Source organism: Oncorhynchus mykiss, chromosome 13, assembly GCF_013265735.2.
Source record: "Oncorhynchus mykiss isolate Arlee chromosome 13, USDA_OmykA_1.1, whole genome shotgun sequence".
NCBI classification, from domain to species: Eukaryota; Metazoa; Chordata; class Actinopteri; order Salmoniformes; family Salmonidae; genus Oncorhynchus; species Oncorhynchus mykiss.
In genome coordinates this window covers 36130699-36187466 of record NC_048577.1, presented here as the reverse complement: position 1 = coordinate 36187466, position 56768 = coordinate 36130699, and the positions used below count along the sequence as shown (strand labels likewise).

The 56768-nt window shown below is 46.4% G+C and overlaps 1 protein-coding gene across 1 annotated transcript; it reads right to left on the bottom strand.

The window, feature by feature from the left end:
- Window positions 1-20078: 20078 nt before the first annotated feature.
- On the bottom strand, window positions 20079-55899 carry LOC110486228 (rho-related GTP-binding protein RhoN). Its single transcript, XM_036940932.1, has 5 exons — window positions 55534-55899; window positions 54901-54988; window positions 29723-29832; window positions 25982-26116; window positions 20079-21326 (listed from the first exon to the last, which is right to left on the bottom strand). The coding sequence occupies exons 1-5, from the start codon at window positions 55633-55635 to the stop codon at window positions 21057-21059; spliced, it is 705 nt and encodes a 234-aa protein (XP_036796827.1). The 5' UTR covers window positions 55636-55899; the 3' UTR covers window positions 20079-21056.
- Window positions 55900-56768: the final 869 nt, after the last annotated feature.

The window sequence follows — 56768 nt, the reverse complement described above, 5'->3', positions numbered from 1 at the left end:
CATAGGTTTTGTTGTTGTAAATGAATGATGCCAATACTGTTTGTCTTATCAGAGACGCACAGAGTGATGGAATGAATAGTAATTTAGAGGAGTAGAGAGGAGCGAGTCAACATCAATTTAAGACAATGCCTATGTGTGTCTGAGCGTGTGGGAGCATGCTTATGTGGAAATGAGTCTGTATGTGTTTGCGTGTGTTCACGAGGCTGTATGTGTTTGCATCAAATCAAATCAAATCACATTTATTTATATAGACCTTCGTACATCAGCTGATATCTCAAAGTGCTGTACAGAAACCCAGCCTAAAACCCCAAACAGCAAGCAATGCAGGTGTAGAAGCACGGTGGCTAGGAAAAACTCCCTAGAAAGACCAAAACCTAGGAAGAAACCTAGAGAGGAACCAGGCTATGTGGGGTGGCCAGTCCTCTTCTGGCTGTGCCGGGTGGAGATTATAACAGAACATGGTCAAGATGTTCAAATGTTCATCCTGTCTGGGGGGGCGCCACACATGGGGGCGCCCCCCCATCCTGTCTGGGGGGGCGCCAACCCAGACAGGATGACCACATCAGTGACTCAACCCACTCAGGTGACGCACCCCCTCCAGGGACGGCATGAGAGAGCCCCAGTAAGCCAGTGACTCAGCCCCTGTAATAGGGTTAGAGGCAGAGAATCCCAGTGGAAAGAGGGGAACCGGCCAGGCAGAGACAGCAAGGGCGGTTCGTTGCTCCAGAGCCTTTCCGTTCACCCTCCCACTCCTGGGCCAGACTACACTCAATCATATGACCCACTGAAGAGATGAGTCTTCAGTAGAGACTTAAAGGTTGAGACCGAGTTTGCGTCTCTGACATGGGTAGGCAGACCGTTCCATAAAAATGGAGCTCTATAGGAGAAAGCCCTGCCTCCAGCTGTTTGCTTAGAAATTCTAGGGACAATTAGGAGGCCTGCGTCTTGTGACCGTAGCGTACGTGTAGGTATGTACGGCAGGACCAAATCAGAGAGATAGGTAGCAGCCATCCACTTCCTTATGTCTGAGACACATTCTTCTAGCAAGGGCAATTTTGGGGCTTCACCATGTTTCATTGAAATGTACAGCTGTGTGTCATCCGCATAGCAGTGAAAGTTAACATTATGTTTTCGAATAACATCCCCAAGAGGTAAAATAAATAGTGAAAACAATAGTGGTCCTAAAACGGAACCTTGAGGAACACCGAACTTTACAGTTGATTTGTCAGAGGACAAACCATTCACAGAGACAAACTGATATCTTTCCGACAGATAAGATCTAAACCAGGCCAGAACTTGTCCGTGTAGACCAATTTGGGTTTCCAATCTCTCCAAAAGAATGTGGTAATCGATGGTATCAAAAGCAGCACTAAGGTCTAGGAGCACGAGGACAGATGCAGAGCCTCGGTCCGATGCCATTAAAATGTAATTTACCACCTTCACAAGTGCCGTCTCAGTGCTATGATGGGGTCTAAAACCAGACTGAAGCATTTCGTATACATTGTTTGTCTTCAGGAAGGCAGTGAGTTGTTGCGCAACAGCCTTTTCTAAAATTTTTGAGAGGAATGGAAGATTCGATATAGGCCGATAGTTTTTTATATTTTCTGGGTCAAGGTTTGGCTTTTTCAAGAGAGGCTTTATTACTGCCACTTTTAGTGAGTTTGGTACACATCCGGTGGATAGAGAGCCGTTTATTATGTTCAACATAGGAGGGCCAAGCACAGGAAGCAGCTCTTTCAGTAGTTTAGTTGGAATAGGGTCCAGTATGCAGCTTGAAGGTTTAGAGGCCATGATTATTTTCATCATTGTGTCAAGAGATATAGTACTAAAACACTTGAGCGTCTCTCTTGATCCTAGGTCCTGGCAGAGTTGTGCAGACTCAGGACAACTGAGCTTTGAAGGAATACGCAGATTTAAGGAGGAGTCCGTAATTTGCTTTCTAATAATCATAATCTTTTCCTCAAAGAAGTTCATGAATTTATCACTGCTAAAGTGAAAGTCATCCTCTCTTGGGGAATGCTGCTTTTTAATTAGCTTTGCGACAGTATCAAAAAGGAATTTCGGATTGTTCTTATTTTCCTCAATTAAGTTAGAAAAATAGGATGATTGAGCAGCAGTAAGGGCTCTTCGGTACTGCACAGTACTGTCTTTCCAAGCTAGTCGGAAGACTTCCAGTTTGGTGTGGCGCCATTTCCGTTCCAATTTTCTGGAAGCTTGCTTCAGAGCTCGGGTATTTTCTGTGTACCAGGGAGCTAGTTTCTTATGAGAAATGTTTTTAGTTTTTAGGGGTGCAACTGCATCTAGGGTATTGCGCAAGGTTAAATTGAGTTCCTCAGTTAGGTGGTTAACTGATTTTTGTCCTCTGGCGTCCTTGGGTAGAAAGAGGGAATCTGGAAGGACATCAAGGAATCTTTGTGTTGTCTGTGAATTTATAGCACGACTTTTGATGATCCTTGGTTGGGGTCTGAGCAGATTATTTGTTGCAATTGCAAACGTAATAAAATGGTGGTCCGATAGTCCAGGATTATGAGGAAAAACATTATGATCCACAACATTTATTCCATGGGACAAAACTAGGTCCAGCGTATGACTGTGACAGTGAGTGGGTCCAGAGACATGTTGGACAAAACCCACTGAGTCGATGATGGCTCCGAAAGCCTTTTGGAGTGGGTCTGTGGACTTTTCCATGTGAATATTAAAGTCACCAAAGATTAGAATATTATCCGCTATGACTACAAGGTCCGATAGGAATTCAGGGAACTCAGTGAGGAACGCTGTATATGGCCCAGGAGGCCTGTAAACAGTAGCTATAAAAAGTGATTGAGTAGGCTGCATAGATTTCATGACTAGAAGCTCAAAAGACGAAAACGTCATTTTTTTTTTTGTAAATTGAAATTTGCTATAGTAAATGTTAGCAACACCTCCGCCTTTGCGGGATGCACGGGGGATATGGTCACTAGTGTAGCCAGGAGGTGAGGCCTCATTTAACACAGTAAATTCATCAGGCTTAAGCCATGTTTCAGTCAGGCCAATCACATCAAGATTATGATCAGTGATTAGTTCATTGACTATAATTGCCTTTGAAGTAAGGGATCTAACATTAAGTAGCCCTATTTTGAGATGTGAGGTATCATGATCTCTTTCAATAATGACAGGAATGGAGGTGGTCTTTATCCTAGTGAGATTGCTAAGGCGAACACCGCCATGTTTAGTTTTGCCCAACCTAGGTCGAGGCACAGACACGGTCTCAATGGTGATAGCTGAGCTGACTACACTGACTGTGCTAGTGGCAGACTCCACTATGCTGGCAGGCTGGCTAACAGCCTGCTGCCTGGCCTGCACCCTATTTCATTGTGGAGCTAGAGGAGTTAGAGCCCTGTCTATGTTGGTAGATAAAATGAGAGCACCCCTCCAGCTAGGATGGAGTCCGTCACTCCTCAGCAGGTCAGGCTTGGTCCTGTTTGTGGGTCCCAGAAAGAGGGCCAATTATCTACAAATTCTATCTTTTGGGAGGGGCAGAAAACAGTTTTCAACCAGCGCTTGAGTTGTGAGACTCTGCTGTAGAGCTCATCACTCCCCCTAACTGGGAGGGGGCCAGAGACAATTACTCGATGCCGACACATCTTTCTAGCTGATTTACACGCAGAAGCTATGTTGCGCTTGGTGATCTCTGACTGTTTCATCCTAACATCGTTGGTGCCGACGTGGATAACAATATCTCTATACTCTCTACACTCGCCAGTTTTAGCTTTAGCCAGCACCATCTTCAGATTAGCCTTAACGTCGGTAGCCCTGCCCCCCGGTAAACAGTGTATGATCGCTGGATGATTCGTTTTAAGTCTAATACTGCGGGTAATGGAGTCGCCAATGACTAGAGTTTTCAATTTGTCAGAGCTAATGGTGGGAAGCTTCGGCGTCTCAGACCCCGTAACGGGAGGAGTAGAGACCAGAGAAGACTCGGCCTCTGACTCCGACCCGCTGCTTAATGGGGAAAACCGGTTGGAAGTTTCTGTCGGCTGAATGAGCGACACCGGTTGAGCATTCCTACAGCATTTCCTTCCAGAAACCGCGGGGACTGTGCCAGGGGATTTATACTACTATCTGTACTTACTGGTGGCACAGACGCTGTTTCATCCTTTCCTACACTGAAATTACCCTTGCCTAACGATTGCGTCTGAAGCTGGGCTTGCAGCACAGCTATCCTCGCCGTAAGGTGATCGTTCTCCTGTATATTATGAGTACAGCGACTACAATTAGAAGGCATCATGTTAATGTTACTACTTAGCTTCGGCTGTTGGAGGTCCTGACGAACCGTGTCCAGATAAAGCGTCCGGAGTGAAAAAGTTGAGGAGGAAAAAACTAAAATATAAACGGTAATTAAAAAGTAAAAAACGTAAATTTGTCAGGTAGCAAAACAGGTTGGCAACAAAACGCACAGCAAATCGAAAACAAGTCTGCAAGTCCTCGTGCTGTTCAGGCCTTCACATCTTCTATCTCTAAATATAGTATTGCCCTGCTTTTTTGAATTACACTGTCCGGTCCTCCTCGACTGAGAACAACCTGATTGTAGTGTATTAAACTAGGAAGCGCAGTGTGTTCACGAATCTGTATGTGTTTGCGTGTGTGTTCACGAGTCTGTATGTGTTTGCATGTGTGTTCACGAGTCTGTATGTGTTCACAAGTCTGTATGTGTTTGCGTGTGTGTTCACGAGTCTGTATGTGATTGCATGTGTGTTCACGAGTCTGTATGTATTTGCGTGTGTGTTCACGAGTCTGTATGTGTTTGCATGTGTGTTCACGAGTCTGTATGTGTTCACGAGTCTGTATGTGTTTGCGTGTGTGTTCACGAGTCTGTATGTGATTGCATGTGTGTTCACGAGTCTGTATGTATTTGCGTGTGTGTTCACGAGTCTGTATGTGTTTGCATGTGTGTTCACGAGTCTGTATGTGATTACATGTGTGTTCACGAGGCTGTATGTGTTTGCATGTGTGTTCACGAGTCTGTATGTGTTTGCATGTGTGTTCACGAGTCTGTATGTGTTTGCATGTGTGTTCACGAGTCTGTATGTGTTCACGAGTCTGTATGTGTTTGCGTGTGTGTTCACGAGTCTGTATGTGATTGCATGTGTGTTCACGAGTCTGTATGTGTTTGCGTGTGTGTTCACGAGTCTGTATGTGTTTGCATGTGTGTTCACGAGTCTGTATGTGATTTCATGTGTGTTCACGAGGCTGTATGTGTTTGCATGTGTGTTCACGAGTCTGTATGTGATCGCATGTGTGTTCACGAGTCTGTATGTGATTGCATGTGTGTCATTTTTAACAAGCCCCCTTTTTACTGCTGGACACAGACAGCACCATTGTCTCTTGTCACACCCTGGAGTAACAAGGGACTGTATATAACAGCTAATTGTATAATTAGGGAGTGGACATACCTTATCATTGTAGGCGAAGCTGGACATACCTAGCAAGGCCTGCAGCCTGAATAACAATGTCCCCATGCTGTTTGTTGTTCAGGCCTCTGGACCACAAAGGGACGGGCTGCCAAAGCTGCAAAATGCCATCCAACACTGGCAAGAATGGCTCAGCTAGACATGGCTCTCTGCCAACACCCCCCCCCCCCCCCCCTACTCTCTATCTATCTACACACATACTGGCAGACATACACACTGTTGTGTTGTATGACATGCAAACACGCAGAGAGAACGTGTTGACATATAAAGCCCTCTGTCACACACAGAATTACAAAAATGCACGCACACACACATATTTGCAGACACTCATATCTCCATAGAGAGAACATGGCAGACTTGGGGATTTAGCCAGGGTGTCTGTCTGGGGTGAAGTTTAAGTGGAGATGCTTCTTTCTCCTCTGAGTTTTCCTGGAGTTGATGTGAATGCCAACAGGAGATAAGGACAAACAGGAGAGACATTTCACGGTGCCGGGGCCAGACGAGACGAGGTGGGCGGGAGGCAGACACAGTCCTGTTTCAGCAGCATCCAGCCTGAGTGTGTGTGCTCACGTCTTCATTGGCCTGATTAGGGACAGCTCAGCGGCTTCTTCCTTCCGTACACACTGAACTACCCCTCTCCCTGTTTCCTCCACATCTCTCTCTCTAGTTATCTCTCCCTGTTTCTCCGTTTCCTCCACATCTCTCTCTCTAGTTATCTCTCCCTGTTTCTCCCTGTTTCCTCCACATCTCTCTCTCACTGTTTCTCCCTGTTTCCTCCACATCTATCTCTCTAGTTATCTCTCCCTGTTTCTCCCTGTTTCCTCCACATCTCTCTCTCTAGTTATCTCTCCCTGTTTCCTCCACATCTCTCTCTCTAGTTATCTCTCCCTGTCCCTCTCTCCCTGTTCCTCTCTCTCTCTCTAGTTATCTCTCCATGTCTCTCTCTCTCTCTCTCTCTCTCTCTCTCTAGTTATCTCTCCCTGTTTCCTCCACATCTCTCTCTCTAGTTATCTCTCCCTGTCCCCCTCTCTCTCTCTCTCTCTCTCTCTCTCTCCCTCTGCTGCTGCATTTTCTCTTCAACTATAATAGCATTTTTCTAACTGTGGGTGTGCGTGTGCATATGTGTGTGCGTGTGTGTGTGTGTGTCTATGTGTCATACCTCTGCCTCTGTACGGTAATTGACAGCAGGTTTCACCATGCCAAGTTCGTCTGGGTTCATTAATATTCTGGAACATCAGCTCGTTGGTTACCGTGACGTCGGCATCTCTGTGGAAACACACTGGGTTCAGGGACTGACAGACGCTCGTTCTGGACTTCACCATGGTTGTTCACCACCTCACCATGGTGGGATAATGTTTGGAATCAAAGCATTACCTATCTCCTCTTTTGTCTTTTCAGTGTATTCCCAATCCCTGTTTAGAGTGTGGTTTGTTTAGTCTTTGTGTCTTTTAGAGTAATGCTTTATCATTGTTGTTGCGTCGTGATGATTCTGACTTAGAAAACACAGGACCAGCCCATACTCCTACACCAGCTCATACCAGTGACAGTAGCTGACAGTAGCTTCATACTATACAGCACGGATCAACTAGATCCATCCACAGGCCAATTTTTGTTATTTAGCGGATGGTTAGAGGGACGGAACATAATTACATGTAAAACATCTGGTGTTATTGCTAGTTTGAGTTACCTGGCTTACCAGAGAGTTCCATTTAGTCATGACTCTATTTAATACTGTGTTTCCCAGCCTCTATTATGGACCTGGGGACTGTGAAGAGACCTCTGGTTGTATGTCTTGTGTTGTACCGATGAGTGTCCGAACTGTGTGCCAACTACTTGAACAGACAGTTCGGCACCTTCAACACATCAATGCCTCGCACAAAGCCCACTACTGAAGAAGACAGATCTCTCTTCAACTTTGAACCAGGAGAGATTGACATACATGTCATTACATTCGCCCTCCATGTACATCTAAGTGCAATACGTGCTGCTCTGTTCTTGACCAAGTGCAATTTGCCCATGTCCTTCTTTGCCGCACTTGGACTACTGTCTACTTGTGGGGGTCAGTAGGAAAAACTAGGGCCTGTAGGACCTGTCTGGTTGACAGAGATATCAAGAAAGCAGAGCAGCACCTTATCATGGACAGACCTCTTCCCATTTTAGTAACCATTGAGTCTATACGTTTGACCATGATAGCTTGCTATCTAGGATGACACCCAGCAGCTTAGTCTCTTCAACTTGCTCAATAGCCACTTTATTCAATAATAGATCTAGTTGAGGTTTAGGGTTGAGCGAGTGATTTGTCCCAAAAAGTATGCTTTATTTTTGGGGGATATTTAGCACCAGCCTATTGCTAGTTATCCATTCTAAAACGGACTGGGGCCCTATGTTAAGGGTGTCAATTATATATTTTACTGTTGCAGTCGACGTGTAAACTGTTGAGTCGTCAGCTTACATGGACACACAGACTTTATTCTAGGTCAGTGGAAGGTCATTAGTAAACACAGAAAACAATAATGGTCCAAGCCGGCTGCCCTGCGGTACACCACACTCAACCGGATTTGCATTAAAGAAAACCCTTTGTGTTCTATTGGAGAGGTAACCATCTATCCATGATTATCAGTTCATTCATAACACCTACATTTTTTTCAGCAACATGTTATGATTTTTTATGTAACGTTTATTTAACGAGGCAAGTCAGTTAAGAACACATTCTTATTTACAATGACGGCCTACTGGGGAACAGCGGGTTAACTCCCTTGTTCAGGGGCAGAACGACAGATTTTGACCTTGTCAGCCTGGGGATTTGATCGAGCAACCTTTCAGTTACTGGCCCAATGCTCTAACCACTAGGCTACCTGACCGCCCCAACGGTACCAAAGTCTGCACTGAAGTCCAACAAAACAACTCCCACAATCGTCTTATTATCAATTTCTTTCAGCCAATCATCAGTCATTTGTGTCAGTGCCGAGTATGTTGAGTGCCCTTCCCTATAAGCATGCTGACAGTCTTCCCTATAAGCATGCTGACAGTCTTCCCTATAAGCATGCTGACAGTCTTCCCTATAAGCATGCTGACAGTCTTCCCTATAAGCATGCTGACAGTCTTCCCTATAAACATGCTGACAGTCTTCCCTATAAGCATGCTGACAGTCTTCCCTATAAGCATGCTGACAGTCTTCCCTATAAGCATGCTGACAGTCTTCCCTATAAACATGCTGACAGTCTTCCCTATAAGCATGCTGACAGTCTTCCCTATAAGCATGCTGACAGTCTTCCCTATAAGCATGCTGTTTTCTGTAAAAGAATGTTGGTGGAACATGATTATAAATATAAAAAAACAGTGCTAAGCACTCGTAACAGGCTAATCGTTCTGTTGTTTGAACCATTAAAGGGTGCTTAGCTATTTTTGGACAGTGGAATGACCTTTACCTCCCTCCAGGCCCGAGGGCACACTCCGTCTTCTAGGCTTAGATTGAAGATGTGGCAAATAGGAGGTGCAATGTATTACATTACCAACCTCAGTAATTTACCATCCAGGTTGTCGCTTCCAGGTGGCTTGTCCTTATTTATAGATAGCAATACGTTTCTCCACCTCTTCCACACTAACTTTGCGGAATTCAAAGCTACAGTGCATGTCTTTCACTATTTGGTCAATAGATGCATGATAATAGGAAGGCTCGGCATTTGTCTGTCAACATGTACAATTTTGAAAAACGTATTAAAGTGGTTGACACAATCAAAGGGTTTCGGTATAAATGAGCCATCAGCCTCAATGAAGGATGGAGCTGAGTTTCTGCCTAGAATTTCATTCATGATAGTATAAAGAGCTTTATACTATCATTCTTCATATCGCTTATCTTTGTTCCATAGTACAGTTTCTTCTTCTTTTTGTTTAGTTTAGTTACGGGATGTATCAATTCAATGTATGTTTGCCAATCTGCTGTGTTGCCAGGCTTATTAGCCATTCCCTTGGCCTTATCCCTCTCAGCCATACAGTTTTTACAATTCATCATCTATCCATGGGGATTTGGCAGTTTTAACAGTCAATTTAACCGGAAGAAGCTACTTCATAAATGCTTCAAGTGCAGCGTCAGGATGTTCCTCATTTTATACATCCGATCAACAAATGTTTTTTTCAACGTAGAAATCATTGCATAACCTCTTGTACGATCGATTATATCCTGAGGCCCCTTGACGTGCCATTCTACTGCAGCCATCACCTCATGTTGCAGCATGATAATGCACAGCCCCACGTCACAAGAATCTGTACACAAATCCTGGATGCTGAAAATGTCCCAGTTCTTCCATGGCCTGCATACTCGCCGGACAAGTCACCAATTGAGCATGTTTGGCATGCTCTGGATCAATAGGTTCAACAGCGTGTTCCAGTTCCCGCCCCCACACTTCGCTCCCCCCAAAAAAACAATGACTGTTTTTCTTTAAAAAATAAAATCACTTGCGGGCCAAATTCGGCAGATGGGGAACCTTGCAATACAGTACAGTCCAAAGTTATAGTACATGAAAGTTATAGTACATGAAAGTTATAGTACATGAAATGTAGCATATTTTTTTCCATCGTTGATGTGATCAAAAGCAATATACATGTAAGACAATGTTGTTGATAAAAACCTGACTTGTGAGCTCACTATGCCCTGAGATTCATTCTCCAACCTCATGTCGTCACACTAGGTGTGCTTCAGCCTGCTTATGTCTACGTGGGATTGGTTGTCCACCATACTCATTCATTGGATGCATGTCAGAAGCGGTCATCAGCTTTTACCAGGGGTCTGTGCAGGGTGAAATACATAGCAGTACACTAACCCTCTTCCCCTCCCAGTGAGGAAGAGCAGGGCGTCCTACTCTCAGCAGATTGGCAGACAAACCTGTCCCGCATATTAATGTCACACAAGAGCAGACATGGTTTTAATTACGCCATAATTAGTCCCGACAACACTGTCAAACACCTGGGCGACTCTTTCTCTCTCCATAGAGGTCCAGGGCGTATGCTGAAGTGTGTAGCTATGGACATAAATAAAAGTCCCAAAGGTACTAAATAAGGGTGCTTCCTAAATGGCACCCTATTCCGTATATAGTGCACTACTTTTGACTAGAGCCCATAGGGGCCCCATGGCCCTATATAAACAGAATGGGGTGCTATTTGGGATGCAGATGAACAGACAATTATGTTTTAGGTTGTGTACAGTTAATATCTGTTCTGTATCTGCTGTTATGGATGCTCAGGCATTCTTTCTCCATCCAACACATATGGCTGTTAATCCAATAGATCTGTACCCCTCAATGATGTCTCAGACAATTAAAAACAAGCCCAAACACTGATTTGTTGTGTACCTTAATGATGAAATAGAAACCTGTCTTTCATTATAAGCTTGAGTGAATGGCTCCCTGGCGTGTGACACGATGACAGATTAGATTTTTAATATTCTCACAACATCCCCCTCTAACCACCACCCCCCAACCTCCATCCCCATTCTCGCCTGAGGAGAAACTACCCCCCCCCCCCCCCCCCCCCCCCCCCTCTTCACATCTCAATCACAGACAGGATTAATATTCAGTTTTATACCTCTGAGAATTGGTGTTTGCGCGTGTGTGTGCTTGTGTGTGTGTGTGCATGTGTGTGTGTGTGCGTGCGTGTGTGTGTGTACAGCCCCGGAAAACAGATGGAAGAATAATGAATATGCAGGCAGAATATCAATACTCATATCGGTCCATCTCCTTTTAATGATAGAAGTGATTAGAGAGAGATCTTTCTGGGGTGATGATAGGCTTGACAGGGGTGGATATCCTGACTAATTCAGACACACACACACACACACATACACAAGCCTCGTTTTAATTAGCCGGAATGTATTTGGTGGTGGAAAGAAGTGCTAGGCACTAAAGCGCGGGCTAATTAATCTCCACAGTCTGTGTTTTCATTACTAAACCACCTCAGGGACCAGCTCAGGTCTGCCTCCACTTTTGTTGTGTTCATCTGTTAGGAAACAATCTAGTTCGGGCTGGAACATGTAAGAGGCAACAAGGGAAAGTTCTCTAGACTCATATTCGGGTGGAGGATTTTCATCTCCAGATGTGCAATCTGGCTGTGTGGTACTACTTATTTGTCCATGTTCAGTGTACAGATGTAGGATCTTAATTTGAGCCAGTTTGCTACAGCAGGAAAATAATCCTGCGGTGACAGGAAATGCAAATTATCATGGACATTTTTGTAGGGGTTGATACACGTAAGGGAAAATCCAACTTCAGAACCTTTTGTAAATATCAAATGCACTACAAGTTTTAAAAGTCCTGCCCAGTAGGAATGTTCTCCAGCAACTGGGTGATCCAATTAAGATCCTACATCTGTATGTGCATCTGCAAACCCTGTGCACTCATATGTTGTGTGTTTACCTCTATTGACTCCTTCAAGGAGTCCAGGTTTCACTCGGGTCACTGGCCAGTGTACTGTAGCTTACTGATAGTATCCGCAGGCAAATTGGGCATGGATGTAGACAGTACGTTGTCAGTATGAATGGCTATTCAGATACACACCATGGCCAAAAGGACGTGGACACCCTTTTAAATGACTGGATTCGGCTATTTCAACCACACCCGTTGCTGACAGGTGTATAAAATCGGACACACCGCCATGCAACCTCTATAGACAAACATTGGCAGTTGAATGGCCTCACTGAAGAGCTCAGTGACTTTCAACGTGGCACCGTCCTAGAATGCCACCTTTCCAACAAGTCAGAAAATGTCTGCCCTCCTAGAGCTGCCCCTGTCAACTGTACGTGCTGTTATTGTGAAGTGGAAACGCTCAGATATAAAAAAAATAATCTATCCTTGGTTGCAACACTCACTACCGGGTTCCAAACTGCCTCTGGAAGCAACGTGAGCACAAGAACTGTTCATCGGGAGCTTCATGAAATGGGTTTCCATGGAAAAGCAGCCGCACACAAGCCTAAGATCACCATCAGCAATTCTAAGCTTCGGCTGGGCTGGTGTATAAGCTGGCCGCAATTGGACTGTGGAGCAGTGGAAATGAGTTCTCTGAATCATGCTGGCAGTCAGACGGACTAATCTTGGTTTGAGGGATGCCAGGAGAATGCTACCTGCCCAAATGCATAGTGCCAACTGTAAAGTTTTTTGGCTGGTCTGGGCTGTTTTCATGGTTCAGGCTAGGCCTCTTAGTTCCACTGACGGAAAATCTGTGCTTACAACTTTCAGGCAACAGTTTGGGGAAGGCCCTTTCCTGTTTCAGCATGACAATGCCCCCGTTCACGAAGCTAGGTCCATACAGAAATGGTTTGTCGAGATCGGTGTGGAAGAACTTGACTGGCCTGCACAGAGCACTGACCTCAACCCCACTGAACACCTTTGGGATAAATTGGAAGGCTGACTGTGAGCCAGGCCTAATCGCCCAACATCAGTGCTCGACATCAATAATGCTCTTGTGGCTGAAAGGAAGCAAGTCCACGCAGCAATGTTCCAACATCTAATGGAACGCCTTCCCAGAAGAGTGTAGGCTGTTATAGTAGCAAAGTGGGGACCAACTCCATATTAATGCCCATGATATTGGAATGGGATGTTTCGACGAGCAGGTGTCCACATACTTCTGACCATGTGTATGACTGGACCTCCTGTATGGATACCATCTAGTAGTAATTGGCATGAATATATACAATGTTCACACAGTCTGTATGAATAATGGCAGATGGCAATTCAGATAACACTGGACCTCATGTATGTCTCACAGTGATTGTTATTAACAGCATGGGAGGGGAGTAAGTGAAGTATGTAGATTGGAGAGGGAGAACTAACAAAGGTACTTCTAATTCCCCTGGCTTCTCCTCTGTAAAGGCCAAATGACTGATCAGATTGCTGGAATCATTGCGAGATATTCTGCTGCAATAAACCTCTCTTTCACATCACAAGCCTGGGAAGTGTGTGGAGCACAGAAAAACCCAGAGCAAAGTTTTTGTTGAAATACCGCGTAGAAGCTACTCTATGGCGCTCTGTTTTGGAGATGTTGCTGTCTGTGTCTGACTGTCTGTGCAAGGATGAATGCTTGATTTGATTTGTCCACAAGCTGAGGGAGAAATGCAGGCCTATGCCACAACCAGAGATATAATCCCCCCCCTCCCCTGTTGTGGAGCACACACACACACAGACAGCGAGAGAGAGAGAGAGAGAGAGAGAGAGAGAGAGAGAGAGAGAGAGAGAGAGAGAGAGAGAGAGAGAGAGAGAGAAAGAGAGAGACCACAGGACTAATCCGTCTTAGTGTCAGACTGAACTGCAGGGGAACAGCAGGTCCTGAGCCCACCATGCTGCTGCTGGTGCCAACCTCATTTCCCTTGCTCATTTCCTGCCCTAAGTTACCCCCTCCCAGGCCCCCTCTGCCCTGTGACCGACTGACCGTCCAACCTCCCAGACCTCCTCTGTCCCCTGTGTCCATCCAACCCGACAACCCCTCAGTCCCTCTCTGTTTTTCTCTACTGTATATTGTTAAATGAATCTTTCCTCTTCTCTCTCCATATTTATTATTTTCCATTGACTCCCTCTTTTGCATCATTTCTACAGTCCCCCACCCTAACAGACTTACCTAACATTTTTTGTCGTCCGTAAATGCACTCCACCTAATTTGCTCTTTTGCTATTCTTTGCCCTCTTCTTGCACACCATCGCTCTCTCAGAGGAATTTGTGTAATTTGTAGCTTTGAAGGTTGCCTGGTTGGCTGGGGCTTGTAAATAATAGTAATAATAAAATATGTTGATTCGACGTACAATTGTAACGCAACCAAGCTGCAATAGGATTGTGAGGTTGCTCAATAAAAATTCACCCCCAACTTTTTTGATGCGAGTTTGACCTGGGGTATAAAAGGAGCAAACTCACAATCCTATTGCAGCTTGGTTGCGTTACAAATGTAAGTTGATTCAACTTTCTGTTTTCGTTTTTTTTACAGTGTGTGACAGCAGCTGAGGAAATGTATTCAGGCCAGGACAGGGCCACAATGTGGTGACAGAGACTGAGTGTCCACTCTGACCTCCAGCCACACACTGTCAGGACAACAGCAGTCTGCCTGCTCCCCAACACGTCTGGAATGTCACACAGACCAGCAGACAGACAGGGAGGCCATGACTGCCCTGGTCTACAGCTTGGTTTACAGGTGCTCGTGTAACAGTATAGCTTCCGTCCCTCTCCTCGCCCCAACCTGGGCTCGAACCAGGGACCCTCTGCACACATCAACCAGTCACTCACGAAGCATCGTTACCCATCGCTCCACAAAAGCCGAGGCCCTTGCAGAGCAAGGGGAACCGCTACTCCAAGGTCTCAGAGCGAGTGTCGTCACCGATCGAAACGCTATTAGCGCGCACCACCGCTAACTAGCCAGCCATTTCACATCGGTCACACATGCAGGGGAAAAGAACTCAGCCAACCACAGACGTGAAGGGTCAAACTGTTGACAAAATGTTTTCCTCAGAGACTAGTACAACACCCACGTGATGTCAGCTGTCGCTTTGAGTACAGCCGAAGCTCCTCTCACCCCGGGTTAAGAAGCAGCACGTGGGGACTCATTTAAATATGAACAAAACATTGTGTCGTCTTCTTAGTTGAGTTTATGATGCGCTCGTTTCGCTCCAGTGAATTCAGTGAGCTGCTCGGTGTGTTGCCTTGTCAGTCTGACTCACCTCGAAGGCAGCATGACTGTTTGACTTTCTGATGAGGAAATAGGGCAATGATGATGGTGGTAACCTTGACGACGTCCAATAGATGCTTAGAGGCATAGCGCTAACAAGTAACCTCTCTTATGATTAACACCTGGTGAAGTTTGATACATGGCTTATTGTTCACTGTAAAAATAGACGGACTCAAAACACCATGGTTGCGTAATGAAACCGCGAAAGGCAGTACACCTAAACTTAGATTGTGTGTTTTGGGGGGTGTTTGAATGTAAACGCAATGTTCTGATACACAGAAAGTTTTTTTTTTTTTAAACAGAATAGAAGTACTCTGAAACACCCAAAGTGATTCTTCAATCTGAATATTTGGTGTTTTTTAAGAGAGTGTTGTAAAAACACAATCTGGGGTTTCTGTGCATGTGAAAAAAGGCAGCGTCAAAACACACAACAAATATTTGTTTCGCAGATTGTCTCTCGGTCAAATGGTTAAGAAATGCAAATGCGTTATAGGCTAAGTATTGATTAAAGATAAGGGCATGTGGAGAATATTTTTTTCTGGAATTCCACCCACATTTTGTCAATGCTTTATTTAGACATTATAGAAACAGGAGACAGAGGAGTGGAAGTGGGACAGGCGGAAGTGGGAATTGAACACCCAGCTTCTGGGCCAGTAAAATGGTACATTTAATTGGAATTTCATTTACATTTGACCCACAACCACACAGCAACAGAAAAACACATTCTGTGGTGAATTGAACCCCCCCCAAAAATAATAAAATAATAATAACCATATACTTAATAAAAATGAATGCAAGTCATTTCAGTGATTTGTTCGTTTTATTTTACCAAACATTTTGAGAATAAAACCAATTATGTTGTTCAAAATGTAAGAATTTTATGAGGATAGCCAAAGATAAGAGAATATTTAGTGATTGAATTCATTGGAAGTATTTAAAAAAAAATCTCCTTCCTATCTTGCCACGTGGCTCTGTTTTTACAGAGTTTATGGGTAATTCCACATCTTTTACACAATGTTGTGTGCGTGTTTGAAGAAATAATAGTGTACTTATATTTTCATATTAAGCATTTTGTTTCACTATGAGGTGTAATGGATCACCTCACCTCATGATCAACGGATATCAAAACCATAAGGCAAAATTACGTTCAACCAACTTTTGATGGTAGAGGCAAATACCATATCCTGCAACGCTTGTTGTAAAACCTCTAGTTACTGCTAGTGGATTGAGCACTGTGCTCAACAATGCCTACCAAAATGGGTTAAACTGGCAAATGACCAGATACATACATCAATGTTGAAAATACTCCAGAAAAAGTGATCTAATTCTGCACTAGACAGGATTTGACACACCATAATAGTGTTAAGAAGCTTTAAAGAGAGGAAACGGGGCCTCCCGAGTGGCGCAGCGGTCTAAGGCACTGCATCACAGTGCTTAAGGCGTCACTACAGGCCCGGTTTCGATCACAGGCTGCGTCACAGCCGGCCATGACCAGGAGACCCATGAGGCGGCACACAATTGGTCCAGCGTCGTCCGGGTTAGGGGAGGGGTTGGCCGGCTGGGATTTCCCTCTCTCACCACGCTGTAGTGACTCCTTGTGTTGGCCATGCGCCTGCAAGCTGACTTCAGTCGCCAGCTGGATGGTGCTTCCTCCGACACATTGGTGCGGGTTAAGCAAGCAGTGTGGCTTGGCAGGGTCAGGTTTCGGAGGACGCATGGCTCTCAACCTTCGCCTCCCCTGAATCTGTAGGGGAGTTGCAGCGATGGGACAAGACTGTAACTAACAATTGGGGAGAAAAAGTACAACAACAAAAAAAAGAGAGGAAATGAAACCAAAAGAGAAGGTATATAATTCTGCACTAAACAGAATACGAACACAAAAATTGTGTTTTCAACCTTTTCCGGTAGGCTCCCTGTCCCCAGCAAGCTGTTGCACAACACTTGATTAAAAGGTGTTACAACGGGGCCTCCCGAGGGTTTCGGAGGACGTATGACTCGACCTTCACCTCTCCTGAGCCTGTTGGGGAGTTGCAACGATGAGACAAGATTGTAATTGGATATCACAAAATTGGGGAGAAAAAGGGGGTTTCAAAACTCAAGTAAAGTTAAGTTTTCGTCTCCTTCTCGTTGGTGGCAGCTCAGTTGCTACTAGTTTTGACATTACAAAGCACTTCATTTTAAGTGTGAATAATTAATGGAGCTGTATAGGGGAGTTAGATTAGGCTGGACCCCCAGCTAACATTCATCTGTTTGGGCTGAGTAATAACAAGAAGATGGTCACACCTCACCGGGCACACACTGGTTGCATCAACGTCCACAACATTAACAAAATTACGTTGAACCAATGTGGAATAGACGCTGAACTGACGTCTGTGTCCAGTGGGACAGACTAGTTACAAAGCTGCTTGAAAGTATGTGAACCCGACAGGGCTGGTCATTATTTTTGTATAAAATAAACATAAAATACAAATCGGAAATCCCAATTTGTAATAAAGACATTCCAAGTAAATTACAGAAACAAAAATAGATTGTTGCTTATTTAACAAAAGTGTTTTATTGAACAGAAACTCAGATGTGATGTGTGCAAAAATATGTGAACCCCTTCAGTCAATAGCTTGTGGCACCTCCACTCGCAGCGATAACCTGGGAGTAAACATCTCCTGTAGCCAGTAATCAGTCTCTGACATCTGTTTTGAGGGATTTTTCCCACTCCTCCTTACAGAAATCCGGCAATTGAGTGAGGTTTGAGGGGTGTCTGGCATGAACTGCCCGCTCAGGTCCTGCCACAGCATCTCAATTGGATTCAGGTCAGGACTTTGACTTGGCCAATCCAAAACACAAATCTTTCTGCTGAGCCATTCTTTGGTAGACTTGCTTGAACGCTTTGGGTTGTTGTCTTGTTGGAAGCCCTATTTTGGGCTGGCCCAGCTTTAGCTCCTTGACTGATGGCCTGACGTTCTGTTCAAGAATCTCCTGGTACACCTCAGGATTCATGGTTCCCTTTAATGATGTGGAGTCATCCAGGTCCAGAGGAAGAAAGGCAGCCTCAGATCTTGACATTCCCACCACCATGCTTGACTGTTGGGATAAGGGTTATTTTGGTGGTAGGCAGTATTGGGTTTTCGCCAAACCTAGCGGTGTTGATTGTGTCCAAAAAGGTCCATTTTGAACTCATCGGTCCAGAGAGTGGACTTCCAGAAACCTTCAGGTTTGTCCAGGTGGTCTCTGGCAAAGTTAAGACGGGCAGTTTGGATCTTTTTTGACAGCAGAGGCTTCTTCCTAGCAACCCTCCCATCAATAGTATTTTGATTCAGGGTTCTTCTTATTGTTGGAGCAAGTTATGTTTTGGTAAGCTTTCACCTGATTTATTATTGTTCTTGTGGCTCTTGGGGATACTTTGGAGGGGCGTCCACTTCTAGGCCGAGTTGCTGTCATGTTAAATGCTCTCCATTTGTAAATGATTTGCCAAACAGTGGACTGACAGAGCTCAAATATTTTTGAGATGATGTAATAGCCTTCTCCAGACTGATGTGCTCTCACTACCCTCGTCCTGATGTCCTCTGAGATCTCCTTTCCTCTCCGCATGACGTGCTTTGCATTCACCTGGATGAGTAACACCAAACTGACCAGGTTTCTTATCTCTATTTGTCAGAATCCCGACCAAACTCTTTCCTAACGATCTCTCCTTTGATTGGTTAATTTGGTAACCAATTGTTAACCCACCTGATTCGACTTACCTACTTGATTTAACCAATGCAACCTGGGGTTCACTTATTTTTGCTCCTGCAGTAATTACCTTTTTAATTGTGTTCTTCTACTAGATGTATGATTTTCTCTACACCAACATACAGTTGAAGTCAGAAGTTGACATGACCCTTAGCCAAATACATTTAAACTCAGTTTTTCATAATTCCTGACATTTAATCGTAGTAAAAATTCCCTGTCTTATGTCAGCTAGGATAACCACTTTATTTTAAGAATGTGAAATGTCAGAATAATAGTAGAGAGAATTATTTATTTCAGATTTGATTTCTTTCATCACATTCCCAGTGGGTCAGAAGTTTACATACACAAAATGTGAATTTGGTAGCATTGCCTTTAAATTGTTTAACTTGGGTCAAATGTTTTGGGTAGCCTTCCACAGGCTTCCCATGATACGTTGGGTGAATGTTGGCCCATTCCTCCTGACAGAGTTGGTGTAACTGAGTCAGGATTTTAGGCCTCCTTGCTCGCACACGCTTTTTCAGTTCTGCCCACACATGTTCTATAGGATTGAGGTCAGGGCTTTGTGATGGCCACTCCAATTCCTTGACTTTGTTGTCCTTAAGCCATTTTGGCACAACTTTGGAAGTATGCTTGGTGTCATTGTCCATTTGGAAGACCCATTTGTGACCAAGCTTTAACTTTAACTGATGTCTTGAGATGTTGCTTCAATATAGCCACATAATAATTTTCCGTCCTCATGATGCCATCTATTTTGTGAAGTGCACCAGTCCCTCCTGCAGCAAAGCACTCCCACGTGAGGATGCTGCCACCCCCGTGCTTCACGGTTGGGATGGTGTTCTTCGGCTTGCAAGCCTCCCCCTTTTTCCTCCAAACATAATGATGGTCATTACGGCCAAACAGTTCCATTTGACTTGTAATCATGCACAAAGTAGATGTCCTAGCCGACTTGCCAAAACTAAAGTTTTGTGAACAAGAAATTTGTGGAGTGGTTGAAAAACAAGTTTTATTCACTCCAACCTAAGTGTATGTAAACTTCCGACTTCAACTGTATGTCAGATGTCAAAAAGACTGGTTCTGATTAAATGAAGATTTCATTAAAAAAATCTGTAAATGCATAAGGGGTTCACATACTTTCAAGCAGCACCGCATGTAATGTTAGTGACTGACAGCACTGATATATTCTCAAACACAATGAAGAGACATGGGTCAGAGAGGAAGTCTCTTCTCCCTACAGTCAAGCTGTTGCTTTATTTTAGACTTTTAGAGTATGTGAAAATACAGTAAAATAGCCCTAACATTTTACCGCTAAATTTCCCACAAAGTAACATCTTAACATAACGACAACAGCAATAGTTTCATTGAATCAAATTGACATGATCGGAATTGACGCATAGAATAGTGTTAAATTATTACAAAAACAGATATGCAAAGTGACTTTTTTCTAAAAAGCACTTGTGGTTCGAATAATCTGAGGAAAACTCCGCACATTCTTCATGTTAACTCTGGTTACAAAAGCAACGTCCAACTGACTTCTGTAGTTCTGTCTGTTTGACCTACTCCCATCATTTACCCACTCAATAAGAGTCCCTTTTCAGCATTTTTGTTTTTACACATTTCTATTCACACATGGCAACAGGAAGTATCATCACAATATAGCATAGCAAAAGCAACCATGTCCATTGTCCAGTGAGAAGTTTCTTATTCCATCTTCCTGATCCAACTCCTCCACTACCTTCTCCACAGAATGAAAGTCTTCTACTCCAGCCGTCCAGTAAAGATGGCTGTTGTGCCGTCCTTGTGTGAAGGATTGATCCCCCCCAGTCAGTGCACTCCACAAACCCTACCCCAGGACCATGCAGCACTTCCTATTCCCCTCCTCTCCTCTCTCCACCCTGAGACTTTGCCTCGAGAAAACCAGTCCACTTCACCGTCCATCAGTCAAAAAAAAATAATAATAATGTAAACAGCTCCAAAAAGATTCGCAAACACACACAAAAGCATATTTTTTTCTTTTTTTGTCCTTGTTCCTCAGCAGTGCAAAACGAGAATAATAGAGGATTTCTTTTTAAAAAATTAAATAAAATTGAACAAAACAAAACCAATAAATAGAGTTCCTCTGTCTGTCATATATTTCTGTGTATCATACTGTACTGTATATATATATATATTTGTCTTGGTGGGTCTCTACATGAGCACACAGCTCTTGGCCCGGTCCTTCTGCATGGCAGGGGCAGGATCCAGGGTATCAGTCCGACCAGGCAGGGGGGGCAGGGGCAGCTGGGACACCCGTTTGAGGCCCCGGCGGGAGCTGCTGCGTTTCAGCTGAGGCTTGTGTGGCCGCCGCACAGACGCCAGCGTGGTGATGTGGAACACGTCCCGTACGCTGTTCTCCGACACCTTGGAGGTGCACTCCACGTAGGCTACCGCACCTATCTGACGGGCCAACCCACTACCCTGAGGGGAGGGGGTTAGAGACCATCATCATCATCATCATCAACAACATCAAGAACATCAAAAACATCATCATCAACAACATTATCATCAACAACAACATCAAGAACATCATCAACAACAACATCAACATCATCTACAACATCAAGAACATCATCATCATTATCAAGAACATCAACATCATCATCAACAACATCAAGAACATCATCAATAACAACATCAAGAACATCATCATCAACAACATCAAGAACATCAAGATCATCATCAACATCAAAAACATCAACAACAACATCCAGAACATCAACAACAACATAAAGAACATCATCATTATCAAGAACATCATCATCATCAATATCAAAAACTTCAACATCATCAAGAACATCATCAACAACATCAAGATCATCATCATCATCAACAACATCAACAACATCATCAACAACAACATCAAGAACATCATCATCATCAACAACATCAAGAACAGCATCATCAACAAGAACATCAATATCATCATCAACAACAACATCAAGAACATAATCATAATCAACAACATCATGAACATCATCATCATCAACAACATCAATATCATCATCATCAACAACATCAAGATCATCCCCATCAACAACAACATCAAGAACATAATCAACAACATCAAGAACATCATCATCATCAAAAACATAATCAACAACATCAAGAACAGCATCATCAACAACAAGAACATCAAGATCATCATCAACAACAACATCAAGAACATAATCATAATCAACAACATCATGAACATCATCATCATCAACAACATCAATATCATCATCATCAACATCAAGATCATCACCATCAACAACAACATCAAGAACATCATCAACAACATCAAGAACATCATCATCATCAAAAACATAATCAACAACAACATCAATAATGTCATCATCAACAACATCAAGAACATCATCATCAACAACATCAAGATCATCATCCTCAACAACACCAAGAACATCATCATCAACAACAACATCAAGAACATCATCATCAACAACATCAAGATCATCATCATCAACAACATCATCAACAAGAACATCAAGAACATCATCATCAACAACAACAGCATAAAGAACATAATCATCAACAACATCAAGAACATCAAGAACATCACCATTAACAACAAGAACATCAAGAACACCATCATCAACAACATCAAAAACATCATCATCAACAACATCAAGAACAACAAGATCATCATCAACAACAACATCAAGAACATCATCAAGCACATCATCATCAACAACATCAAGATCATCATCATCAAGAACATCAAGAACATCACCATCATCAACAACATCAAGAACATCATCATCAACAACATCATCAACAAGAACATAGAGAACATCATCATCAACAACAACAGCATAAAGAACATCATCATCAACAACATCAAGAACATCACCATTAACAACAAGAACATCAAGAACACCATCATCAACAACATCAAAAACATCATCATCAACAACATCACGAACAACAAGATCATCATCAACAACAACATCAAGAACATCATCATCATCAACAACAACATCAAGAACATCCTCATCAACAACAACATCAAGAACATCATCGTCAACAACATCCTGCTGTTGTGAATAGTATCTACTGTTCTTCTTGAGGTACCATGACAGTTAATTCACTATAACCTAGCACCAATGATCTCACGTTACTGTAGTGAGAGACAAGCAGGAAACACAGAGATGCTGCTGGTCTAAACATCATGTCTACAGTGCAGACAGTTGAACCTGCCCTACATCTGATGACTAATCCATGACACTCTCTCTCTCTCACTCTGTCTCTCTTTCTCCTGCCATATTCTGTTGTTTCTGTTTAAACTGAGCAGAAAGCCCACCACAGAGAGCCCAGTGGGCTAGAGTTTCCCCCCCATTGTCTGGTATATGTATATGTATGGGAGACTAGAGAGGAGAAACTAACTCTCTGCCCAAAGCCTGCCTGGCACTGTCTGCTGCCTGCTTCCCCCCAGGGTCCAGTGTTATCAAAGCTCACTGACTGAAAGGATACATCGAACAGATGAAGTTTCAGTTTAGAATTCTATGGTACTGTATTTGCCCTCTCCTCTCTGGCTATCTTTCCTTATTCTGCATTGGATTATGCCGGTTTCCCAGTCTTTACACCTCCAATGGCCCTGTCTGGGGATCACATGCACTCACACACAGATGGGGCCTTTCAGAACCACAGGCCTGGTGTGATCTTATCAAGGCTCCTTCCTTACACAGTCACAGGAAACGTCTCTATTAGGTGGAAACACCGATTTAGAGAGGGAGGGAGGGAGGGAGGGAGGGAGGGAGGGGGGAGAGAGAGATACAGAGAGAGAGACAGAGAGAGAGAGACAGAGAGAGAAAGAGAGAGATTGTGAGGGAGGGAGGTAGCGAGGGAGGGGGGAGGAAAGAGAGAGAGAAAGAGAGAGATTGAGGGAGGGAGATTAAGGAAGGGAGAGAGAACGAGAGAGATTGAGAGGGAGGGAGACTGAGTGATTGGCGAGAGAGATTAAGGGAGGGAGAGAGATTAAGGAAGGGAGAGAGAGAGAGAGAGAGAGAGAGAGAGAGAGAGAGAGAGAGAGAGAGAGAGCGTGAGGGGGGGTGAGGAAGGTTGAGAGAAACGACGGGAGAGGGAGAGATGGGCCTGACAAGCAGCAAAGCTTTATCAGACCGTGGCCAGATGAGTGTGTAATGTGTAGGGTTCACCCTGTGGTCACCTCGCCTGTGACTCCTCAACTCTGCTACCGGAATTCCGTTTTGAGATCAACAACAGGATAACAAGCTGGGGGATATTGGATTAGATCAGCAAAAGTTGGCTGTTGGGAGCCTGCCTAAAGCTAGTACTGTATGTGACACAGATTCCCTTTCAATTATAGACAGGTCAGAACAGTACAGTACAGTAGCTCCCTCAGACCGAAATAGAGTATGACGTAGAACAAAAACACAACAGCCCTAACATGGTCTCCCATTCTATCTTTTCTTTGTCTATTTTATTTACATTCATTGTTCTTTCCCTGTTGCTTGGGGGATTCTATCTGTTTTTTCCCCAGTGGCCAGCACACAGCTGGCCCACAGCCAGCTCACAGTGGAAAGGGGCCTCGGTTCCCTGAGCTTTTGTGTGTGTATGGGGGGGGTGAAACAGCCCCACAGCCCCTCCACTCTGTGTATGTCAGACACGGGGGAGCATCAAAACATGCAAAAAGCGGATTATTTCAAAGATTTACTGACCTGTTTATCACCCCCCCCCCCTCGTTCCCTCCATCATTACCATGCCCCTGGCTAAGAGGATGTGGTAGCGTTCCCTCCATCATTACCATGCCCCTGGCTAAGAGGATGTGGTAGAGGATGTGGTAGTGTTCCCTCCATCATTACCATGCCCCTGGCTAAGAGGATGTGGTAGCGTTCCCTCCATCATTACCATGCCCCTGGCTAAGAGGATGTGGTAGTGTTCCCTCCATCATTACCATGCCCCTGGCTAAGAGGATGTGGTAGCGTTCCCTCCATCATTACCATGCCCCTGGCTAAGAGGATGTGGTAGCGTTCCCTCCATCATTACCATGCCCCTGGCTAAGAGGATGTGGTAGTGTTCCCTCCATCATTACCATGCCCCTGGCTAAGAGGATGTGGTAGTGTTCCCTCCATCATTACCATGCCCCTGGCTAAGAGGATGTGGTAGCGTTCCCTCCATCATTACCATGCCCCTGGCTAAGAGGATGTGGTAGCGTTCCCTCCATCATTACCATGCCCCTGGCTAAGAGGATGTGGTAGTGTTCCCTCCATCATTACCATGCCCCTGGCTAAGAGGATGTGGTAGCGTTCCCTCCATCATTACCATGCCCCTGGCTAAGAGGATGTGGTAGCGTTCCCTCCATCATTACCATGCCCCTGGCTAAGAGGATGTGGTAGAGGATGTGGTAGTGTTCCCTCCATCATTACCATGCCCTGGCTAAGAGGATGTGGTAGCGTTCCCTCCATCATTACCATGCCCCTGGCTAAGAGGATGTGGTAGCGTTCCCTCCATCATTACCATGCCCCTGGCTAAGAGGATGTGGTAGCGTTCCCTCCATCATTACCATGCCCCTGGCTAAGAGGATGTGGTAGCGTGCGATAAAAGGCCTTGTTTTATCAAAGTCTGTTTTTCTATTCATACCGCCTTTTCAAAATCCCCAACTCTGCATGAATATTTAATCTCAGGGTAAAATGTGTCTCGACTCCTGAGACATAAATCCTATACATACCCACCCCCCACCCTGCCACCCCCTAAACCCCCTTTACAATAACCAACCTCCACATCGCTGTCAGCCCATTAGAGTCGGAACGCCAACCTCTGCAAAATGTCTGCTTCAGTGTGTTTCTATGTATTGGGTAATATGTACATAATATATGTGTGCGTGTTGATAGAGCAACTGTGGGTGGCTACTTCAACGCTGGGTTAAGGGTTAAAAGCTAGTTTGACAATGGGCCGGCTCTGTCTCTCTCTTCTCCCGTGCGTGTCTCATTATAACTCGATTGGTTTCCTCTTTCTCTTTTTTTTTAAAGACCCGTATCCTTCCTGCTATGGTTTTTCTCTCACTCTTTCATTTCTTCCTCCCTCCATCCTTCCCCCGCTGCTCTTCCTCTGCTCACCTGTTCGTGTGTGACGGGGATGAGGCGTTGCTTGGACAGCTCTCTCAGGGTGCCCACGTCGGTCCTCATGTCCAGCTTACAACCCACCAGAACCACCTTGGCATTGGGACAGAACTCCTGGGTCTCCCCCTGCCACTGTGGGATGGACACACAGACAGGAGCATGTTAACAAGGAACGCATAAAGAGACTGGCAGACATACAGGCAGGCAGACATACAGACAGGCAGGCAGACAGGCAGGCAGGCAGGCAGACAGGCAGGCAGACAGGCAGACAGGCAGAGGCTAACGAAGAAACAGAAAGAGAGAGGTAGACGGACAGTATCAAATACTAGAGCTCTGGTTGATTTTGTTTTTCCCCGTTGCGATTATGGAACCAATGGAATAGTTCCAAAAGTGCAAATTCCAAACCAACTCAAGCACACCTCAATTGGACCGAGGTCATTATTTGATCCAGATCTGGGACAGACAGACAGACAGACAGACAGCGCATCAGTAAATAGCCAGCAGCGCTCATCAGCTCGCCAGCAGGACATTGCTATGAAAACAGTGGAATCACTCAACACAGAGGACCTTGACATTCTCTGGTACAAACTACCCTGACCTGCGACCCCCAGGACTCTACCCTGGCCGCTTAGCTCACAGAGGAGGAGGGTTGACCCTGGCCCCTGATAACCAAAGAGGATGAACCGTTTCTGTAACAGACATTAGGTTATCTCATTAGTCTAAATGAATGTAAATGAATGACTTTGCTTCTGTGGTCTCCCTGTGAGACTTCTGTTCTGTTCCCTGTGTATTTGTGTGAGTCTCCCAATATAGCTTCACGCAGTTAGATGAATACGCAGATCTATGATTAGATCTCAGAGGAATCTATCATTTCACAATAATTGGGAAACTGTTTCAATGAGCTCCCCATTAAATCGGTGCTCTAAATTCTCTTTGCCAATTGAGTGGTTTGGATAAGACCACCAATCCACTAGAAATGGAGGAGAGAGATTTCTGTGTGATATAATGCAACGGTATGAGATTCATTCAATTTCTTTCCACTCTCTGGCTTGAGTCAATAGAGCTATTTTAGGTACAGAACAGAAAACCCTGTGCAGTCCAGTTGAAACAACACCCTGTGAGATGAAATGTCATCATTCAGACTTCAGCTGGGAAAAATAAATACATCTGCCTCCATCCTGCCTCACAAATACCAAATAACACCCCCCAAAACATCCAGCATGTCTGAATTCATCCATCCAGGTGCCACATGCAGAATGCAGGGGTGTGCAGCCATCCGTCAAGAGTTAAACAACCTTTGCCCCCCCCCCCATGCTCCACCCACATCTCTTCTATACCATCCAATAACTTTGCACCCCCATTCTCAATCCCCTCCCGCTCCTGTCATCTGATGCCATTGGTGACAGGCAAGGTCACAGAGGTCAAGAGTCTAATTTGGAACGGTGATTGGGCAACAGGTTTCCATTCGCCGCAGGTTTTTTAAATTACCGGGGGGGGGGGGGGGGGGGGGGGGGGGGGGGGGGGGGCGACAGCTAGGGGTCAGGGGGTCATGGCAAAAGCCATGGAAAAGCCAAAAGCTAAGTCGACAGACGGGGGCACTGAGCCCTGAGACGGGTGGGTAGAACCAAGGTGTCGTGTGGGTTAGCTCTACACAGCCTGTGGGTGGGGCGTGTTTTACCAGCTCCCCTCAGACCACTAAACACGTCAACAGAGCCGCCGTGGGAATGTATTTTACAAGGTCCTGAGCTCACAGGAGGAGACCTTCAAAAGAGACGCGCCACACATGGCCTCAAGATGGAGGAATACTGCGAGACCGCTGAGGGCCAGCGAGACTGGTTTACATGACACAAACACACACACACACACACACACACACACACACACACACACACACACACACACACACACACACACACACACACACACACACACATATATATAAAACAGTCAAATAACACATTTACTGACACACACAAACTCTCTCATGAGAATATCTGTAAAACATTCCCATGACCACGTCACCACCTTACCACACTCTGGCTGGTTCCCTTCCCAAGTCCAGTATCAAAATATCACACCCAAAAGCCACCATAAAAACGTTAACTACCAGCATCTGTCCTGGCTTCTCATCGAGTATGAAAGTCCCATAAATGCCCAGATTCAGTCTCCTTAAACAGCTGTTCTTTGATTGGTTGTTGCATAGCTAATCTGCCATTGCTGGAGCTCCACTCCAAATTCCACCCCGGCCGGGCTCCAAGGCCTCCTCTCATTCTCCAGTCTGACCTCCCATTCCTATAGGGGTCAGGGGTCAAGTAGCCCTGCTTGCTTCATGGCGATAAAGTTGAGTGGGTCTTACCCCCCCCCCCATCTTCTATTGTTGATGATGTGCTGGCTATAGATAACATGGGAACTCTATATGAGGAGTGAAGTCAGAACACTTTGGATGAGAATGTGACACTTTTTGCCAATTGCTTACACACTGAAAGTGAATGCTTAGACAAGAGCAACAACACCTTAACTGTCGTAACCATGCCTTTAAACAACGGCACCAGAAGTACAAACACATATTCTCCTTTGCACTTTTTGTTTGCAATTCTGCAACACACTTGCAAAACACTACACACGGTTTCTTACGTTAGACACTTTGTTCAAGAATGAAATCTCTTGCAATCATCGGGAAAGCACTCTTTTATTCAAAATGCAAAAACATACCTGAAATTGGCAACACCCACACACACACACATGAAAACACTTCTACAGTAATTAAACACCAATTAGTCTGAGCCTCACCACTACAAATAGACCTCAGGTAAGATCACCTCTTTGGTGAGAACTTTGCAAACATGGAGGTAGTGAGAGGAAGAGGAAGAGCGAGAGGAAGAGGAAGAGAGAGAGGAGTGGGAGGAGGACGAGGACAAGAACAAAGAAGGGGACCGGGCAATAGACAGAGACATATTTCCGACGACATTAAGGGCTACTTTGGTGGACCGTGTCATAAATCATGGCCTGACGATGAGGGAGGCGGAGAGTCCAGCCCAACCTGAGTCGCTACACGGTAGCATCCATAATACGGACATTTAGACTGGAGAACAGGTATGTCTTCAACGTTCTACACTAGACTGTACCTATGTAATTGTTGCACATCATCAAGCATCAAAGTACTATACAGTGTAGTCCTACAATGTTAGGTCTACGCTCCTCAGTGAACAAAACAATAGGGGGCACCTGTCTGCACCTGTCTGTGGGGGTACCTGCCTTGCCTGTAGCTCGTAGTTTTGACTGAATGTGTCTGAATGGAAGAGGCATGCGGAGACATTGAGGTGGGGTCAGTCCAGGGTCGGATACCTAGCCAGGGGTGACATTGCTTCATGTGGATGAGGTGATGTGGCCAGACCCTAACAGAAGGCGGGATCCATAAACCATCCACCCCATCCCTTACAGTCCCTTACAATACTTTTTGTTTACCATTGCACTGTAATTTTACTGTAATTATTTTAGTTTCTGTGAGTTTACAGTAACATCTTGTATTGATTACTGTAATTCTACTTTTCTTTTGTGTTTTTGTTGTTGTAAAAACCTGCGATGGCAAAAAAGAATCAGCTGTATATATTTCTTTCTGAAGCCTTTCTATTTTTGTGTTCATTGTACAGTTTTAAACCATGTTCTCTGAAGGCAGGGCATGTTGGTTATATACCCTGGTCGTGGCCGACCGGGGAGGAGGAAGAGGAAGACACCGACCTTCTTCAGGACACTGTCCAGGGTCTCTGGGCGACTGATGTCAAAGCAGACGAGCACGGCGTCTGAGTCAGGATAGGCCAACGGCCGCACGTTGTCATAATACGAGGAACCTGCGGACACACGGACACACGGTTAGTCCCAGGCAGTACACTAGACACTTTCTGTAAGGGCCCTTTACCTCACTCAACCCACATGATTCTAATAGAACGGGAAGGCTTGGCAGCCCCTGTGCAACCTAGAGGACGAAGCTGTTTAACAAATGGGCATTAACATACTGTACACTTAACCAGTCCAGCAAATAGTAACACAGCATCGCAGCACACACACACTCTCTCTGCTGACGCACACACCTGTTGATATAAACAGCTGTGTGCAGATGGGAGAGTGTTCTTAATCTGTGACCCCTCCCCCAGTTTAAGAGGCGGTAGGGGGTAGGGAGGGGCAATGTGATTAGCACACACACACACGCGCGCGCACATGAACTGTAGTTGTCGGAGGAGCTAGGTCCCTTTGCACATGCTACATCCCCATCCCAAGTCACAATGGACGCCGGTACAAAGGGCAAAGCGCTTTCTCTGCCGCTCTTGAGATTTCGCTCTCTCCCACACACACACACACACACACACACACACTCTATTTCTCCTCTTGGAACTCAATCTTGTCCATATTCACATCTCACTCTTTACTCTCTCTTTCTTTTCTGTACCTTATTCCATTTTGGAGGCAAAGTGGCCCATTCCCTCTCTCCCATTCCCTCTCTCTCCATTCCCTCTCTCTCCATTCCCTCTCTCTCCATTCCCTCTCTCTCCATTCCCTCTCTCCCATTCCCTCTCTCCCATTCCCTCTCTCCATTCCCTCTCTCCCATTCCCTCTCTCCCATTCCCTCTCTCCCATTCCCTCTCTCCCATTCCCTCTCTCCCATTCCCTCTCTCCCATTCCCTCTCTCCCATTCTCTCTCTCCCATTCCCTCTCTCTCCTCTCTCCCATTCCCTCTCTCCATTCCACCTCTCTCCTCTCCCATTCCCCATCTCTCTTCTCTCCCATTCCCTCTCACTAATCCACCTCTCTCTTCTCTCCCATTCCCTCTCTCCTTTCCCCCTCTCTCCTCTCTCCAGTCCCTCTCTCAATTCCTCCTCTCCTCTCTCCATTCCCCTTCTCCTCTCTCCATTCCCTCTCTCCTCTCTCCATTCCCTCTCTCCATTCCTCCTCTCTCCTCTCTCCAGTCCCTCTCTCAATTCCTCCTCTCCTCTCTCCATTCCCTCTCTCCTCTCTCCATTCCCTCTCTCCTTTCCCCCTCTCTCCTCTCTCCATTCCCTCTCTCCTCTCTCCATTCCCTCTCTCCATTCCCCGTCTCTCCTCTCTCCAGTCCCTCTCTCAATCCCTCCTCTCCTCTATCCATTCCCCCTCTCCTCTCTCCATTCCCTCTCTCCTCTCTCCAGTCCCTCTCTCAATTCCTCCTCTTCTCTCTCCATTCCCCCTCTCCTCTCTCCATTCCCCCTCTCTCCTCTCTCCAGTCCCTCTCTCAATTCCTCCTCTCCTCTCTCCATTCCCCCTCTCTCCTCTCTCCAGTCCCTCTCTCAATTCCTCCTCTCCTCTCTCCATTCCCTCTCTCCTCTCTCCATTCCCTCTCTCCTTTCCCCCTCTCTCCTCTCTCCAGTCCCTCTCTCCATTCCCTCTCTCCTCTCTCCATTCCCTCTCTCCTCTCTCCATTCCCTCTTCCATTACCCCTCTCCTCTCTCCATTACCTCTCTCCTCTCTCCATTCCCTCTCTCCTCTCTCCATTCCCTCTCCTCTCTCCATTCCCCCTCTCTCCTCTCTCCATTCCCTCTCTCCTCTCTCCATTCCCTCTCTCCTCTCTCCATTCCCCTTCTCTCCTCTCCCCATTCCCCTTCTCTCCTCTCTCCATTCCCCCTCTCTCCTCTCTCCATTCCCCCTCTCTCCTCTCTCCATTCCCCCTCTCTCCTCTCTCCATTCCCCCTCTCTCCTCTCTCCATTCCCCCTCTCTCCTCTCTCCATTCCCCCTCTCTCCTCTCTCCATTCCCCCTCTCTCCACTCTCCATTCCCCCTCTCTCCACTCTCCATTCCCCCTCTCTCCTCTCTCCATTCCCTCTCTCCTCTCTCCATTCCCCCTCTCTCCTCTCTCCATTCCCCCTCTCTCCACTCTCCATTCCCCCTCTCTCCACTCTCCATTCCCCCTCTCTCCACTCTCCATTCCCCCTCTCTCCTCTCTCCATTCCCCCTCTCTCCTCTCTCCATTCCCCCTCTCTCCACTCTCCATTCCCCCTCTCTCCACTCTCCATTCCCCCTCTCTCCTCTCTCCATTCCCTCTCTCCTCTCTCCATTCCCCCTCTCTCCACTCTCCATTCCCCCTCTCTCCTCTCTCCATTCCCTCTCTCCTCTCTCCATTCCCCCTCTCTCCTCTCTCCATTCCCCCTCTCTCCTCTCTCCATTCCCCCTCTCTCCTCTCTCCATTCCCTCTCTCCTCTCTCCATTCCCTCTCTCCATTCCCCCTCTCCTCTCTCCATTCCCCCTCTCCTCTCTCCATTCCCCTTCTCTCCTCTCTCCATTCCCCCTCTCTCCTCTCTCCATTCCCCCTCTCTCCTCTCTCCATTCCCCCTCTCTCCTCTCTCAATTCCCCCTCTCTCCTCTCTCCATTCCCCCTCTCTCCTCTCTCCATTCCCCCTCTCTCCTCTCTCCATTCCCCCTCTCTCCTCTCTCCATTCCCCCTCTCTCCTCTCTCCATTCCCCCTCTCTCCTCTCTCCATTCCCCCTCTCTCCTCTCTCCATTCCCCCTCTCTCCATTCCCCCTCTCTCCACTCTCCATTTCCCCTCTCTCCACTCTCCATTTCCCCTCTCTCCACTCTCCATTTCCCCTCTCTCCTCTCTTCATTCCTCCTCTCTCCTCTCTCCATTCCCCCTCTCTCCTCTCTCCATTCCCCTCTCTCCCCTCTCTCCTCTCTCCATTCCCTCTCTCCATTCCCCCTCTCTCCTCTCTCCATTCCCCCTCTCTCCACTCTCCATTCCCCCTCTCTCCTCTCTCCATTCCCCCTCTCTCCACTCTCCATTCCCCTACTGCTCTCATTAGGAGGCTCGTAAAACTCCCTGGGCTCAGAGGGATCTTGGCTGGGGATGTGGGTACCTTCCTGCCTCCCCTGAAATATAGGCAAGCCTACATGCCTCTAGAGCATGGGAACAGAAACTGTTGGAATAGACACAAGGAATCTGACTCTGCTATTGCTTTTGTTAGGAGACAGACTGGTGAGAGAGAGAGCAGAGAGAGAGAGAATGAGAGAGAGAGAGAGAGAGATCAGAGTGAGAGAATGAGAGAGAACGAGAGAATGAATGAGAGAGAGAGAGAAAGTGAGGGCGCACAGGCGAGGGGAGGAGAGAGGGAGGGACAGAGGCAGAATCTCGAGAGAAAAGGATAGAGAACTGGGAGTCTAAGCAATGTGAGTAGAACTTGAGAGAGAGAGAGAAAGAGAGAGGAGAGAGAGTATAAAACAGAGGAGGATAAAGATGTAGCCTAGATTCTAAACTGAACTGTCAGCTAAAAACCAACCAAGTCAGAGCAGTAGAATCCTATACCAACATGTCTGACATGTAGAGTAGAGTGATGTTGACATTGTTACTGTACATGACCTCAACATAAAGCCATGGCAGGCTGTTGAAGCAGCACAGGCTTTCTGTGCCAGTGAATTGGGCACAACGGCAGTAGCGCCTGTTTTAGCAGTGCTATGTTCTCTTTGTTTGTGGTGCAATGAGGCCTGCACAATGGCTGCACGCGGTCCATGGCCCTACCCATTCAGCTAGCCGCCCTGCCCTGACCGGAGCCATCCCCTCACAGGACAATGCAACAGGCCCTCCTGTCCTAAAAGGTCAACAGCTGTTACACTTCAGTGAGAGAGAATGTGCATGGGCGAGGGATGGCCTTTGTGCGCTTGAGATGACGAGTGCACAGGAAGGAAGCTTTACAAGTGTCTTCTTTTTCCCATAACCATTGAAAAGTTTGTTAGACGTTAATTCGTTTAGCTGCTGCAGCCAGAGCTCACTCTTCCTGTTTCTCCCGTCCTGCTGTTCAACAGAGCAACAGAGTAACACAGAGCAGAGTGACATCTCATACACAAACAGTGGGCTCCCAGACAGAGCCAGGGAGCGTATCTCAGAGAAGAAGCAGTCCTCCCAGCAGCAGGAAGTCAGTCATTAGGACAAGTCACAAGACTACTGCTGTTTACTGCTCAGACACACACAAACACACATATGCACGCATTCACACACAAGTGCACATTCCCATGCGTGCACACACACACACTCACACACACACACACGCGCGCGCACACACAAACTAACTCCCCACCAGCCCTATCACACGGACAGCAGGTCCACCACTCAGCAGTGTATCAAACAATGCAGGGCCCTGATTGGTCACCAGGTGTTGTGATGCCAAAGGTGATCTTTAGTATATATCACACCACAACAGACCTGCAGTGGGGAGAGGAGAGAGGGAGGGAGTGGGCGAGGGGAGAGGAGAGAGGGAAGGAGTGGGTGAGGGGAGAGGAGAGAGGGAAGGAGTGTGTGAGGGGAGAGGAGAGAGGGAGGGAGTGTGTGAGGGGAGAGAAGAGAGGGAGGGAGTGTGTGAGGGGAGAGGGAGGGAGTGGGAGAGGAGAGAGGGAGGGAGGGAGGGGAGAGGGAGGGAGGGAGTGGGTGAGGGGAGAGGAGAGAGGGAAGGAGTGTGTCAGGGGAGAGGAGAGAGGGAGGGAGTGTGTGAGGGGAGAGGGGAGAGAGGGAGGGAGTGTGTGAGGGGAGAGGAGAGAGGGAGTGTGTGAGGGGAGAGGAGAGAGGGAGGGAGTGAGGGGAGAGGAGAGAGGGAGGGAGTGAGGGGAGAGGAGAGGGAGTGGGTGAGGGGAGAGGAGAGAGGGAAGGACTGTGTCAGGGGAGAGGAGAGAGGGAGGGAGTGGGTGAGGGGAGAGGAGAGAGGGAGGGAGTGTGTGAGGGGAGAGGAGAGAGGGAGGGAGGGTGTGTGAGGGGAGAGGAGAGAGGGAGGGAGGGTGTGTGAGGGGAGAGGAGAGAGGGAGGGAGTGTGTGAGGGGAGAGGAGAGTGGGAGTGAGTGAGGGGAGAGGAGAGAGGGAGGGAGGGAGTGTGTGAGGGGAGAGGAGAGAGGGAGGTAGTGTGTGAGGGGAGAGGAGAGAAGGAGGGAGTGTGTGAGGGAAGAGGTGAGACGGAGGGAGTGGGTGAGGGGAGAGGAGAGAGGGAGGGAGTGTGTGAGGGAAGAGGAGAGAGGGAGGGAGTGGGTGAGGGGAGAGGAGAGAGGGAGGGAGTGTGTGAGAGGAGAGGAGAGAGCAGGAGAGGGCAACAAAAATATTTAATGACTTTCACACTGGGCTGAAGCTAGGCAAAGAACAGAGGGATGAGAGAGAGAGAGAGAGAGAGAGAGAGCGAGAGAGAGATTATAAAACGGGAGGATAAAGATGTAGACTAGATATAGTAGAATGTAAAGTTTAAACAAAGGTGCTTGTTTGACTTTTAAAGTAATTACGGCCTTCATAAAGTGAGCAGGTCTAGGCCTTCATAAAGTGAGCAGGTCTAGGCCTTCATAAAGTGAGCAGGTCTAGGCCTTCATAAAGTGAGCAGGTCTAGGCCTTCATAAAGTGAGCAGGTCTAGGCCTTCATAAAGTGAGCAGGTCTAGGCCTTCATAAAGTGAACAGGTCTAGGCCTTCATAAAGTGAGCAGGTCTAGGCCTTCATAAAGTGAACAGGTCTAGGCCTTCATAAAGTGAGCAGGTCTAGGCCTTCATAAAGTGAACAGGTCTAGGCCTTCATAAAGTGAGCAGGTCTAGGCCTTCATAAAGTGAACAGGTCTAGGCCTTCATAAAGTGAACAGGTCTAGGCCTTCATAAAGTGAGCAGGTCTAGGCCTTCATAAAGTGAGCAGGTCTAGGCCTTCATAAAGTGAACAGGTCTAGGCCTTCATAAAGTGAGCAGGTCTAGGCCTCCGTGGATCAATCAGTCAACCCTACAGATCAACATGACTGACTGGCGAAGGGCACGGCAGCCCAGGTCACAGAACCTCAGAGCAACAGAGAAGCCTCCTCAGCACTTTCACAAAGTCAGAAAAGTCCTCTGAGAGAGAGAAGCGGGAGAACAACCCGAGCAGACACAAATAAAAGCCAATCACCATCACCGTCGTCCGCAGCAGCAGCAGGAGGCGGAGAGATGCCGTTTTCGCCATTCACAAAACTCCTCAGTGCCTCTTGCCAAAAGCCAGTTTGATAGGTGCAAGAGATACGGTGGGGATGGGGGGGGGGGGGGGGGTGCGATGGTGCAGAGAAGGGGGGGTTGCTGTGCAGATGGGTAATGAGAGTGTTGGACGGGACAGAACAAAAAAAGAGATACTGGACCGTTACGAGAGGCGAGAAGGTGGGGGCTCACGCCGTTGGCTGTGGGATACAACAAAAGGCCAGGTGAATTCCAACCAGGGACGGGAGGAGAGACAAGACGGGTGGGGCAGGAGGGGGGAGGGGTACAGGCAGAACCTGGCCCAGCCCACTCAGGACTGGCACTGCCAAAGCAAACCTGCCCCTCGATACCAAGGACGGGCATAAAACACCCCAAACAAAACGCCTAGCGTTAGCATTAGCCTGATTTAGCACTAGCCACCTCCGACAGGAAGTAAGGATGGCTATCTTTGTGTCCGCTGTACTAATCAGAGGGAAGAAGAGGCAAGGCAGAAGGGAAAGGCCTCTGTCTGAATGGAGGATACAGAGAAGCCAAGAGGCCAGCCTTCTCAAAGCCCATTAACATCCCAAGGGACTTACAGTATAGTAGTAGGATACAGGCCCAGACTGACAGAAGTGATAACACACACTATCCAGGCCTAATGGCCTCTGCTATGACTTCATTTAAGCCTTGAGGGACTCTTAAGTGGATATGAGCAAGGGACTGCTGCCACGACTTCCTGATCAGACAATATTGTGATGAGAGACAGTCGTTATATTGTTCATGTTATTAGGAGCTTTGATAACAAGTCAGCCTGTGCTGGAAAAATACATTCTGATACAAGCCTTGATTGTTGTTGCGGTGAATAGTGGCGGCACTGTCCAATTGTCTTACCAGTTTTTGAGAGAAAACTACTTCGTCAAGTATAATGCCTGTTTTGGGTAAAAGTATCAACACAGAATTGTATAGAATTGAATTTGCGTGTTTGCACAGCCACACAGACACAGACACACAGACACAGACACACACACACACACAGACACAGACACACATGCACACACACACAGACGCACACACACGCACACACACACACAGACACACAGATACACACACACACACACACACATATACACACAGACACAGACACAGATACACACACAGACACACACACAGACACACACACGCACACACACACACGCAGACACACACAGACACACGCACACACACACAGACACACACACACAGACACACACACACACACACACAGACACACACACACACACACACAGACACACACACACACACACACACAGACACACACACACACACAGACACACACACACACACACACACACACACACACACAGACACAGACACAGATACACACACAGACACACACACACAGACACAGACACACAGACACACACACACACACACACACACAGACACACACACACACACGCACACACACACAGACACACACAGACACACACACACACACACACACACACACACAGACACACACACAGACACACACACAGACACACACACACAGACACACACACACACGCACACACACACACACACGCACACACGCACACACGCACACACGCACACGCACACAGACACACACACACACAGACACAGACACAGACACAGACAGACAGACACAGACACAGACACAGACACAGACACACACACACACTTTCTCAAATACAGTGACTGGTGCATACTGTGCAGGGTCCATAGAAACAGTATTATCAAACCAGCCACGGCCCATATACACAAACACTCAAATATACAAATGTGCTCACACATACCACTCTCTATTCCTCTCTTTCTCTCTTTCTCTCCAACACCCACAGCTGCTTTCCCCTTTAATACCACCTTCAAAGTGTAGCAAAACATTTCAAGTTGTGCTGACTGTGTATCATAGCAACCTGCAGCGATGCAAATGGCTTCTTTGTGCTGCCCTGAAAGGAGGTAAGAGACGGAGGGAGCGAGAGAGCAGGGGAACGACGGAGACGGGAAACAGAGAGAGAGGACGGAGCGTATCCACAAGGAGATGATGCATGGACGGCAAAGAGGTAACCAAGAGGAGAAGGGGAGGGGGGAAGAGGAGAGGAACGAGAGGGGGATTGGGGATCAAGGTCCTATAAGTGGCTGAGAGAACATCAGAGCTTTCACTGCAGATGCCCAGAGTCTTTAGGAATGGGAGAGGGGGGGTTGGCCTCTAGCCTTCCACTCAAGCAAACCTCATGCTCGAAAAGCATTATGTCTTGCCAGACCGGACACCTTTAGGGAGGGGGGGGGGCTTGTACTGCAGGCTACTAGATGCCAACCCAGGACGTTATATAGTGCATCTAGAAACAATATCCTTTCATCATGTCCTACAAAGCATTCTGCTGGGTTGGTCTGTTTCCCCTCCATTAGTTCTAAGGTTTGAGCACTGTGGGTGTTGCACTTTTCCCAGTCTGACACACACACACACACACACACCGATAAAGAATCTGGTGGTCTGAAATACAGTGTGCAACGTCAGGTTGTCAAAGGCTCTAAAGTGCAGGTGGGACAGTGGAGGTGACAGTGGGTTAAATGGTCATTAACCTCCCCAGTCTGTGGTCCCCCTCGCCAAGGATATTGATCAAAGCTATACTGGCTTCCTCTCGCTCTCCCTCTTTCTCTCTCTAGGGGAAATAGAGCCTTTGAAGGGCGATGGCTAAGTCCCAGTGTAGTGGAGTTAATGTCCGTGTCTCTCCCACTCGCAGGTTCAGAAGCAGGACCGTCTGCTGACAGAGCAGCTTGGGGACAGAGGGGGATGTGGCCGCCAGCCGAGAGCTGGATTACTGTCTGTCTTCTCTGGGGATATGGTGATGGAGACTCTCTCTCTCTGTCTCTCTCTCTCTCCCCCTCTCTCTCTCTCTCTGTCTCTCTCTGTCTCTGTTACAGTTTTTCTCAATAGCTAAAACACAATTTCTGAAACTTTGCTCCATTTCCTGAAAACATTAAACACAAATCCTCATCTTCAAGCACTATTTACATAACCTGACTCCTCTCGCAAAATGAAACATTCGCCTCAAAACAGTTTTACCTGTGTTCAAAATCAAACACTTCTCTCAAATCATAAACAAAGTGATCAAAATGATATACACTCTCAAGCAGTCAGTAAACAATACACCGAAAAATAGAAAACACATTGTTCAAAACATACAATTCTCAGGGAGAAGTACATTTTTAATCTAAAAAAATATTCATATTTTTCCGTCATTGTCTTTTGATGAACGAAAACATCATAGTATCATAGTATCATAGTAGCTCAAAATTGATCAGAAATTACTACTCTGCTTTGCTCTTTGCAATTTTGTTCTTCCTCCTCCTTGTACCCCTATTGTTACAGTACTGTACCCTGCATCTCACAAACTTGTCCTTTGTCTCTGTGATACTGTAATTCTTGTTCTTTGTTGTTATGAACCTGCAACCAGTCAAAATCTATTGATCAGTCAGCACTGTTAATAAATGGAAAGCACAATGTTCAGGGCCATACAATTTGTCCATTGTACAGTATACAGCCTACAATGCACTGTACTACAGTATCCATTCTCAGACTTTCTCCTTCCCACCTTCAACAACCTGTTTTCTCTCTGAACTGGCTTATATTGGTTTTGTCGCATCATTTGAAACAGGTTAAATCAATTTTGAGTGGTGTTGTGTTGGTTGTGGTTGTGTTCAATCAATGACATGTGTTCTCTATTTGTATTTGATTGTTGCCACTTGTGTTTACCAGTATGGATGACATGTGCATTAGAGTGCAGAATGTGTTTTGAAAATGAGAATGTGTTTAGAATTTTGCTGAAAAGTCTAAGTGAGATCTGCAAATTGTGTTTTACCATGTGAAATGGTTTAAGGTATTGACAACAGACTGCATAATTAGCTCAATGAGTCCAGGCAACTGAGAACTTTGTTCAGCCAATGGATTTTTAGTGTTTTAGCAATTGAGGAAAACTGTAATATGTTTGCTTAGACTAAATCATGCTGTGTTACATTCTAATCACTCTCTCCCACTGTCTCACTAAGGCTCTCTGTCTCACTATGGCTCTCTGTCTCACTATGGCTCTCTGTGGCTCTCTGTCTCACTATGGCTCGCTGTCTCACTATGGCTCTCTGTCTCACTCTGGCTCTCTGTCTCACTATGGCTCTCTGTCTCACTATGGCTCTCTGTGGCTCTCTGTCTCACTATGGCTCTCTGTCTCACTATGGCTCTCTGTCTCACTATGGCTCTCTGTCTCACTGTGGCTCTCTGTCTCACTATGGCTCTCTGTCTCACTATGGCTCTCTGTCTCACTATGGCTCTCTGTCTCACTATGGCTCTCTGTCTCACTATGGCTCTCTGCCTCACTATGGCTCTCTGTCTCACTATGGCTCTCTGTCTCACTATGGCTCTCTGTCTCACTATGGCTCTCTGTCTCACTATGGCTCTCTGTCTCACTATGGCTCTCTGTCTCACTATGGCTCTCTGTCTCACTATGGCTCTCTGTCTCACTATGGCTCTCTGCATCACTATGGCTCTCTGTCTCACTATGGCTCTCTGTATCACTATGGCCCTCTGTCTCACTATGGCTCTCTGTCTCTCTGTCTCACTATGGCTCTCTGTCTCTCTGTCTCACTATGGCTCTCTGTCTCAATATGGCTCTCTATCTCACTATGGCTCTCTGTCTCACTATGGCTCTCTGTCTCACTATGGCTCTCTGTCTCACTATGGCTCTCTGTCTCACTATGGCTCTATGTCTCACTATGGCTCTCTGTCTCACTATGGCTCTCTGTGGCTCTCTGTCTCACTATGGCTCTCTGTCTCACTATGGCTCTCTGTCTCACTATGGCTCTCTGTCTCACTATGGCTCTCTGCCTCACTATGGCTCTCTGTCTCACTATGGCTCTCTGTCTCACTATGGCTCTCTGTCTCACTATGGCTCTCTGTCTCACTATGGCTCTCTGTCTCACTATGGCTCTCTGTCTCACTATGGCTCTCTGTCTCACTATGGCTCTCTGTCTCACTATGGCTCTCTGCATCACTATGGCTCTCTGTCTCACTATGGCTCTCTGTATCACTATGGCCCTCTGTCTCACTATGGCTCTCTGTCTCTCTGTCTCACTATGGCTCTCTGTCTCAATATGGCTCTCTATCTCACTATGGCTCTCTGTCTCACTATGGCTCTCTGTCTCACTATGGCTCTCTGTCTCACTATGGCTCTCTGTCTCACTATGGCTCTATGTCTCACTATGGCTCTCTGTCTCACTATGGCTCTCTGTGGCTCTCTGTCTCACTATGGCTCTCTGTCTCACTATGGCTCTCTGTCTCACTATGGCTCTCTGTATATGACACGATTCTCCCTGGCGGAAACCTTCAATCGTCTTCCTTCTATTGCTGTTTTTTTCTCTCTTCTCCCATCCCTCTCTCTGTCTTTCCTCCCCAGTTAGTGTCCAACCGAGGAACCAATGTTTCCCAATGAACTACTGTGTATTCCTTGTCTATCATGTAACCAATTATTTGAGCTCTGTTTGCTATACAGTACTTGAGACTGTATGATGTCCAGGCCTTTTGTTTAGACAGAATATGTATCCATGATTGATCGTCTATGTACAACACAAGCACGCGCGTTGTCTGGGGTTTGATCAAGCGTAGCCTCCCTCAACACCAGGAATGACGAGGAGCGATGAGTCCACTACGAAGCGGGAACGAGCTGGTTAGACAAGTCACACCAAAGAGCACCGTTCAGACAGACAAGGGGCATTGAAAGACAGCCGGGAGAACAAAAGGCTGTGTGTTTCCCCACCTCCACCACTTAGACCGCTTAACGCCAACCACGCTGACTCCAACATCCCCCCCTTTCCGACACCCGGCTTCACGTCACACTTTCAGATCACTTCTCTGTTGTTGCTCTGGGCATGTGAACGCAGAGTAGGGTCCACGGGGAAAGGAGGAGAGGGAAAGGAGGGTATTTGATAATTGAGAAGACCTGGGAATATCCGATTTCACCCCCTTTCAAGAGATTATGTGTTGATCCGATTAGACAAAGGGCCCGGGGAGACAGGTTGTAAAGGCAGGCCTCCCCCTCTCTGGTCCTTCGCAGCGCCTCAGAACAGTCCACAGCTGAGACACGGCTAAGGCACGGAGGGATGGAGAAGGGAGGTATACTGCAGACTGCAGGCTTGGTGGTGGCCGGCCTTTCATTCCGGGATTACCATGGCCTAATGGCTTCATCTCTCTTCTCTCTCACACACAATCAAAAATCCCCCTCCTTAGATTCCCTTTCACCTGTAAAACGCCATGCATCACATCCTTTTATAGGCACCTCTTTTCCATCTCTTTCTGTCCTTGGCTGAGGGAAATTCATCAGAGTGTTGGAATACTTCGAAGAGTGGGTTATTTCCGTCCAAGGCTGCCTGTTGGATATTAAATAGGAATTGAAATGGGATTGTTCAGACATCTATCACGGTCACATAAAAGACATCTTCTGAGAGGGAATGGACATCCTCTCCACTTCTATCCCCCCCCCCCCCCCCATCCAAGCGCATCCCTATCATAGCCCTATCTATCTTTGGCCCACTCTGCAGGGTCCCTAGGGAGGGCTCGAGTGGAGATGATGGGCACAATTTCCCTCTCTCCTTTGAGTGCACTTCCACTCCCCCTAAAGACAGCAGAGAAAGAGAGAGAGAGAGAGAGAGAGAGAGAGACAGAGAGAGAGACAGAGAGAGAGAGAGAGAGAGAGAGGTAGAGAGACAGAGAGAGAGAGAGAGAGAGAGAGCGAGAGAGAGGGAGAGAGATCCTGTTTTTAAAAAAAGTAATCCATAAATGATGTGAGCTGTGGAAGGGAAGTGGGAGAGGATGCGGGTTAGGGGTTACCCCGGGGTAAGAGACAGGCCAGATCCTCTTACGCTGAGAGAGGGTCTCATCCAGTGGAAGTGGCCATGCGGCGGTGAGGGCGAGGGCCAGTCACCGGGCTGTTCAAAGTGCCGTCATCAAAGCTGTAGCCACGGCGAGTTATGCTGCCGCGCCATGCCACGCCTGCCGCCCGGGAAGGGACAGGCCCGGAAACTCCATGTCCCAGAGTTCCCCGTGCGAACACTCATTCACTGCTGGCAGCGGATAACGAACAAAGTGCTTCAGGAAAGTCTGAGAAAATGGGATGACACTCAGAAACTCCAAAGTAACCAACTGACTAATAATAGTTTCAGCCCATACTGTTACTGCTTGCCCTGTAGTTGACTATTTGGGATCAACAACGCTCCACTGTGGCACTGGAGTCATAGGATGATACAGAGGATCACATTACTACGGGTCACTGAAGACCAATGAGTTATAGAGGCATGCTTAGAATGAACTTCCTGTGTATATGCCTGTGTCTTTGGCTGTTTGTTCTTGGCTGGCAAATGTCTAAATAATGTGTGTGAGTGTTTGTGAGTACGTGGGAAAGAGATGGAGTGCGTGTGTGAAGTACAGTTTGTAAACAGTCTGTGTATGTGTGAGTAAGTGAACGTTCTCCTACGGGATTGGAAATCCTTCCCTCAGGGCTAAAAACAAGCCTGTCCCATAACACATCACAAAGCCCAGAGGGCTGGACCCAGAGGGGTGGACCCAGAGGGCTGGACCCAGAGGGCTGGACCCAGAGGGCTGGACCCAGAGGGGTGGGCCCAGAGGGCTGGACCCAGAGGGCCTCTGGGTCCAGAGGGCTGGACCCAGAGGGCTGGATCCAGAGGGGTGGACCCAGAGGGCTGGACCCAGAGGGGTGGACCCAGAGGGGTGGACCCAGAGGGGTGGGCCCAGAGGGGTGGTCAACTGATCCAGATGTATACCTCTCCTTCTTCTGTCCCTTCTTCCACTATTCACTGGCACAAAACACCATCCCCTCTTAGCTCTGAGAGCATTCTCTCCATCCTGCCCTCTCCGGTTTGCCCCCCCCCCTCTATTTATTTACATTTCACTTTGACATTTTGCTACTGGATAGTCCCAGTTAATAGGGTCAACAGATAGCCTAGCGGTCCCCAGCAGTTGATAGGGTCGACAGCCTAGTGGTTAAGAGGGTAGGGCTAGTAACTAGAAGGTTACTGGTTCCAATCCCCGAGCAGACTAGGTGGGAAATACATCTGTCGATGTGACCTTGAGCAAGGCACTTAACCCTAATTGCTCAAGTATGTCGCTCTGGATACAAGCGTCTGCTAAATGACTACAATGTAAATAGGCTAGCATGTGTACAAACCACTGGTACTGAAGATATCTAGCAGGATGTACTGATCAGGAGCATGTATTTTCCATAAGGTCGATAGGTTCAGTACACCTCACTGCATTCTGTGCCAGAAAGTAGGCTGGCCCTCTTTGAAATCCCGTAGACCGATGCATTGCACTCTTTTTCATTGATGAATCCCTCCTGCATAATCTTTCGCTGTGGCTTACTTGATTGTTAACTTATAGACAGACGTAAGAGATACCAGGACCGGTCTCAGGGAGGGCTGTCTCTGGATCTCAGGGATGGCTATCTCTGGATCTCAGGGAGGGCTATCTCTGGATCTCAGGGAGGGCTGTCTCTGGATCTCAGGGAGGGCTGTCTCTGGATCTCAGGGAGGGCTGTCTCTGGATCTCAGGGAGGGCTATCTCTGGATCTCAGGGAGGGCTATCTCTGAATCTCAGGGAGGGCTATCTCTGGATCTCAGGGAGGGCTATCTCTGGATCTCAGGGAGGGCTATCTCTGGATCTCAGGGAGGGCTGTCTCTGGATCTCAGGGAGGGCTGTCTCTGGATCTCAGGGAGGGCTGTCTATGGATCTCAGGGAGGGCTGTCTCTGGAGGTCCCTTTTTCTGTACCTTACTTGTGGAATAATCTTCAAGGGTCTCTAAAAAGGGATGAATCGGAGGCTCTAGGACAATTCAAAAGGCTGATTGAGGTATTCTTTTGTGACAAATGGGTTTGTTTTCTATGATTGTGTCTTGCTTTTAGTGTATTGATGTGTACAGTATAATGATGTGCATTATTGATGTATACAGTATATTGATGTGCATTATTGATGTATACAGTATATTGATGTGCATTATTGATGTATACAGTATATTGATGTGCATTATTGATGTATACAGTATATTGATGTGCATTTTTGATGTATACAGTATATTGATGTGCATTTTTGATGTATACAGTATATTGATGTGCATTATTGATGTATACAGTATATTGATGTGCATTATTGATGTGTACAGGATATTGATGTGTACAGGATATTGATGTGTAAAGAGTATATTGATGTGTAAAGAGTATATAGATGTGCATTATTGATGTGTACAGGATATTGATGTGTACAGGATATTGATGTGTAAAGAGTATATTGATGTGTATTCTTGATGTGCATTTTTGATGTGGACAGTATAATTATGTGTATTATTGATGTGTACAGGATATTCATGTGTATAGTGTATATTGATGTGCACAGGATATTGATGTGTATAGTGTATATTGTTGTGTATAGGGTATATTGATGTGTACAGGATATTGATGAGTATAGTGTATGGTGTACATTGATGTACATTGATGTGTACAGGATATTGATGTGTATAGTGTATATTGATGTGTATGGTGTACATTGATGTGTACAGGATATTGATGTGTATAGTGTATATTGAAGTGCTTTGATTTATCAATGCAAGGCTCATCTGCAGAAAATACATTGGTCTCAGCATGAGTCCCTGTCAAAATAAAGGTTCAATCAAAATATACAACAATAAGTAGTAAGTAGTATTTACCTTAGTATAAAAGTACATAAGAGCCATATGTGCACCAATCATCACTGTGTGTCCTGATGTGAATATGTTAAGCAGATCCCAGTGAGCCTACAGTCATATTTAAGAGAGGCGGTACAGACAGAGACGTATCATAAGGCCTTTGTCTGTCTGTGACCAAGGTCAGCCGGTCATACGGAGATCACAGAGACCATCAGATAGCAGAGGGATCAGAGGGGAGGATGTCATGAGAGATCTGTCTGGATGGAGTCCCCCAAAAGACGCCATGTGACTAGATTAGGAGCTGGGAGGCAGTGAGAGGGCAGAGGAACAAGGAGAGGAACCGGGGCAGGTGGGCAGTGGGCTCACCATGGGGCTGTGTAGTATACCACTCGAAAGGACACAGCACATAGTAAGGCCAGCGAGGATCATGACCTTGGGTGTACCGTATGCATGTTTCCTTTGTGTTGTTAGGTTATTCAAAACAGTGTGTATGTCTGCATGCGTGCCTGCAGAGTCGCATCTGTGTGTTTGTCTGAGCGAGTGTTAGACTTAAATGGGATATTCTGTGTGTTAAATTATAGGCTGTGTGTTCCTGTCAGTGAGGCTGACTGGCCCTCTCACAACTCCTACCCTCCCTTTGCTCCTCTCCTCCTTTCCTCTCCTCCTCTCCTACACACTGTCGATGACTCCAGGTCAGAACAGAGTTATGCAAACTAATGAGCTATCACAGAGAGGGAGAACATGGGAAGGAGAAAGAGGATGAGATAGAGAGAGAGAGAGAGAGAGAGAGAGAGAGAGAGATAGAGAGATAGAGAGAGAAATAGAGAGAGAGAGAGAGAGAGAGAGAGACAGAGAGAGAGAGAGAGAGAGAGAAAGATAGAGAGAGAGAGAGAGAGAGAGAGAGACAGAGAGAGAGAGAGAGAGAGAGAGAGAGAGACAGAGAGACAGCGAGAGAGAGAGAGAGATAGAGAGAGAGAGAGAGAGAGAGAGAGAGAGAGAGAGAGAGAGAGAGAGAGAGAGAGAGAGAGAGAATGACGGAGGTGGTGGAAAAGCTAAAACAGAGAGAGAAGGGACACGGTTAATTTTAAAAACACCCTCATTTGGCTGTGAAACTAGCAATGTCAGAGAGACAGAGAGAGAGAGAGAGAGAGAGAGAGAGAGAGAGAGAGAGAGAGAGAGAGAGAGAATGACGGAGGTGGTGGAAAAGCTAAAACAGAGAGAGAAGGGACACGGTTCATTTTAAATACACCCTCATTTGGCTGTGAAACTAGCCATGTCAGATTATCGTCTTTCTCTTCGTTCCTTCACGTTTTCGTCCTCTTTTCCCTCTTTCAATTGTCCAGGGTCCTGTTGTCTCTCTGGCTGAAGCATACGGGCACCCAGGCCTCCTCCAACACCCCGACGGTAGCGTAACAGTTAGTGTTAGTGACTCAGACCAAGAGAACTCCCAACGCTATAGGGGGAGAGTCAGAGACGTGTACCCAGCCAGGGGCCACTCTGAATGGGTAAACATCAAGCCCTGCAGCCTGGACCTCTGGGTGGCTACACTGTCACAGACATTCAGTGTGCGGTGAGGTGGCTACGGTATCTATGAATAAGATATCTACTGTACATGTCCACATGTTGTACATCCACAGTCACCGCATGTTAGGGTGCAATATTCCAGTAACGTTCCCAGAATGCACAGGTGTCCCAGTTGGATTGTTCCTGGAATCAGTACGGAATAAGCAGGAAATCCATCGATCCTCTAACCGGGATATCTGAAAAATATGTATTTTGGTTTCCAGAATTTCTGCGACGGTACCACATACACAGCTATTACTTGTGATCTATGTGTTAAAGAGACGCAGCAACTGTGGAGGCTCTTCTCCAGTGGGTATGAGGTGCTCCAAAACGGGAGGCCAGGGACGGGGAGCCACAAGGGAGGACAGGGAGGGAGAGCCACAAGGGAGGCCAGGGACGGGGAGCCACAAGGGAGGCCAGGGACGGGGAGCCACAAGGGAGGACAGGGACGGAGAGCCACAAGGGAGGCCAGGGACGGGGAGCCACAAGGGAGGCCAGGGACGGGGAGCCACAAGGGAGGCCAGGGACGGGGAGCCACAAGGGAGGCCAGGGAGGGGGAGCCACAAGGGAGGCCAGGGACGGGGAGCCACAAGGGAGGCCAGGGACGGGGAGCCACAAGGGAGGCCAGGGACGGGGAGCCACAAGGGAGGCCAGGGACGGGGAGCCACAAGGGAGGCCAGGGACGGGGAGCCACAAGGGAGGCCAGGGACGGGGAGCCACAAGGGAGGCCAGGGAGGGGGAGCCACAAGGGAGGCCAGGGACGGGGAGCCACAAGGGAGGCCAGGGACGGGGAGCCACAAGGGAGGCCAGGGAGGGGGAGCCACAAGGGAGGCCAGGGACGGGGAGCCACAAGGGAGGCCAGGGACGGGGAGCCACAAGGGAGGCCAGGGACGGGGAGCCACAAGGGAGGCCAGGGAGGTGCCGGATTAAACCCCCCCCCACCGAGCCGACGCCCGCCAGAGGCTCAACAGAGAACCAGATCACCACCCCGCTGTCCAGAAATAGCTCCACATGCATTCCAACGCTGTCTGTCCTTCTGCCTGTCTGTCTGTCGGCACAGACCTGGCAGTAGCACGCGGTTACGTCCGGCTCCTGCTCAGATGCCCCGTCCATGTTCATTTGGTATTTTGCGTTACACAACACTATTAGTGATGGTCTTTGGTGTTTGGGGTTGTTTTATGAATGTGGAAACATGAAAGAAACATACCCTTTTACAATGTGTTGAATTGGATATGTATTAGAGTGTAGGCCGTGTTCTTCAGACAGCGGAACTAAGCGTAGGCGGATCGGGTGAATCTTATACAATGGGTTCTCCTAACCACTTCCGTTTGAAGTGCTCTGATGACATGTAAGGGTTAAGTAGTCCTAAATCATGTCCTAAATATAGTCTGGCTATTGGGCAACACCTTCCCTATTATATTAGGCTTCACTGAAACAATCGTTGTGGAACCGACATCACGCAGTGTTTGACATTCCAATGGGGGGAGGGGGTCAACAAGGGTGATTTTGAAGGCACAACAACCCTTCAAACCACTAATTTCACACACACACAGACACACAGGTGCACAGTACACTCACCGGCTGTACCTAACCGGTGGGTGTGCGTGCTATGTGCTAATCATCATAAAAACAGGTTTGCGTTTCGGCAGTTCTAACCCCAGGCAGGTCAGTCTAGTGCAGCTGTGTGGGTTAGTCAACAGCAGCTAAGAGGACATACGCTCATCTATTTTCAGGATACTGACAATAAAGATTTAACTTCGAGGGGGGGGGGGGACATTTCATGCAAAAACGAACAAACGCTTTGTACAATAAGTGTGTACTCACAAACCCTAAAAGACAAGTGCAGGTAGCAGAAGATGAGGGTAGCATCACAGCGCGACGAGGAAGGGCAAACTAAAGGCTGACTGACGCAGCACCTCATTGAGGTCATCTTCCCCAGTCATCTCTGTCTAGAACCGTAAATCAACATGGCAATCCGGGCGAGATGCTCATGTCATGTTTCTGCATTCTGAAGGACCCCCAGCTACAGCCAGCCACAATAGAATAGAGGGGAGGGGGGGGGGGGGGGGGGGGGGATGTTGGTTTCATTTAATCTCTGTTTTGGTTTGTAGCTCTTGCAGATGCTGTTAAAGATGAATCAAGTGGAAATGGCTAGGAACAGGAAGGCCCTGTGAGCTAAGCGTGTTTATACAGGGCTCTTGATGCCCTAATGGTCCTCTGCACTGAGAATGTGGCTTTTGGTTAAAAACATACTCACCAGAAATGTTGAAAAGTCACTGCGTGCGTGCGTGCGTGTGTGTGTGTGTGCGTGCGTGCGTGTATTGGTTGTGTGGGTGTTTGAAGCTATTTGGCATTATCTCTCAAATCCAAAATATATCACACCACTAATTACAGAAACACCTGTTGTGAGTAAAAGTGTTATAAAATAATCATTATAAAACATGTGAGGGGTCAAGTAGGCAAGCGGATCATTTCGTTTTTTGAAAGAGGTATTTGGCATTGCCTAACGCCTCTAATGAAATTAGGAATCATTCAAAATATGTGTGAAGCTACAGAATGACTGAGAACATTCTCTGACCCGCAACAGACAAGTCGTTCAACTGTTGAGATAGGAATCGGACGCGGTCAATCAGAGAGGATAGACAGAGACGTGACTGCGGTGTGGGACTGTGGGAGAAGCTGACTGTCGTGAGTTACTTAAGATATTCCCTGGGACAGTCCTTGCTGTGCTGTGAGTGGGAGAATGTTCCAGGCCTGACTTGGAGGAGATAGTTCCCATGGTGCAGCACCACCGTACTGGGACGAGACACAGTTTGACAGTTTGGCTGACGAGCACTATAACCCGCGAGAGTGAGCACCCAGTACGGGTCACTGATTGGTGCACAGACCTATTGCGACCCAGTGTCAGTGTCAGCTTGGCCAATCACCGCTCGGAATGGGGTTAGGAAGGGTGACATTTGAACCCGAGGAGCAACGGCTTGTCAGTCATCGCTGGCTTTTTATAGATCAGTCCTCGCTACTGCTATTTAGATAAGCAAATACACAGATAAACAGACATGCATACACATTCTATGCCCTCTCCCACAACACACACACACACACACACACACACACACACACACACACACACACACACACATTTGCATTCCTCTCAATCAGTTTCTAATTGACTTGATCCACCAGATGGTCTGTGGCGTAATGCAGGGGGAATACAAAGCAGCTGCCACTTTCCCTCTGGTTCTGGACAGCCATAACGGCCCTGTTGATGTGTCTTTAAAATAAACATCCTATTCACTAAAACACCGGTAAACACACACACACACACAGTACCTAGACACAGTCATGGCCCTAATTACATCAACACCTCACCTCTGTTTTCTTCCATCCTGTGAATAATAGAAACCCTGCGGGTCTGGGGAACAACAGATCACAGAGGCTAAACTAATCAATGGTCTACTGCCACACTAAAACAATAGGCACCGTGACCTTGTTAATGGCAATACACGTCCTACCAAGCCCCCTGAGACCTATCAGACCACAGAGGCCGTAAAAGTGTAAATGAGGAGGCTAGACTCCAGCTCCTGAAACAGAACACACCTCAAGGACTCATCAATAATGACTGAATCAGTGATATTCGGAGACCACGGGGAGTCTCTTGTGTTCAACTGATATGTTATTACTAATGCACTCTCCATCTTATTCCACTAACTATGTGGATGGCAGATGGAGTGAAACCAACTGAGCTGATCCTGTTATACAGAGCTGGGTGGTTGTAGACAGTGGTGTAAAGTACTTAAGTAAAAATACTTGAAAGTACTACTTAAGTATTTTTTGGAGTATCTGTACGTTGCTTTACTAGTTATATTTTTTGACAACTTTTACTCCACTACATCCCTAAAGAAAAAAATGTACTTTTTTTCTCCATACATTTTCCCTGACACACAAAAGTACTCGTTGTATTTTGACTGCTTAGCAGGACAGGAAAATGGTCCGATTCACACATTTATTAAGAGAACAACCCTGGACATGCCTACTGCCTCTGATCTGACGGACTCACTAAACACACATGCTTCGTTTGTAAACTATGTCTGAGTGTGCCCATGGCTATCCATACATTTAAGAAACAAGAACAACATGCTGTCCGGTTTGCTTAATGTTAAGAATTTTGTATTATTTATACTTTTACTTTTGAACTTAAGTATATTTTAGCAATTACATTTACTTTTGATACTTAAGTATATATTTTAAAAAAATACTTGCAGACTTTTACACAAGTATTATATCACTGGGTGACTTTCACTTGAGTCATTTTCTATTAAGGTATCTTTACTTTTACTGAAGTATGACAAATGGGTACTTTTTCTACCACCGGTTATAGATTACAGGAGACTTTCTACAGACCCTGGTCCTGTGCTACACATGGGTAAGTGGTATAGTAGGTGGTATAGTAAGTGGTATAGTAAGTGGTATAGTAGGTGGTATAGTAAGTGGTATAGTAAGTGGTATAGTAGGTGGTATAGTAAGTGGTGTGGTATAGTAAGTGGTATAGTAAGTGGTATAGTAAGTGGTATAGTAAGTGGTATAGTAAGTGGTGTGGTATAGTAAGTGGTATAGTAAGTGGTATAGTAGGTGGTACAGTAAGTGGTGTGGTATAGTAAGTGGTATAGTAAATGGTATAGTAAGTGGTATAGAAGTGGTGTGGTATAGTAAGTGGAATAGTAAGTGGTATAGTAAGTGGTATAGTAAAGGGTACAGTAAGTGGTATAGTAAGTGGTATAGTAGGTGGTACAGTAAGTGGTACAGTAAGTGGTATAGTAAGTGGTATAGTAAGTGGTATAGTAAGTGGTATAGTAGGTGGTACAGTAAGTGGTACAGTAAGTGGTATAGTAAGTGGTATAGTAAGTGGTACAGTAAGTGGTACAGTAAGTGGTATAGTAAGTGGTATAGTAAGTGGTATAGTAAGGGGTACAGTAAGTGGTACAGTAAGTGGTATAGTAGGTGGTATAGTAAGTGGTACAGTAAGTGGTATAGTAAGTGGTATAGTAAGTGGTATAGTAAGTGGTATAGTAAGTGGTACAGTAAGTGGTATAGTAAGTGGTATAGTAAGTGGAATAGTAAGTGGTATAGTAAGTGGTATAGTAAGTGGTATAGTAAGTGGTACAGTAAGTGGTACAGTAAGTGGTATAGTAAGTGGTATAGTAGGTGGTATAGTAAGTGTTATAGTAAGTGGAATAGTAAGTGGTATAGTAAGGGGTACAGTAAGTGGTATAGTAAGTGGTATAGTAAGTGGTACAGTAAGTGGTATAGTAAGTGGTATAGTAAGTGGTACAGTAAGTGGTATAGTAAGTGGTAAAGTAAGTGGAATAGTAAGTGGTATAGTAAGTGGTATAGTAAGTGGTATAGTAAGTGGTACAGTAAGTGGTATAGTAAGTGGTATAGTAAGTGGTATAGTAAGTGGTACAGTAAGTGGTATAGTAAGTGGTATAGTAGGTGGTACAGTAAGTGGTATAGTAAGTGGTACAGTAAGTGGTATAGTAGGTGGTACAGTAAGTGGTATAGTAGGTGGTACAGTAAGTGGTATAGTAAGTGGTACAGTAAGTGGTATAGTAGGTGGTACAGTAAGTGGTATAGTAAGTGGTACAGTAAGTGGTATAGTAAGTGGTATAGTAAGTGGTATAGTAAGTGGTACAGTAAGTGGTATAGTAAGTGGTATAGTAAGTGGTATAGTAAGTGGAATAGTAAGTGGTATAGTAAGTGGTACAGTAAGTGGTATAGTAAGTGGTATAGTAAGTGGTATAGTAAGTGGTACAGTAAGTGGTATAGTAAGTGGTATAGTAAGTGGTATAATAAGTGGTATAGTGGCCATATTGTAGTTTATGAAGGCCAGCAGGGGTTTGACTGCATATGCAAATGCTTCTTCACAGTAATTACATAGTGGGTCCAGACAGTGGCTATGCAGCCAGGGTCCAGACAGTGGCCATGCAGCCAGGCAAACGGAGTGGAAAAGACACATGGTCCCTGGCACATGGTCCCTGCTGCTGCCAGCGCACGGGAGAGGGGGCACGACGAGTGAGAGGACAGAAGAGGGGGTTACGAGAAAGGTGGAATTAAAAGTATGGGAAAAAGAAGGGCAGGAAGTCCGAGACAGAAACCTGACCTTTCTCTCTTTATTTAAATGTTTGAGTGTTTTTACCATGGGAGAACATCCGTTAACTCATTTACATCTGGAGTGAAAACATGAGCCTTCTGTGTTTGGTACGAACCAAAGAGTAAATAGACAGGCATGTGAGCACACACTCTTTGAGTGTGACTTGCTTGAGGCTGGTAGGCTGGGTGGGGGATATCATGTTGGTAGACGGAGTAAAGGGAGGGGGGGGATATGGTCTCTTTACTGGAGAGGCTACTCATCCATCGTCAGTGATCATCAAAGGGGTTAGATATGGACCGACAGAAGCACAACCCTGCTACCATTACAGAAGCCCCCCGGTCCAAAGCTATGGAGGAGATAAGGTGGACTTCTGACCCACTCAGTCCTGCCTCACAGCCACAGAGACCTCTTCAGCCCTCACTGACAGACTCAAGTAGATTTACTCTCAGGGTCAACACCAGGTCCATCCCACACATAGAAAATCCCCTCAAAAGAAAACACTCTCAGCTATATGACCGTGTAAAACGGCAATACCCCCATCATCACCATCCGTGGTGAGGATGTTTTTAGTTTTAGGAATGTTTATGGCAATAGACAGGGATTCCCATGGGGGTTCAATTACATACCCAGGCTTCTCAGTCACTCAGTCAGAGATGTTTCAGATACTGTTTGACCGGTCAGTGGATCTCTGAACTGCACTTACAGCTTCAGCCTAACGGCCCTGGGCTGTGAGCTAAAACTAGAGAATGGCATTCCACACAGACGGGCCACAATCACCCCCTCTCAAGTCTGGAGATGTGGTCTCAGGGGGGCAACCCCAAATTGCTTTCCCACCATGGAGGGCATCAATATCCTAAACCCCTCAGACAGAAGGTCCATCGCTTGAACCAAACACTGACTGACACATTATAGACAAAGAGGCATAATAAGTCAGTTAACATCCAGACAAACACCATTTGCGGCCATTTGGCACTGATAGGAGTGAATTGAGAGCTAGCGCAACTGTGACCACGGTCAAACACAACAGAAACAGTATGGATGGGTTGAGATCATTTCTGTGGACCAGTCAGTCAGTCGGTTATTCTGCTTCAGCCCCCTCCACTCCCCGACCCCCCTAGCAGTCTTCTAGGCCCCTGGACAGAGCATGGGAACAGGCCAGCCACACGCAGCGCTCCTCAGAGAGAGGAATGCAAACAGAGAGCAGCGCTGAGAGAAAGGACGGGCACAGGAGATTTTCAGCGAAGACAACAATCCTAAATAGCAGATGCCTCAAGCAAAAGTACGCCAGTCAGTTAGTCGTAAGTTGGCATGGTCCAAGCAATTCGTCAGAGAGATAGATGGCTGCTTGAAAACCCCTAAATGATTGAAGCAGCCCCCCCCCCCACGGTTGCAGACATGGACTGTCGTCACTGCCAAGCTGAGCAGCCAGAGGGATTGATTTGTCATCAGCCTTGAGGAGATAGACGCAGAGAGAGCAGAAATAGTCTTACCTGACGTGTCCCACATGTTCAACTCAATCCTCTGTTTGTCGATTTCAAAACTGGCCGTGTAGTTTTCAAAAACGGTGGGGACATAGTTCTGGAAAAAGGGGTGCATCTTGATTAGTAAAGCACTAATAGCATAGGCGTAACGTAGGTTAGACGTTCAACTACGTACATGTAATGTATCATACAAATATACAGACTCAAATAAAATAATGTAGGTCTAGTTTCCAATAACACCAAGCGGAAATTGAATACACTCCGAAGTACATTATATGAGTCTATATTGTTCAATCAATAATAATAATAGCCATTTTGTTTTTAAAGGTGCTCATTATTTCCCTGTCTTTCAGTTTCCGTCTCTCTCTCTCTCTAGATAAATGTCTAACGCAGGTGCGTGTACACCTCTGGCTCATAATTTAAATCAAGACATTTGGGGTTAGATGATTAGAATAAAAAAGCTCTTGTCGCTCTCTTTGGTTTGGTGTCTGTCTTGACATTCATTTTTGCTTCATTCACAAACTGCGATGACCTACAGTACACCTACCACTCTTAAATGATCCAGGTGCCTGTTTTCAAGTGTTGACATTCGTGTTCATAACGCAAGACTCCATTGCCTATAATATATATCAGGACACTTACCTCGGGATAGCAGTCCTTCGCAAAAACATGTAGGAGCGCCGTTTTACCACATTGCGTATCTCCGACCACCACGATCTTACAGCGGCTGCCTTGACTTTCCATCTTTGTCAGTGTGTCTGTTCTGGACGCGGATCGGTTTCATTCACCACCCGATGTGGATATAAGGAACTCAAGGAAAAACCAGCAGGTACATGCCCCGGTTGTGGCGCGCCCTACTATGTGTCCTCCCCCGGTTGTCCTCCCCTGTCCACCCCGTGAAGCCCTCGGTTCCCACCGTTACACTAGCTATCCTCTCTATGCCGGTTTACACCCGCTTTGCTCGCCTCAGCACTCAGCAGCAGCACGCGGGTCCCTCCCTTCAAACTCGACTTTTTAATTGGCCACGCCTTGCCCGTACACGCGTTCCGACGAGACCGAGTTGGTCCTCGTGCCTCTGTGTTCATTTACTTGTTCGGTAGCTTGTCTCTTTACTTGTCCTTCCGTGACACACGTCTTCATTATTTGTTGTCGAAAGATGATTAATATTATACTTGGGCTACATCTCCTGGCCTTTATTTATAGCCTTGAGGATTATGTTTAGGTACACATTTCAACGAATATATTGACTGTTTATTACATAGTTATAAACTTTAATACTAGACGAATAATTAGCCTAACAGGTTATAAACGGCTTATAAACCCTTTAGAAATTATGTATAGGTCTAAAGTATATCTTAATGTTAACTGGGAGTGTCTTATACATTCTCAAAACAAATGAAAAGGAAAGTCTTTTTGTATTATGCATTGCCATACAACACTCATTCCGTGACCTCCAACTGCTTTTAAATGCTAGTAAAACTAAATGCATGCTCTTCAACCGATTGCTGCCCGCCTCCGCCCACCAGACTGGCATCACTACTCTGGACGGTTTGGACTAAGAATATGTGGACAACTACAAATACCTAGGTGTCTGGTTAGACTTTAAACTCTCCTTCCAGACTCACATTAAACATCTCCAATCCTAAATTAAATCTAGAATCAGCTTCCTATTTTGCAACAAAGCCTCCTTCACTCATGCTGCCAAACATATCCTCGAAAAACTGACTATTCAATCGATCCTTGACTTCGGAGATGTAATTTACAAAATAGTGTCCAACACTCTACTCAGCAAATTGGATGTAGTCTATCACAGTGCAAACCGTTTTGTCACCAAAGCCCCAAATACTACCCACAACTGTGACCTGTATGCTCTCATT

Excerpts from the sequence above, each read along its gene's own strand:
- LOC110486228 (XM_036940932.1), bottom strand. The coding sequence starts at position 55,635 with ATGGAAAGTCAAGGCAGCCGCTGTAAGATCGTGGTGGTCGGAGATACG. Across the intron at positions 54,989-55,533 it reads CGAAGGACTGCTATCCCGAG|AACTATGTCCCCACCGTTTT; the intron begins GTAAGTGTCCTG and ends CCCTTTTTCCAG. Across the intron at positions 26,117-29,722 it reads TGGACAGTGTCCTGAAGAAG|TGGCAGGGGGAGACCCAGGA; the intron begins GTCGGTGTCTTC and ends TCCATCCCACAG.